At 36.7% G+C, this 72,089-nt stretch overlaps 1 protein-coding gene across 2 annotated transcripts; it reads right to left on the bottom strand.

The window, feature by feature from the left end:
- Positions 1-43,537: 43,537 nt before the first annotated feature.
- DSEL (dermatan sulfate epimerase like) lies at positions 43,538-54,041 on the bottom strand. Of its 2 annotated transcripts, none has more exons than XM_030490774.1 (2): positions 53,565-54,041; positions 43,538-52,963 (listed from the first exon to the last, which is right to left on the bottom strand). In XM_030490774.1, the coding sequence occupies exon 2, from the start codon at positions 51,979-51,981 to the stop codon at positions 48,331-48,333; it is 3,651 nt and encodes a 1,216-aa protein (XP_030346634.1). In that variant the 5' UTR covers positions 51,982-52,963; positions 53,565-54,041; the 3' UTR covers positions 43,538-48,330. The 2 variants fall into 2 exon arrangements, with proteins under 2 accessions (XP_030346634.1, XP_030346641.1); XM_030490781.1 differs by lacking the exon at positions 53,565-54,041 and adding an exon at positions 53,293-53,353.
- Positions 54,042-72,089: the final 18,048 nt, after the last annotated feature.

Raw genomic sequence — 72,089 nt, forward strand, 5'->3', positions numbered from 1 at the left:
TTAATGGTAGTGAAAAAAAAGATTCAGGCTAATCCCAAAAGTTTTCTGGGAAGTTTAGAAACAAAGACCATTTAGACCTAAATTGAATCAGCAGTGCAACAAAGCTATATAAACTAACTCAGAATAACCTAGCTTGAGTAACCCACATGTTGATAAGATGAAATGCAGCAAAATCAAGTCCTTCTCAGCTTCAACAATAATAAGGTTCCTCACATAGGGAGTAAAAGAAGATTGAAACACCAGGCCTGGATCTAGTCTCTTTCTATGCTGTCACTCAAAACAGTACGCTGATTTTTTTTACTTTCTTCAGAAACTAAACAAATAAAAAATACTAAATATAAAATACAAAATACAAAATAAAAAAATTTCACCTTAATATAAGTGTTAACTAGCTAAGCAAGTAGCACAATGCAATGTAAATTGATCTAGATTGGGGGAGGGTTGAGAAGATTGTTTTATAATTATACAAACATTTCCTTCACTCTCCTTTGAGATAGTCACCAGCGTCCCCATCAATCTCCAGTGTTGTCTCCATTTAATGTTTGTCCTTACATTAAAAGCCCTCTCTGATTTGGAAAAAGAGCATAAACAACCAAATAGATAAATCTGAAAAAAAAAAATTAAAAAGTAACCTTGGATGGGAAAGTAAGTCATAAGCATCCAAAACAGTGAGGAGAAGTAGAGAACCACTAAACAGAAATAATTCTTAGAAAGTGACCTAAGAGCAAAGGAATATTGCCTGTGCCTGCAGGACCGAGGTCACTGCACCTGCATATGCCTGGAGGGCCTCCCCTGACTTCTTTCTTCCTGATCCAAAGGATGGTTAGTGGGGGTATGCCAGTAAGATGTTGACAAGGAGCTGTCCCAACTTTTTGTGGGTTCAGAGGGCTATGCAAAGGAAAGATGTGATGTAATCTGACCTCTGAATTAGATTCTTGAGGAGACACGATAGGAGTTGCAACCTATGCAAGTGTGCATATATAGGAATCAAACTCTTCTTATAGCAACGTATAATGCCAACCCAGAATATAAGGCCAGCTACATAGCTGGACAATTCCACCATCTCTGGTTGTAGGTAAGAGGCAGGGTACTAACAGGTAGGTAACAGTTGTCCAGCTAACAGGCAGGGTACACAATAAAACAACCACACACTGGCTGTATGACATTTATAGTTTATTAAATAAGCACACTAAAGCAAACAAGCGCACTAATGTGAGTCAGGTCTATATCTCTCTATATATGGCAAATAAGTACAAAAAATCAATCATATATATATAAGTAAGGTACAGAGGAAAATTAGTAATGCATCAAATCATTACTTTAGAGAGACAATAGTGATTAAGAAGAAATACATCACCAGTTACCACCAAATCATCATCCAGGCCCACACTTCCAACTGGGAAGCCTTGTTCCAGCAGATGCCAGGACTCTCAGGTAATTGGGAAAATTCTTATGCATCCACCCATAGCTGAGGCTTCGGATTCAGCCACAAGAGGGTCCCACTTTTATACCCTGAAAAAAACCACTGGCTTTATGCCAGCTCTGTAATTGTTTTCTCGTGGGGCTGTGCAGTTTCTCATGATCTCATTGTTGTCCACGCCGAGAGCATTGGCCAGGTGCCCTGGCACGGCCAAGTATGAAGGTCATAGTACAGCTGCACACCTATGTTTTCCTTCCTCTTTCCGATAAACAGTCACAATGAAAATAAACATATATACTCAGCTGATACACTTTGACAAAAAACATACATTCTTATGTCTCTTAATCATGAGAAGGAATCAACTATCAGCTAGGTTCCCATTCATTACAGTAACATAAATACCTGAAATAGAAATAAGGAGTTACTCCTGCCTTGTAAACCAGGCAGTGATATAACAGAGGAGATGCAAAATCTTAATGTCTGATGGAAGAAAGAACATTTTAAATATATCAAAACCCCAGTGTTCCATAATCCGATGCTAGAAATTTCTCTTTTCACCATTTTTTCTCTTTCCTATGATGGAAGACTTTAATATTTTTAACTTTCAAGTAATCCTTTGAACAACTAAACAAATATTTTGTTAAACTTTGTGGATTTTCTCTCTGAGAAGCTAATACAGCAAGCAAAACATTTTTTGTGTTCCAAAAGTTTATAAGATTAGAAGAATAAAAATTACAAAAAATTACAAGATTAGAAGAATAAAAATGTTATATTCCACTTTAAGCTTAAAATAATTTCAGGTGTCTATTGGACTGTAAAAGCTCTTTTTTGCTCTTCTCTTACAGAGTCTTTTCATCTCTAGTAGGAAGCTAAAAATGAACTCACCACAACACTCAGATGCTGTTTCATGTATTAGAGATTACTGATTGAATTTTTTTAAAACTTCTTGATTTAAAGATCTAAAATAAACTTTAAAAAGAATGTTGTATCCCTCCAGCTCAGTTCAGTTTGAATCTCAAGTCACCATTTTCCTTTGACAGTCTTTGCAAGTTGCAGGCGCAGCCTCAAGCAAAGACAATTCCAAAAAACTGCTGTAAGGGTGCATTTTTCATACCAACAAGCAAGAGAGAAATTTAAACTCATGTTTCTGCCATGCAAGAAATATAATTACACTTACAAAAATAAAAATATATTTTAATAAATTAGATGTTGTTAGACATTATTTCAAGAAAATAGTAGTTGAATAATATTGCTACTATATTCTACACTGCATAGAGAAATAAATGCTATTTAATATTCTTAAACATGTAATTTAAATTTCTATCCCTGTTGTAGCACTTTGTAAAGAACCTTAGGGGTTTTTTTCCCATCATAGAAAACTGCAGTGTTATTCTATTCAAAATCTGATCCAGTCCAGCCTTGTTTATTTCGTAAGTTCTCTACAGTAAAAGTTGGTTGCTTATCTCAGAGAAGGATGAGCAAATATTTGAAAACAAACAACAATCCTACATTAATACATGGTTATGATTGAACACCTTGAAATGATAATAATATGGAATGCTAAAGATTTTAAGTCCCAAGAGAAACTTTAACATGAATGTATTATATCTACATAGCATTGTATTTTCCTGAATATATTTTCTACTAAAAAATGAAAGAGAAGGAAAAGCTTTGTGTCCTTCTGTTGTGGGAAAATAAGGCCTCCTAAATAGATAAAGATTAATATTGCAGATTGTGCACACAAATCAAAGAACATAACATTTTTAAACGCCTGATTCACATTTCACTGATGCTTTGTAAGACTTATCCATCCAAATAAAAAGAATACCAATGATACTGACAGTTCTTCAAAAATTCTCAAAGAAATCTGTTCACCAGTGGAGTCTGTAGGTCTTACTAAAACCAAAATCTAAAGGGATACCAACAGAAAAATAATCTCTTGAGCCTTAGAAATGCTTAGGCTCCTTCTTGCCTGCTTTCCTGCCTGCCTTCCTTCCTTCCTGCCTGCCTGCCTTCCTGCCCTCCTGCCTGCCCACCATTATATATATGTGTGTATATACATAAAATATATGTGTATGTGTGTATAAAGGCTTTTCATATATATGTGTGTGTGCTCTTACTACTGATATGTAACTTAAAATTTCAGTGACCAGACAGCAGTGCCCTTCCTGGTACCCACACAGGTACATTACACTTGCACAAGCATGAGCAGTACTGAGAGCCCCAGCGTCGAAGTCTGCCAGTGGAACATGTGCACTCACTACTTATGGGTCTCTCGTGTACCTGATCTTAGACACTTAACTCATGAAGTAGCTAACCCCTGGTCTCCCTCTGTTGCTGAATTTGGACCTTCAGGCCCCTGAGGTTTGTAGTGCTTCTCCAGCTGCTGGCACTCAGGCCTCTTTTTGCGCTCAAAGGCGAGTCCAGCTTGAAGATCACTGCACCCACACATGCACAGTCAGAACTGAGAGTGCACCCACACAGACTCTATTTGGAAGTAGCATTTAATAAGACCATAGGATAGACTGCAGTGATAAGGCACAGTCAGACAAGCATATTGACCAATTCCTGTTTACACCTGACCATTCTTTTTTATCCCCTTTTCACTCCATTTTCCTATGCTTGTCCCTCCTTATTTCCCCTTTATACCTCCCTATGGCCCTTTCTCTAAACAAGTCTCACGCATTGTCACAATCCCTTTATAAAGCACCCCATAACACACTTTACGAAGTCCCAAAATGCTCTTCTCCCTGCATTCCTGTAGCCCTTTAGGCCATTACCCTACACTTACTTTTGCTCTTTAGATGCCCTTAAGGTCTCAGTGCTTAGGTGGTCAGTCCTAAACTCACAACCACAACTAATATAGCACATGTGGACCAGCCCCTCGTTTAGGTTCATAAGGCTATATCAAACCCCAGAAGTCATGCAAGCTCTCCTGGTTTTTTCAGACTTAGGTATGCAGAACTGTTCACTGACATCTTGTGCTATAGTGCCTCATATGTCTGCTATCACTAAACTTGATTTGCTGGTATTTGGCCTAGTACCACACCCTGGGAGCTTTGTCATGATTTGATACAATACTGTTGTCCAAAAGGCAAGACACAAAATGGGAAAACAGGTTAGAGAAGGGAAAGTATTCACAAATGACATTTTCATCATAATATTCTTATTGCTATTTTCAGCCTCCAGGAGCCTCTGATAGTAAAGTTAGTATTTTATAATGAACTGATCTGCACTTCTTACTGACTTCTGAAACAGAACATGCAAGGATCAATAGAAAGCTAAACCTGATAGTTGCCTCCTGACACATTAGCATTACAGGGCTAAGAAGATGGCATATATCATTAGCGACAGATTCAGCTACAGATTTTTATCATTGGCAGAATGGTGTAACCCTCATTACAAAAGAACATTGTTTAATTGATCTATTTGCTCCCAGCAGTCCTGGTTTGGTTTTTTTCCCCTTACAACAACATAAAGGCCAAATTGCAGTTCAGCTTCAATCAAGTGAAAAGATTATATTGCAGCAGGAATAAGAAATACTTTCTAAACATTTAAATTACCTTGATTTAAATATGAGAAAATTATTATATTATTAATGTTACAAATGCTGCCAGAGAACATTTTAAATAGTAGTTCAGTTAGTGCAGAGAAACCATGAAAGGATTTCTTTTTTTTTTTTTTTTTTTAATGTACTGGCCCCCAACCTTTTCCTAGTTCCCAAATCTTTCTTTAGTTTTGCCAGAGTTCACTTAGCTTGGCATACGAGCCTTATCAGCCTCAAACACATATCAACAAGAGAGATTTTTCATTCTCAATTATAGTGAAAGTCTTAAAGCAACAAGTATTACAATTAAGTCCAGCAAACCAATGCATAGTACATAGGTAAAAATGATAACCCTGAGTTTCTTGCTAAAGGCTGACTATACTGCATAGAATTTAAACAAAATGCCTATAGGCATGCTAAATGGTTTTAAATAGGCAATTGTTTTAGAAAGAAGGGCTAATAATTTTTTCCCTCACCACATGGAATTCTGGTGGAGAAAAACAAAAAAAATATATTTTTATCTACAAAAGACAATTGTAAAGAAACAGAAAGTACCCAAGGTGCATGCTCTGTAACTGACCAGAAGCCAAACTGAGAACGAGTTATTCCAAAAGTCTAGGTTCTAGGCCTAGGTATTGGCAAGAATTACATGGTTTCTGCTGTGGCTTATTTCTCACCTCTTATGTTTCAAGTGACAGTATCTGTTGGCTTAAAGTCTGAATATCTTTAAGCAGCTTTTTTCTTTTTTTTTTTTTTTTGCACCAAGCTCTACCCTTCTACTTCTCACTAGAACAATAAAAAACCTGGAGCCTTCCGTTGCTAGAAAGTAATTTCCTCCCTTCTGCAGATTATGCCAAATCAAGCATAGAGAAGAATATACAAGAATATATTGAAGAGCTTGGTTACAGTTCTGTACCTCCCTATCCACTATTACAGAAACCAAACTTCTTGAAATCCGCAGTGTCTATATCTTTAGTAAGTGCTCTTTAATCCTATTTGGAATAGGATTTGACATATTGTTCCTAATTAATATTCACTTTGCTTCATAGCTGCAGGGCCACTTGCTTTGATTTTGTATATGTTAAGCTCATATAAGGCAGGACTACAAGCTCAGAAGTAAAACAAACGGCTTTGAGCAATGGATCTCGATATTTTAGCCTTAGTTCTGTCCAAAACTGTTTTATAAACTTTTAGGTTATTCAATTAAAATCTTGTCTCCAGGCACATGTGAAACAACTCAGGGACATGATGGCAGGTGGGGGAACCTCAATAACCTGCTCAGAGAAACAAACCCCTGGTCCCAGCCCCTCCCAGAGACTGATCAGTCCATGGACTGGGTTGAGACCCAGTACCATCGGTCAAGTAGAGAAGCTCTCCGGGCCACCTTGCAGAGGGAGGTGTTGCTTGCTAAGGGGTATAGGACTCATTATGAGGAGCAAGGGAAGTACATTTTGAGATTGCACAATACTTACTATGGGATGCTTAGGCAAGGAACCAGATACAAAGAAAGGGTGGTTTGGAGAGGAATACACAAGGGAAAACAGAGGAGTAAGGCAATAAAAGGTGATGGTTGCATAGGAACAGGTTGCTGGTTTGTATGCTTGTTCGGCTGTGCTATGCCATATGACTATGTCATCAGAGTCTGTCTTGTCTTCTCAGTATACTCCTTATCTAACTATTTTCATGGCTGGAGTATCTCTATTTGGCATGTATTGGTGTGTATAGAGTCAGACTGCAGGTTCTAGGTGCCCATGTTTTTGTGCTGCAGCAACTGCAGTGAGCGAGGAGCGGGATATCAGTTAGCAATTGCTACCAAATGCCAAGCCAGACTATCTAGGTAGCAGGATAAGTGTCCTGGGGTATGTGTATGTGTATCCCAGAGCAAGTTACTTGGATGAGTTTGTTACTGGACCGTGGGAGTTCTGGACAACTGCCAGAGAGACTGTGGGGTCTGAGGATCGACAGACATGAGAGACATGTCTATGTGTGTTTGTCTGTGTGGGAGGCAACCAGGCAGAGCAAGGATCTAGGACCAGCTGGTGAGAGGATTCTGTTTCTAAGCCAAGCTACCAGAGGAATCCACAGAGGAATACATACACTTATGTTTATATTGTATATGGACCTCCATTCTGATCAGCCAGAAAGGGAAATTTCACTCTCTACCACCAAAACAAAACCAACACAACAAAAAAAAAACATACTGAAAAGTAGCAGTGTTGGTCTTTTACTTTGAAGTTCCGTTAGTTGTTTGTCTTTCTTGTTTGTATTCTCTAACCTTCTTTGGTCAATGTCAGAATCTCTTGCACATTCAACTCATCTCTGGCATTCTTCCTTCATGTCTCTTTCATCTTCACATTAGGGGTAACTTTTAAGTATTTGAGAATGGAATTTAATTTGAAAACAACTGATTTAGTATTATCTAATATAGAACTGTTTTAGAAATTTCTTTGCACTTTAGAAACTTCAGATTATCCATCTACATCATATTTAGGATCTCTTATCTAGGAGAAGGGAGCTATGGATTAACATAGACCTTCATATCAAATGTGTAATTTCCAATAGGCTCAAAACTGTATCTTCCTTATGCAGAACAATAGTCTGCAAACCCCAAAATAGAAAGGAAGTCTCTTCTAATTTTATCTGTACTGTTTTCAGGTCTGAGTCTTTCTTGATTGCTGTCTTTTCATTTGCTTTTTTTTTTCTCTTTCTTTTTAGACTTTTCCCCACTGAAATTCTTGTTTCTAAATAGAAATGCCTATGGAATGAAAACAGGTCTATCTGTCATGTTATAAAAACTTCACATAAAATGTGTTCAGCTACTTTAATCATAAAAGTATCTCATTCCAGACATTGATGCTTTGTAGTTTTCTCCCTGTTGACCAGTGTGCGCTATGACAGCTATATTAATATGTTTGTGTAACAGGAGTTCAAAGCTCTGCAGAGCAGTACAAATACCTCAGGACAAAAAGAAAGTAACTCTGAAGAATAAGTTAAAAACAAAAATTTACATAAAGGCTGGATGTAGCAAGGATTCACACAGTCCTGAAAGTTGCTAGGGGAATAGAACAATATGGAATCAGGTCTTTACTCTCCCAGCATGGCGTTGGTCAGATCACCCACTGTGGTGTTATAATAAAGGTGATTTACTCCTTCCTGTATTATCTTCCTTGAAGGATTGAACTGAACAATTTTTTTGATATGTTTTTTTTTCTGTAGCTAGTTTTTCCCTGTTGACTCCTCAGTCTTTCAGGTTTTGTTTTCCTTTCTTGTTCTTTTGAACCTTTTTACTTTTAAAGTTGTTTCAAACACCTTATGGAAAAATATTCTAATTACATTATTCCACTGGGTGTTTAGGAGAAAAATGTGCCTGTGTATTAACTGATAGTATGCTCTTAATTGATTTTTACAGTTCAATAATATTAGATATTAATTTCATTTACAGGTATACTTAGTTATGTACACAACGAAGTCTATGACTCTCTCCCTTTAAGTAGCTTTGTGGATGCTTGTTAGGCTCCTTCTAGAATCACTGATGTCGTGTTCATAGATATACAAACAGATTTGCAATGGTTTTATGTATCGGTTTCAAAATCTGTAGCGAATAATTATTGTGTATGATTCATCATTAACAAAGGTCTATAGGGTAAAATGCTGACTGAAATTTGTAATGCATTGAGTGAAAAAAAAAAAAAGAAAAAAACCCCCAAACCTATTCACTGATGTCTTACAGTTTCCTCCATTAAAATTACCAAAACCAAACAGAACCTCCAAACTCCCAAAACCAAACCAACCAGCCAAAAAAATGCAAACAACTCGTTCCCCCTGCCCTCAACTCCGAGAAATTTGTAATTTTTGGATCACGCAAAAAACTACATCCCAAACAGCTCAAAAACCCAAGGTGAACAGTAAAAACTTTATTCTGTTCTGCAGAACTTAGCCACTGAAAGGGAGAGAGCAAATCAAAACCAGATCTTTAGACAGAATCTATTCCTTCAAATGCAAACCCAAAGAAAACTGTTCTGGTATTCTGATACCCTAACCGAATTTAATATACCAACAGGAGCACAGCTGCAGGTCTTTGAGTAGTCCTGCTGAGACGCTTTCCTGACTAAATGTTTTACTAAACACTGAAAAGCATGAATGGAAAATACTGTTTTGGGGTTTTTTTTCTCCTTTTTTCATTAGTTATATTAAATGAGCCAAATAACCCGAGGATTATGTCAGCTTTACCACTACATTTGTTATCAACTGTTGGCTTAGGAGAAACCTTTAACACAACTGTGTTTAAATAGAGTTATCTTATTACCATAAAGACTAGTAAGGATTAAGTAGTAAAAAAAATCTAATAATTTTTTTCTTTATTTATATTATTCTCATATTTTTATTAAAGCCCTGAATGAATCAGGATATGAAAGCACAGAATTATGGTTAACCAGTGTGCTACTGAACTGAACTACAAAGTACAGAGATGACGGTTCCCTGTTTCAGCAACCTGTCAAGCACATATAATCATGCACTGGTTTTGAGACTGCATCCATTATAACATTACTGGCTACCTGCCTTTGTAAATCCCCTGCATAAGTGTACAGATAGAACAAAGCACATCAGAGAACCATGGTAATGTTTTCTTGCCTAAGAAAATTAAAACAGTGGAAATAAAATCTGCATGAAATGCAATCTTCATGGAGACTGAAAAGCATGTTTTAAAAAAGCAAACTTAGTTTACCAGGGGGTCTAGCAGCTTAAAAAAGCTATAGCTCTTCTGAAGCTGAAGATCTAGTCTATTGATTTAAAACAGCACGTTTTAAATGAATGCTTCTTGCATTGCTACAGTTTTGTGTATTTATATAATTACGGTATATTTACATAATATCTACCGAAAAACACCCCACAGTTTAGAATCATGTCACTAAATTTGCTAAGTAAGCTTCCATAGCCATTAAGCAATTTAATACATGAAACAAATTCAAAAATCATATAACAAGTTGTCAGACTTGATCCCTCGTTAATAAATAAAATAATAATCACAAAAAACCCTGATGAAATATGAATATTGTTACCTCTTAGATTTTCCTGTTGATTGAAGACTAGAGATCAAGAAATTAACAAGAGATTACAGTTCTGTTTGTTTTTTCATTGCCTTCACTGAGGATTTGCCATTTCAGGAGCCAATCCGTCCAGATTCACCAGATTTAATTTCTGAAAGGAAACATCCAGAAACAAATTATCAACATAGTGTTTAAGTCTTATTTATGAACCCCCCCAAAAAAAATACCAAACCAAGAACCAAACCATAATTCCCACATACTGCTTTCGTAGTTTTCTGTCCAAGTCTTTTGTGAAAGGTGTGCACATATGTGCATTTCCAAATCTGATGTGGATACAATTTTAAAGTATTGACTAGTGTTAGTTTAATATGAGTTAGTATAACTGATTAATTTTTTTTTTTTCTAGTAGGTTGCATCATGTGTCATGGAAAAAGATAAGAAGTCATAAGAATATTCAGCGTTCTAATTGCATGTAACTTGCAATTAATAGAAACTGAGCCTGCATGCAAGTTTTTTCTGATTCAAAACAGTAGCACTGAAATTAGTCAAGAAACAAACCTTCTTCTTGAATAAAAGACACAGAACTGGCAAGTATTTGCAGATTGAAATTATACTTGGACTTAATCATATGCTTTTTTTTTTAGGTGGGTTTTTTTTCTTCAAAATATGTTGATGCTATTTACTGTCTTTTCTACTTAGAGTTTTAGGGTGGTGAGGGATAAATCTTCTTTTGCCTTGTTCTGTAAAGGCTTTGCTGAGAAAAACATATCTAGGACTTAGACAGAAAACTAATCAACATTTCAACATTGGATTCTTCAAAGGAAAGAACTGCATAAAAAGTACATTATTCATTGCTGATTTTTGCCAGGCATGATGTCACTTGAGTTTCCCAAAGTAAGAAACAGAGAGATAAAAAGAAGACAGTTAAAGATGTAATGCTACTGCACTAATAGCTACGTTTGCATATTTTTCCTCCTTTGAAGAATACTGATTTATTTTTCTTTTCCTACTTTATGGAAAATCTGTTACCACTCTTCGCACGTTCATATCAAACCACTCTCCAAACATATGCCTGCCTGTCGGTATGATTGATACGCTTTCCCATCAATTATGTTATTCTCTCTGTGTGCATGTGTGATTTTTTTTTCTTTATTTATTGTTGGTTTCGGTGTTTGCCTTCCATAAACCACATCTCACACATTTATGCCAAAGAAGGCATTTATGCTAAAAGGCTACTTCTTTTGGAAGTAGCACAAATGCAACTTTTTTCAGTAACCATCTAGTTTCATAAATGTAATAGGACATTTTATAGGAGTTTTGATTACTCTGTATCTCTATAAAATGTCCTTACACATAATTACTACATATCCTTATTTAATCCTCACATTCATAGAAGATACTGAAGATATTTTGAATTCCTTCCTTGTTTGTTCTTTTGGTTTGGACATCTGAACTAGTCTAAGTGGAACAGATAGGGCAAGTAAATTCTGGTATCAGTGAAGAACAGCGGGTAAAATCCCCTTTTATTCTTCAAGCTGCAGTTAACAAGTTTTCATGTTATTGTTTCCATTCTAAAAAACTAATACTTACTCATAGACAAGACTTAAGATAGTCATCTTTTGGTAGTAAGCTCAGTTTTTATTGCTGATGAAAGTTGGAATCTTCTGTAAAGAAATGTCATCCTCTCAGGAGTTCCACACTTGTTTCTTTACACTGCAACTTACAGAAATCACTGATGATAACAAAGAAAAAGAAAATCATACTATGTGACCATTTAATGTGAAATATGTAAAGTTTTTGTCATAGAATTTCCTTGGAGAAGAATTCAGTCTATATCTAGATGATAAAATTCTGGGATTAAACATAAAGTTAATGACAGATATTTAATAGCATATATGAAAAAAAAATAAGGGGAAATCTCTCATTGTGCTAAATATTCATGTCACTAAAGTGATAAGAAATATTAAATTTATGTTCTTTCAAAGAAAAATATTATTTTTTTATAAAGAGGAATGTGTTACTGAAACTTAAGATATACATAGAGGTGCAAAAGAGGAACATAAAATCATAAAATCCAGTATGGAAGGTGGAATCACAATGATGGAAGAGAGATACCCTTAAATACAAGCTGATTATTATCTCAGTGACTTTGGGCAAAACAGAAAGAGATGTGAGTGCCTGAATTTGGGTCACAAATGTAAATGCCTTGACCGAAGTAGCTGAAAGAGAAGCCCCTCCTAGTAACACAAATATTCCATATGGAAGTAATTGATTATCTATAGAAAAGCCTAGGGGAAAAAAATCTTATTTGGTGTATCTACAACAGGCTAAGGTAACACTCAAATAAATAAATAAACTTAAGCTATTCTCCATTCACTATAATGAAAGCATTCAAAAGAGCATACTGGAAATATTCATATGTACAGTCCTTTGAAATGTGCAGTATAAAATGTAAAGATGTCATTGTATATAAGTAGCAAAGACCTTCAGGATGTTCTTATTCTTGTGAAGATCACAAAATGTATTGATAATTTTCCTAGTGTATTTTGGAGACTGTACAAGGCTCTAGTCCTAAAAACTCACAGTTGTCAGTACCATAATATTTGATAGTTACATATTTTGTAATACTATTTAGCAGCCTTGTTAGGCAGGAGACCTATATCCTCTTTCATGTTACCAAAATAACATTGATAGAGAAACCTTACTCAATGTAATACTGGAAGCCCATTGCAGATCAAGTAACTACTTTTCAAATACCAAGATAAATCCCTGTTTTAAGCATTCATCTATTTGGGGTGAGTATTTAGTTAGCCTGGAAACTATTTCATCCTATTTAACTTTACTTGGGTTTTACAGGTACTCCTTGAGAGACAGGAGAGATCACTTCAAACTATATTCTCAGACACACAGAAGACATAAGTCTTTTTATGGACTTTTTGTTTCAGAACCTATCCTAATTTATACAGCTTTAGCCATATACAGCTTTGGTCAGAGCTTTCTGATTCCAGCTGTTTTTTTTGTTTTGTATAAACAAAGTACAGTGCACCGTTATGTAGAAAGCAACAGAAATCAGCAATACAAGTATATAACACTAAAACACTAAAACTGACTTCAGACAAAGAGATGCAATTGGGGTTTAAAACAATATAATTTTGCACAAACACAGCCTTCAAACCTTATTCAATACTGCTTGGGAGGGTTTAACCCAAATATAATTATTGATGTAGACTCTCTAAATCATTATTAGTTATATGAACAATAATCCTGGTACTTGTCATTCTCAGATTATTAACCATAAAAATCTTTAAGTGAATCAATATAAAAAACACAGTCAACTTGCTGATACTGCTCATTGTTAGCAATTAATTTATTTCAGGGCATAAGTTCTTTCCATTTGCAGCCTTTATTCATTTTATTGGTAATCAGAGGTAGTTCTAAACGGTCATCTCCATACCAACAGGCAATCACTGAAAGAGGAAAATACATGTGTTCATTTCCTCTGGAGCCTTGTTATCTACTATCAATAGCCTCTATCAGCAAAAAGATTGCTATATCTTTGACTGGAGGTTGCATAAGTCAATGGGATAAAAACCAAACTAGTTTTAGAATAATGCTGTTGATTTCGGTCATCTACATGAATCATGTGCCTGTCTTGGGGTTTCCACAAAAATGGAAATTTTGGTATAATGACATTGTAAGACAGACTGCATGCAGATGAGTACTTCAGTATGCTGCGAATTTACTATTGACATGGTGCCCTAGTCTTAATTTCCAAAGCTGCACATTCTGAGTCAGTTGAAATGCACAATCCCTCCACTAACTTTTCCTTTTTTATAGAAAATCTTTTCAATTTTCTTGCTTGTCTCATCTGAAAAATGACTAGGGGAAAAAAAAAAAAAAAAAAAATCTGGGCCAGACAAAGAAACATGTAAAACGTCACAGGAATTATAGTTATTCGAAGGGAGTCAACTATGAATGCAAAGTTTTAATTCCAAGTCCTGCTGGTAGTAGCTCTTAGTTACTATCATTAACTGAGGAAACCAAGCAGGTTTTTCTCAGTTTGTAGGTCCACGAACATGTTTTTATTGCAGAATTCCTGTTCCTCTAGCTTTTCTTTTTGCAGCTGCTCTTTAAACTTATTTCTTAAAAGCTGATGTCTAATATAAACCTAATCTCATATAATAGAAATACAAAAATTATAAAATATAAAATATAGGATAAAAAATTTATGTATTCTATCTCTAAATATCTATATATCTAAGCAATACAACCTAAAGATATCCCTGCAGATTAATAAAATTAAAGAAATACTCATTGAAAACTAATAAAGTCCAACTAAATGTGTTAGAGTATTTTCAGATTCTTTTTTTCAATACAATATTTTTTGATATTGAGATACAAGTCACTGAAGAAAATTATGTTTTTGAAAATATGGAATGTCAAAGAAGTGATAACTTAGCTTTCCATATTTATGTCCTTCCAGTGAATGACATACAAATTATGGTTCATTTTCTAGTGAAAGAAAAGCTTTTTCTGACCAGCTGTGCTTCTGGGTTTCTGAAATGTAGACTCCTTTTTCAAAAACCACAGATGCCAGAATCAGAAATTTCCTGGCAACTTGTGAATGAATAACTATAAATTTGCCAAATTCTCCCAGCCATTTTTACAGCTTTTTTTTTTTAAGATCATATGTAATACATATAATAGAGATATGCAAAATATATATGAATATATATAATATTAAAAAAAAAATCCAAAAGGACTTTCTTTTTTTTTTTTCTGTGTTATTGTTTTGTTCTGTTTTGTATTTTTTTCAAGCAGTCTTCACCTTTTGCCTCCATAGGAGTGAGAACAGGAGTTTCTTTCTTATTCATACCTCAAAATATCTTTTAGGTCTTACATACTGGTATTCTAAATCAATTCAGAAGTCTATATAGGTATGGAAATTATAATTTTGTCTTAAGTCAGTTAACATGAACATATCTGTTAAGATTCCGTGTGTGGTTTTCTATAGAAGCTGCTTTTCTAGAAAAAGCATTCAGACCCAGAAATGTACAGTGAATCATAGAATATTAGAAACATAGAACCATAGCGCGGTACGAATAAGGTCAAGTACTTAAAGGGCAATGGCAGAGCCAGGAGAAGGGCAATCAAATCCCTTACATAATTTCTAAACACATCTTTGTTACACACTGTTCAATGAATCAGACGATTGTGTGTCTGTTTGCGACTTGCAACATTTCCAAGCTCCAATACATTATACCAGTGTAAATGATTGTGCAGACCCAGAATTTGACCAGCAGTGCTCTCGCCATTGGCTCACCTGCAATTTAATTTTTTATCTTTACTAACAAGAACTAAAGTAAATATCAGATCTACCTTGTGTTTCTCTCTATGCTTTCTCCTCCATCAGGATGGAGACTATTCCTGGAATCTAGAGCTTGAATCTGCAGGAGTGCTGAGGCTCACATAACCACCACCAGCAGCATCTCTGCACTGTATTGGGCATTTTTTTGTACCCTGGAAGTTGTACCTGTGATAACAGAAGCAGCGACATGCAGCATTTTCTCTGCTTTTCTCAGCAATGGCATGACTGACATATTTTATAATCCTGTTCCACAGAGTAGCAGATGGTGCCTACCCTTTCTCGTCCTGTACAAGACTTGATATTTCTTTTCTGTCAATCATAAGACAAGTTTTTGATTTTTGCTGGCTGCACAAACCATGGAAATTCATATGGAAATAGTTACTTCTCCTGACAATTTCATATCTCCTGAGGCCCAGACTTAGCAAAAGTCCTTAACTCTTAGTACAACTTCGATGCCAAATGTAGCAAGCTCTGAACGATCACTTACTAACACTATCCTTTAGAAGGTCTGACTGTCCAAGTGTGTGTGAATTAAAGTCAGAGGCATGCCATAGCAATTCAAAACAAAGATTAATCACTCTCCTTAACACTAGAGCAAATGTATCTATTAGTACATTTAACACTGCTTGTACATGTTAACACTGCAGAGAAACCTCAGAAGATGCATGCATGGCCATCCACCTCTTCTGCTCCACCTTTACGTGAGATGACAGTCACATAGCACATTAAAGCACTACAACACTCAAACTAGTACACCATACTAGTCAATGGAGCCTGTTCATTTAGGTTCAAAATGATGCTCAAACAGTTATGCTCGGTGTAACTTTTTTCCCAGCTCTGCCTGCATGATAAATGTGGCTGAACAACTGTATCTCACTGTGTGATCCTGTCCTCTATTTGACAGGGTGGTACAGTCTCACTGACTCATCCACTCACAAGAAATGTCATGAAATTCACCAGGGACCTTTATCAAGAAACTACGCTTACCACGAGAGCTGACCTTTGGTGAGTGCATAGCAACCTGTGGAGAAAAGCAGAAATTGATATCTCAAAAAGAGTAAAATTACTCGGGAATAGAAAAGTCTAATCATTCATGCCTTAACATACCTGTCCAAGCTGAATGAGCCAAAGCTGAGGAGGGTACACAGTACCTGAAATTTCCTGTGACATTGGTGGAAGATTCCAGTACTGATAAACATGCCACATATCTGACTTACTGCATTTGGCTTTAGCAGCAGCAGTTTCCACTCTCCCCTTTTGCTGTATTTCTTATAGGTATTTTAGAACATAGGGTTTTTCTTTTTTACTTCTAAGCATCAGACTGAAATGTTAAAAGTGAAAAAACAAAAGCAGATTTTGCTTTTTCAGTTTATACAATAATCTCCTATGCTTTTCTCTTATTTCTGAAAAGACATTTAGTTCACAAATTCTTCTACCCTTCAGCTACAGGTTTGAAAAGGGTATTAAGGATAGTGCAAAGAGAGCTTTTCAATTTATGCTGAAGTGGTTTTCTAAACTGACACTGAACTAATACTCCTGATTTAGAAGAGAATTCCCAATGCATGCTGGGAAGAACAACCAAAAATCCAGATATTCAATAGAACACAAATACTTGGGAAATAACTGGCTGAATGATGATTTTTGGCAATGTTGTTTGTCATGGTTACAGATTACTTATTCACCTGTTCTGTTTCAGTTGTCTATCTCATGCTTTCAACTTCTACTAGATTTTGGGGGTTAAAAGTGCATATTCAGTAAGTTCCATATGGGTTTGGCTCATGTTAAGTGGAACCATAAGACTAGTTCTTTGAAAACCAGCAACAAATCCACATATGAATCTCTTACAAAAAGCCTTACTAACCATTCCTAGACTGTCTTCAGATAACTCCCAGGATGTTTCATTTCAGCATGTTTCCTCTGAAACATTCTTACCCCTTTACAATGCCTGCCATAGATATTTTTGCACTTAAGTTTTGAATCTTGGATATAACAGGGGTTTTTATGAATCACGCAGGAAATAGGTAAAATCTCTATACGTAGAGGTGCAAGCATTATCCTTAAAAACACACATAAATTTCTTGATAAGACTAAGTCCTGCTTGTCATTTTACTCCCTGTTAATCTCATTGTTATATTCCAGTAACAACCTTATAAGAAGTACACATTACTTAGAAATTATTCCATGTCAATAATGAACACTATATTAGCCATCAGTAAAAAGGTCATTAAAAGTCATGAAAACCTTATAATGTTGTACTATCTCACTACTGAAGAGTGCACAATGAAGAATGTGCATAAAATTGCACAATGGACTGTTGCAACAAAGAATTAGAGTTATTGCTTAGCTTCTGTTAACTATAATATCAATAAATAATGTAAAATATTACATTAAATTTACATTAAATTCGTGTATTAGACTATAAAGAAAACTTTGAAAGTAATATCATTATTGTGAATAGACAAAAAACAAGTGCCATTAAGTTTGTTCCTCCATCACTTCACCTTTTTTCCCTTTTTTTTCCTTCTTTTTGGTAACCTAATAGTATACCAAAGAACCTAAAAAATGCACAAGTAAAGGATGCTATATCATTGCTGCTTCAAAACAATATCTTCGGTTGTCCCAAATTTTAAGTTGGCTATCAGAAATTCATGCTATGAAATATTGTATTTGTGCTTGAGGGCTCAGTGTTGATCAGGCAATTGCAAACGAGGGAACTGCTAGGGAAGGATACACCTCTAATCTCTGAGCCCCAGGAATCTTACTGGAAGGCATTCAAAGATTGTATTTAAAATAGCTATTAGCGCAGAAACAAATGTGACCGCACGAAGAGTTTCCATCCAAACTTTTTCTGATGAATAACTGTGAGTTTGGTAAGGAGATTCTCTGAAACACTTTGCCTTTCTTGAAATAGATTTCTCAGTAGAAACCTAGTATCTAACTTGAAGAAAAATGTTGATTGTGTAAAGTTCTCCTCTTCTGGCAAAATTTAAGAGTTCTCACAACAGGAGAAAAGCCATTAAAAGGAGCATTTATTGAACCAGTCGTTTCACAAACACACACTAACATCGAAATACATAATGGTGTTGAAAATGTGTTGTCTATTCAAAACATGATAAGTGCAAAAAGGACAAAGCAAACAAGCTAGAGGAATTCAAAAGCCCACCAGTATTTTTTTTTGGAAAGAAGAAAGTATAAAAAAGGATTTTTTTTTTTCACATTGAGCAAACGGAAAGGTAGGACTAAGAACAAACCTGCTGAGTGAAGTGCTCTATCCTGTCTTCAAAACATACTAATATCCAGCAGATCATAAGAACTGTATAACCTGCATCCATTTTGTGACAGCACTTAGCTGATGTCAGTATAGGTTCATATTTCAAAGGCAGTTTAGTTGTCATTAAGCTGTTTGCCTTAAACAATTAAAGAAAGGGTATGCGTGTGAAAGGTTATAATCCAGTTGTGTTTGATTTAACCTAATTTCTTTCTTCTTCTGGCCATGTACAGTGTGTATTTTATAACTAAGTAATGAACCACAGGCTGTATGGCAGCTATTCTTGTGGGAGTCAGTCTGAAAAAGGTTGCCCAAATAGCACACTCCAGTGCATCTGCACCGTATGCTGCGTTGGAATGGGGAATCAGTAAAAGAGTATTATGCATGTGACTGGCAGAAAAAAAGCTGGGATCTGAGCAGTAAGTGTCACCAAAATTCATTTGGTGTGTTCAGACTTACCAGCATGAAAGCAACATCACTGTTCCGATGTCAGCAAAAATGATGTTCTGCAAGCTTTTGGAGGTCACGTGGCAAAGTTTTCTCTTGTTACATTCTTGCACAGGAGATCTGCTCTTTGTCACCTTCAATTTGACATTTTACAGGGATTAGGAACATAAATCAGAAAGAAAAACGTATAATGCATTGTTTTCTCCCTGTGGGTGACTACTGCTAATTTTAAGACAACAAATGTCAGATTTCAATTTTACTGAATTACTGCATCACACACTCAAATCAATCTTAGGAGGTTTTATTGTTCTAATTTTTTCATTTACAATCATTTTCCTATACCTTCCTGACACCTGTTTACAATAATAATTTTGAACATCTGATTGAAGCAAACAGAATTGCCAAGGTACACTAGCTACACAAAGTACTTTTTTTTTTTATTTGATTTATTTTTTTGTGAAGGAAGATCCCCTATCATGACTTTAGGCATTTTCTCTCTATAGAAAAGACAAAACACTGCTCTAGGAATTGACCATATATCACTGAAGGAAATGAAACTCCTATGAAATATTTCATTATGCTGGAGCTTTTTCATGGACACTAATGTGAACATAAATAAAAGCCGATGACTTCAAGGATATCTGAATTTCAAAGTTATTTAGGAAATACTCTAACAAAAAAAAGTATAAAATAGCTCCAGTCTTTTGTAAATTAATGTTTTTTCCTTTTTTCCTGGAATTCCAATGTTAAGTACTTTTTACCTTCCACACTTTATAGATGTTTACCTTCCACACTTTATATCCTGTATAATAAGGAAATGGCTAACGAATCAAAATAAACATTATTCAGTGTAAGTACATCATTATTCAACACAATCTGAGCAAAGTGTTAAGAAGTTTTAACAATGCCACTACTTAATTATGTGTATAATGCTACTGCCCTCATTATTGTGGATTAAATTCATGCTGATTCTTCTTAATGTACTCGTTTTGAGAACACTTCCTGCCGATATTCAACATGATCTTCACAGCTTTTCTTGATCTAAAGCCCTCTTTAAGATCTCTGAACCAGACTGATTTTTTTTTATTATTATTATTCTTTTTCCTACACCCAGCAGTGTAACTACAAAGTTAGCATAGGAGAAGAATGCATTTTTAAAACCTTTAAAAAGCCATGTGTCTTTGCAACTGATTTTGCAAGGATATAAATGAGTGTTGAATATGTCTTTTAAAGTAAAACAAAACAAAAAAGGAAATAGTACTGGAAGAACAGAGTGAACGTTAGGCACAGGCAAAGTCGGTGCCTGCTCAGACAGCAGATGAGGAATCAGCAATAGCCGTGGTGCAAACATCATTTGTATTTGCAGCAAATCTTGGAAAAACAGGTCTGCAGCTGCTGCTGCCCCTGCAGAGGCTGGGGTGAGGGCTGGGCTGTGTCCTAGGGCACCTACACCCAGCAGCTTTCAAGCCAGCACACCTAGCTGCTGAGCCAGCATCCTTACCCCCTTTTGTCTTTCCCAGGGCAGCAGAAGCAGCAAAGCCAGAGTTCTCCAATTTTCCCCTTGTTCTCTAGGCAGCTCTGCCATTTCTTCCTCCTTCCTATGCCAAAAGAACACCAGGACCAGCCTAGCTTCCACTTCTCGCTTTCAGGCCAGCAAAATCATGTTCTCATGTACACTGTGGAGAAACCTTGCATCAAGGGGCAAGGTGTTTATACTGGAGTCACTTCAGACTCTGAAATTCAGATTCTGAAATTATGTTTTCTCTGGGTTAACACACATGAACCTTTCACATTAACACCTAGTAGAATCTGTTGCTGAACAAACACACACCACCACAGTATTTATTGAGTAGCTACACGTGAAATCAGGTTAAGGAGGTTAGTCAGAATTTGTAGGCTATAAAATTTCAGGGGATTCTTAGGTTCACACTTGGTCAGCCAACGTGACTTGCATATTAAGCTAGAACCTTGTACAACAATTCCAGGGCTTAGTCCAAGTGTTTAGAAGACCATGTAATAGAGTTTCACAGAGCAGATCAATATCTGCTTCACCTTTTGAAACAAACTCCACTAGTTCTCACTGGATAATGAGACTGGGAGCTCCTTTTCACCTCCTAATCCAAAACCCGTGGAAGCCCACATAAATATTACTGTTGAATTCTAGGAGCTTTGGATTGGGCCTCGAATGATGAAACATGATAAAATTGCTCTTAAAAACAATAGTTAGGGTTTCTCTGAAAAAGAATTCATAAGATCAATGTTTATTTTTCCGGGCCAGGACGATAGTACATAAGGATGGCACATCTGTGTTTGAATGAAAGTACTTGCCTGCAGCTGCTATATTTCCTACTTAATTGTAGAAAACCAAACAAAATGGTAACATTTCATAAATATGATAAAAATCTTGTAATAAAATGTGAGTGGCAAATTCACCACTGCCTCTCTAGGTAATTATAATAAAGAATCTCATCAACAATGATATATCATATGACATTCTGCATACACAGTAATAAATAACTAATATAAGAAATTTCTTCTACATTCTCAATAGCTTCCCAAAAAGGCACATTTTAAAAGTTTGGGCTTTTTTACACATGCTAAAATGTACCTTTAATTATACCAATATTAGGCACTTTAAACCCATGAAATTATATCTACATGAGGGACATTGTAATTCTGTAACTATAACAGCATTTAATAACTAGCTTGAAATCAAGTTTTTCATTATGATGGGAAATCCATGAAATAGAACGAAGAAAAAGTTTTCCCTTAAAAAAAAAAATCATGGATGGTACACTCAAAAGTTGACAGAAGCATGACATTATAAAACTTTTTTATCTTATACTACATCACACTTAAATAATTTTAAGAATTTCTCTACTGAAAAAATAAAAAAAATAATCCATTCTGAAATCATATCCTTTCCTTGTCTGAAATGTTATTACACTGACATATTTCTAAAAATGTTTTTCTTTTCTCAAAATGGGATTTCCTCACATACAAATGGCATACAAAAATATCCTTAACCTGTTCAATGGCATAGGTCAAGAAATATATAGCCTTTCTAAACAGACAAGGAATAGTGGCCTCTTATACCTCACACAAGGTATGACAAGACAGTTCTGCTAATAGTACTACTTTTTTATTACTTTTACCTAAATCATTACTGTGGAAATGAAAGAATTACCAGCTTAAGTGATACACCTTTTGCTGTCATAAATTCCCTTCTTGCTTCTTATTTCAAAATGTGTTTATTTTACAAGTTCTTCCCTATGCTAGATATGAACTAGCTTTCAATGGCAAATGTTCTGAAGCAGGCGACAGAGAACACAATCTCTCTTGTTAGTACTGTTTGTTTACATACACCAAAACACAAACTCTGAGCCTTTGAATTTCCTTGATGAACAAAAACTGTATTATTGTTAAGGCATTTTCAACACTATTTGTCTAAAAAGTACCTTGCTGATACCAAAATACAACTAATCTTTACAACATCTACTCCTCATTAATGAATGGAAGTAAACTAAATGCCAGAGCAACAATGTAAGGATTCCAGACTTGAATCCACAGGTAATGATTACTGGTCTTTTGACCTGCATATATTTTCTGTAAAAAAAACAGGTAATATGTTTAGATTTGTCCTGCAAGGGCGTGTGTGTGTATGTAGGGATTCATACAGGTTTATTTTTTTTTAAATGAGTGAGAAAAAAATTGTGAAAGTCTATTTGATAAGGGACAATCTGTAGAGCATATTATTGAGGTGATAAAGATATATATAGTTTAATCTTCAAGATTATTGTAGCAATATGGTTGCTATCATGTTATTTCAATTACATAGAAAAATGTATTTACCTGCCATAAGGGATTATTCTTCTGTATGAGATGCTGACCTAGAAATCAGTGTAAAACTAACAAAAACATTCAACTTACCCTTAAATTCTTTTTGGGGAAAAAAAAAAAGTTTTACTTGCAGACTTTATTTGCTTAATAGCTTAAGCTATTAAAAGTTAAACTCTGTAAGAACCTTTTTTTTTTAGGTTCTGTGTCTGCATACATAAGTGTGTCTTCCTTAGTCTTGCATTATTTAATGAACATGTAAAGTCTCTGCAGTCATAAACCTGAATTATAGCAGTATAGGATCTCGGGAAGGGAAGAGACCGGGATCACTGCCAGCCAGCCATCTAAAGTGCAGCCCACAGTATACATTGATAGCAAAGGCAGTCAAGTGCCTATCTGTTTGCTTCAGAAGTATTTTTCTTTCAGACAGAGTGGAAGAGAAGTACTTTAGTTAAGCTTAGTGATGAACTGATTAGGTGGGTTGTGAAGCCAATAGAAATGAACAGCCTGTCTATTACCAGCCAACTCACATGGTAAAGCAAACCCATCCGGTCACAATGAGGACTTCAGTATAAGGAGCGATTGGAAGTGAAGGTAGCATTATTTCTTGAGGGCTCCTAAACTACTGTAGCAAGTGCACAGCAAAATAAAATCACTAAAGACAAAATAAAGCAAGACAAGAAGCAACGCATCTCCTTTCCTCTCAAATAATAAACTAAATCCACCATTGTTTCTAAGGGAAGGCTGGCAGAGAGCATTAGTGCAAGGCGAACATAACTTCCAGTGAAATAAAAAATTGGTACCGAAGATTTCACCTCATAGTTTGATACAACAAAAAAAGATTTAAAAAATTTATCTTTCAAGCTTTCCTCCCAAAGCCACAGGAGATGGAAAATCAGAACTACGATGATGGGCATTATTCTGTATGAGAGGTGAAGGGAGAGCTGGGCCATGAAATGCAATGGATTTCTATCACTTAGCTTTTATTTAGGAAACAAAACCTAAAAAGACCATACATCTCAAAATTAGGTATTTTGGTTCTACCTAAGTGGCCTAGCATACACGTGGCTGCATGAGCCAGCATTTCACACTCCATGAGGGAGGGTGGCCCCAGCCTTCCTTTCAAAGAGCTCAGTCAGGTGTGCTCAGCTTTCCACCTGCATGGCTTCCCCCAGCATCCCTGGATGACACTTTCCTGGATGTTGAAGTTGCTAAAAATTATGTAAGTCACATTTCATTAAGTTGTGCACTGTGAAACATCTTTGATTTGTGTTAGTACCAAGACTCTATTACACAGATCAGACAGAAACTGTTTGCTCTATTACACAGATCAGACAGAAACTGTTTGCTGAAGCATATTGACAAAAATGCATTATAAAAATGCAAGCCTTTTTGAGGATGGTGAATTAAAAAAAAAATAATTAATAGTTACAGCTCCCCATTAAACACATAATGCTGAATATACTGATGTTCTGAGGTTTCTTACTATTTTCCACCTACTGGTCAGGTATTTCACTGCCTCTGTTTATATCTTTTTCATTTTTTTGTGAACTATATGCAAAATAAGAATTGATTTGGATGGATAATTGCCCACAAGACTAACATGAGTCTAGCTGTTGGAAAACCCAGAACAATTACCTTCTGAATTACTGGGCTCACTGGACCACTGCTCAACTGGCAACTTTCAGCAGCAGCTCCCAGTTTACTGTAAAGTTAACACCGTGTTACTTTATTCTTTCAAATAAATAGAATTGCCAGCTCACAAAATTAAAGATAAATCACTTATACAGACTCCTTAAGCTGCCCATAGCCTCCCTATTGGCAGAAAATGCTTTAGCAACCAGTGCTTTTTTTTCCCTCAGGACTGCACAAGAAATAGAAAACAACCTAAGACAAGGATATGGAACTTTGACTTACTCTTATGGCTTTCCTTTAAGATGAGAAAAGGTGCACTTCAAGCATTAAGAGTGAACTTCCACCCAAAATTTTCCTGCACCCCATCCCTGCTTATGTGTCTGAAGGGATTCAAGCAGAATTTAGTCACCTGTATGCTGAGAACAGAATGACTCACTGTCTGAAAGTGCTAATTCAGAACTGCAGCCGCACACTGAAAAAAACAACCCCAAAGCAACCACTCAATTATTTTGAAAAAAGAAACCATTGCTTTTCAGACAGCCTAAATACATACCTATTAGCAAGACAGTATCTCAGGCTGCTGATTTCAAGGGGGTGTCTGTGAAGTTCTGAGATTCAAGTTTTAAAACCAGCTCCTCATCTCAGCACTTCCCCTCACCTAACCCATCTCTAACTGGACAAATGTTGGCTTCTGGCAGCTACCTGCTCATTCTGCTGCCTGATGTGGATTTCATTTGGAAAAGCGTATCTTTCCCTATGCACTGTCCAGAAAGCTTAAAAACTTTTTGCCTTTTTTTATAGCCCTAAAGTTTTGTAGGGACTTATCTTGCCTTTCCTGAAAATGTTTTCTTGCTATTCATATGCTGTTGTGATGCTGAAGTATAAGGAGCTATCAATATGTCATCTGTCTTCAGTGTTTCATTCTGACACAAACTTTATGCCAGATCTTGGGAAATCACAATGTCTTTTAATCCCGTCATTCCTACCTCTAAATATTTTAAGTAGGATGAGAGATCCTTTATTTATTTATTTGTTTTAATGTGCTTGCGCAAAATAGCTTCACCCTAAGTCGGGACAAGGTCTCTCTGACACAAAGATGAATAATGTTCCGTCCATTCTGAGACAGAGTCGAGTCTTTCCAGCACTAAAGTCAGATGTGCACAAGTGAATGGCATCTGCTATGCGCTCCTGCAAACCAGAGGTTTGCTTCTCAGCAACTCTAAGCTTAAAAATGGGGCTTATATCCTGCACATGGCATATGCATCCACTGCACATGGAAATATGCACGCAGATACTAAAGCATGAAAAGTTTAATCAGATTAAATAAACTCAAAAAAGGATGAACTTCATTCCTATGGATAGTGACTTGGCTGGGAATTTTTAACACAATTTTGGATTTTACAGAAGCCTTTATTAATAAAGATAAGTAGCATATTACATCCCTTTCTACACTATTGCTAACTGCTGCCAACCATCATAGACTATCTGTAACTCAAATGAACAGCAGCATAAAAAATAACAAAATAAGCAAGATGACACTGGCCAGTGTGGACCGCCAGAGATTTTTATATATAAATTTTCAAGCATTATCACAGAATAGATTTGCAGATGTCATTTAAGGTATTTCTTTTAGGGACCCACTCTCATCTCACTGCTGATTTTTGTTTTCTTGCTTCGACAGCTTCTGCAGACAGATGACAGAAGTATCACATCTAATGTAACATTATAAATTACTCTGACACTTACAGTATCCAGCTAATATTTCTTCATATCCATAAACTCTATCATTACCTATTCACCATTAAACTAGCAATTCGAGTGACCTTTGATTCATGAATTGCTCTGTGTTTAATTATTACCTTAAGCAATAAGGAAAATAGAACCTGAGTAAAAAAAGAAGTAAAACCTACGTAATAAACATTTACAAAAAAAAAAAAAAAGATTTTTAGCCAGTATTTGATGTTAGAAAAATGGGATACTATAATCTTATTTATAACTCTTAGCTCCTATGTAACTGATCATTCATAAACAGATACACTGATATATTACAATCATTTTTACACACTCAGATTCTAAGCTTTTCATAATTTTCCTACTAAGCTTTTGCATTAATTTCCCATTTCAACATTTTATTTCTGTCTTGGGCCATAAAACATAATTGTTACCACTGAAGTTGCAGCTCTTCTATTCCCAAAAGGCCAGTTCATTTTACAAAGCACATACACTGTATAGCTTATTGGCCTTCATTTTCCATCATCAAATGTTAACACTACTTGGAGGAAACTTTAAGTTAGGAAAATGCCAATGAATAATGAAGATGGCTCCTCTAATAAGGACTTGCGCCCAGCATAACAAAATAGAGCTTTTATTGGAACCCATTTCCCAGAGTTGAGCTATTTGATCTACAAGCTATTAAAAAAGTAGATTATGTTTTCTACAGCACCATGGGTACAGGAGAGTTAATTTCCACACCAAACAATAAAAGGAGATGAAGTAGACAGTAACTAATGTGAATTGCTCCCAAGTCAGCAAGTAGCCCAAGTTCCTATATGTCCTCAATGTTTCTACACCGGGATCTATTACAAAAAATAGAAAGGTAAGAAAATAGTTTATAAATCATAATTTTTTGAAAGTGTACATATGTTCAAAATAAGTTGGAATAAACATATATTGTAAGATTTACTCAATGTAATTTTGGGGGAAAAAGTGGGCAAGATCCATTTTTTTGATCTTGTTATCAATTGATTGAAAATAGCATAGTTTTACCCTTACAGTTGGTGTAACTGTGTAACACTGTTGGCTCCAGAGGTCCTAGAGGCTCTAGGATCTCAGGAGATACATATGTTTGTGGAAGAAATATATGAGATCTGCTTGTTCAGGGAAAGAATAGGACATGATAGCACTTTCTTATAACATTTCATAACCTCATACATAACATAAATAAAGGATCTCATCTTCATGATGCACAAAGTTCACTATAAACTTTAAAAATAGTCTTCATGAATCACATCAAAAAGAACAAGGATGTATATATAAAAATATTAACTTACAAATAGGTTTTGAAGATTTAAAAGCTTTTAATTCCAATGCTCACTAAAAGCCACAATGCACTTGTAATTTCCAACCATGCTTGCTTAATGAATTTGAACAACAAATATTTTAAACCACAATAATATATTGGCTTTACATAAAATTTAATTTACAGTATGGTTATTTACTTTGTGCCACTATATTGTTAATACTTAGCTGGACAGAATTTGCTTGAGGTGATAAGAATTTCCTTCACTGTGATGTAACTCCAATGAATCTTGCAGTTAATTTGTCCCTAGACACTTAGTGAGATGCAGTTTTGTTTATTTACTTTACTAAAGAAGACAACCTAATTTCTTTTAATGCTTTTAATATAATGAAATTGAACTGTTTTTAAAATACTTTGCGTAAAGTAAAAATTATTTTCTCGTTACTGTTTTTGAGATGAGAGGAGAAATAAAGGGAAAAAGTTGACTGAAACAATTTGACAAATTCAAGATGAATTTGTGAAATGTGATCAATTCAAATCTGTATTTTGATCATTTCTTTTAAATTGATTATTTGGCCATCAAAATCCAGTTCTACTTCCCAGATGCTCTACTTATTTCCTACCTTCTGATCCATTAAAAGAACATTTAACATGTTCTCATTACCCACATTTTGTGAAATCCCTAAGATTACATTAGTGTTACATTAGTTCTTTTTTCCTTCTAGGTGAATTTACTAAGCTCCAGCTCAAAATGTATCATCTTTCCCTCCTTTCTGTTCCTAAGAAGCATAATAAGATATGCTTGAAGTAAATAGCTGGCCTAGTATATATATATTCCACCCCCACCCCCCCGAATCCGTGAAAATCCATCAATGTGGGAAATACTTTACACATGAAAGAGAAATAGCAAATGTCTTTCAAAATATAGAATAAAAAACCTCTGCAACAAACACTATGGAATCCATAAGTGTTCTGCCCACTTAGTGCAGCATCTGTAACTAGTCACAGCCAGTAACTGTTTCAGTAGAAGATAGAACACTATGTACTAGTTATTTATAGAATATTTTTTCCTCAAGTAACATTCCCTCCTATTTTCCTAATACTATAGGTTAGTTTGTGACTAGAGGGGATTTTCTTTTAACTCTGGATTCTCCTTTTATTTTTAATACTGTATGTACGCATGTTTGTATAGATAGGCAAGAAAGGAAATTGACAGATAAAGATAGAAGTACAGATGAAAAATTTTAAAGGTCAGATCTAATTTTGTTCCACATGTAGATCCATTTCACTCCCCTCAGTTCATGATTTCTCAGTATATTTCCAGAACAGCATTTACTATGATTTTCAGAATGAATCATTGATTTTTACTCAGCCACAGCAACTACCACTACTTATACATTAGCCACTACCTGTATTCATCCTAAAATTCACTTCTATTTCTAAATATCAGATTCACTTACTTCTCCCACATATGCTTATTATCCAAACTAGAAAGCCTGTGCAACAAACTTGGCTTGTGTTGGAAGGCCACAAGCCAGATGAAATCCTTTAGGTCTATTAAACAGTGGTTTAAATTGAACTGTTCATATTTTCCCTGCTGTACATTTTGCTACCTTTAAAGCTCTTTTCATACTTTTGCTGTCTTTCATTTTATTTTTTCGTCTTTGTGCTTTCCACTGGGGAATAAAGGCATCCTACAAACTTTTATGTCAGTTCTTTTCTGCATGCCATCCACAATGAAACCACAGTAGTTGCCCTTTAAGAGCGTAAATACTTTTCTGACTTCCCTTGTTACACTAAATTTACAAATCCTTAATGTAACAAATATCCTTTCCTTTTTAACTGTTCATCCTCTTCCCTGATGGGCTTATTTTGGGACCTTTATGTTTCTTATGAGAATAATGTGATGAATGAACATATAATGTAAATCCTTCATAAAGCTAGACAAATGCACCCAGCAAAGCCCAGGAATCCTAAACACACTGCAAACACTGTTCCCATTACAAAAGCAGTCAGGAATGAAAACTTGAACAATTATAATCCTAACTCAATTAAATATAGCAGATAAGCAAACACTTATTTTCCCCATTAAGAATACACACAAAAGCTTTCCAGCAGTATTTTTCAGTTCCTACCCAGATCACCCTGATGTTGCATATAAAATCAGACACATCTGAACTCCTTCAGTAGCTAAATTCACGCTCCTAGGATGAACAGATTAAAATCTTTTAACGCTAGGACTTTGGGCCCAGTCAAGTGGGCATGATCCTCCAACATTGGAAATTAATGTCTTTCACTCAAATATGTCACAGGCTAGTGACCATTTGGTCTCTTTCGTGCTTGTAAATTGGAGAAGAGGTCCATTTAAATCAAAAAGCATTGCCAGTTGAGAAACATTGATTTAGTTATTCAGTTATTCAAATCAAACTAGTGTGGTGATTCTCTGTATGTAGTGTGTGCTGCAACACAGACTTTCCTTAAAGAGTTTCAGTTCAGAAATGAAGAAAGCTAACTTTCTTTAAATATTTAGGACCATATTTTCCAGAAGGATTTTTAACAGCATCTCCAAAATTTAACACTATCTTTGCAACATTAGTAAGTTAGGAAGCTATCATGCACTTGCATATACAAGTATACTTGAATACGTTTTGCAAGAGCACATATTTCTGCTGTTAAATTTCGTGAATGCTTGTTTCCACCCACCAGCTAGTCCATAAAGGAGGGATGCACTATTTCTTGTTCAAATCAGCACTCTGAAATCACCAGAAAAAGGGTCATGCTTGAGTACTATGGTAAATAACCTATACTAAAAATCAGTAGCTACTTTTCAGCAAGAAAACGCTATCTTCTATTTTGTTTTGAATCTGTATAAGTAAAAAAAAAAAAAAAAAAGAAAAAGAAAAAAGAATGCAGTAAATTGACTTTGAACCAGACACTACATTTCATATTTTTCTACCTAATGTAGTATGGCGACCATTTCAGACCTAAAAAAAAATATATGGAACTCCTTTGGAGTTTCAATTTTCTGAAATAAACAAAATAGGGACAATCACAAAATGAAGCATAAGGCAATACAGAAGACAGAAGAAGCAGTTCTCTATTGTAAGATCACTGTTAATATTTTGCAAGCATTACCATAAAATAAAAATTACCATACTTTTTTCCTAATGCTGCATTTCATCTCACTAAACATATTACTATAATTGGACATTAGTAGGTCACCTCAAATTGTTATAGTACCATCCAGAATTGCCAATGAAAATTAGGCATCTACTGTAGCCTCCATCTTTAAATGCTTGCAATTATAGTATAACAAGCCTAAACTGGGGGAATAAACCCAGCACCTTTATAAATAGGATGCTGGAAATACAGAGATCACAATGTGTATGACACATCCAGAAGCACCCATCACACTCGTTACATTTATTCAGTGTGGATGACACTGGTTCCCACAGTGCACTAAACACAACAAATTGCACAGAGCACAGCAGGGAAGCCTGGAGCAGGGCAAGAGGGTGGAGGGAGCTCTACAAAACAGAGGAGAATGCATTACTCTGAGGATGTCACAGGGCTTATGAAGGAAAGGTCAGATGGGATGCTGCCTTTGCCTTTGCTGGCAGCCTCACTTTGCCTTCACCTCTGAGCATCCTCCTCTCCTCCTTTAAGACCTTCAACTATGAGATATCTCTCTCCACTCATGTCTTATGAGTTCATTTCTCAAAAATAAAATCTACTGCTTCAATCACCTCTGGAGACACCAGCCTTCCCTTCATCAGCCAGAACAGATAAACCCACATATTCCCACTCTCTCTAAAACACAGGGAAAACTCACCACATCCTGGGAGATGGCTGTCTTATTGCCACTTTGTACTCTGAATATATACTTTCTAATACATTGTGGAAGATACACTTGTAGTGAATCTTACCATGGACTGTCATGCTGGAAAGTCCATATTTAGAGTGATATACCCCTTTCTGATATATGCATGCATCCTCCATTTGTTGCAATTTCACAGTAGAAATCTTAGCTCTTGACCTAAGTGGCGGGAAAAGCTGCTCAGTGCCAGACATAAAGTAGAATCACACTTACAGAGTTTGCCAAGAGAATGCTACCCACATAAAACCTTTCCTGTCTCTTCTGTTTCTTTCAATCCCATGCTTTCTTCTGGTTTTTTTCTTCACTATTTTCCCTCTGCCTGGCTGAAGACCCCAGATCCTCTTGGTAGGGATCTCTGTCTTTTAGAAACAACAAGTTCTTTGAATCTTTGTTCCTTACATTTAAGAAGTTAGGATCCCCTTTATCACTGTCTGCAATCTGAAAAATGCTGTGTGGAGGCTTGAAACAAAGTCTATCATTCCCTGTTGAGCAGGAACTTAGCTATATTTTTACACATGTGGTTAAGTGGAAGATGTCATTTGTCACTGTGGTCAAAACCATAGGTGCAGCAACAATAAATATCATGTAAGAGTTTGCTATAGTAACAATTTGGATGGGGTGAGAAAGCTTATATGACCATCAGTTAAAGCATAACTTTATCCACTACACCTTTTTGATAGCCATCTCACAGATGGATCCTATGGCTTTTTTAAGTTCAGTACCTTCATTGAAGCATGAAGGTTGCCAAATACACATAGACTGCTGTAATCATCCAGATGATTTGTAAATTGGGCAACTGCACATCCTGCTTGTGCTCTAGTATGTTTGTTTTGTTTGGTATACAGGTGTTTGATGGGAAGGAAAACCAGAAAGGTTTATTTTGTGCTGCCTTGTCAAATATGTATTAGAGAGTCAAAGAACTTCAAGCCGATGTGAACAACTTGGATTACTCAAGGATCCGTCTTTTATGGCATCATACAGGCCAGACATTTCTGAATCCCTCTCCTAACCAGAAGTCTCTCATGACACACCAAGAGAACATGTGACTAGACTGTATACAACTAAGCAAGGTGGGCTAGACATCTAATCTAATTATTTAACAAGTGCATCCATTGAACCACTTTGGGACTTAAACAACTTAGTAACATTGAGAAAGCTGTGCTTAGGTAACTTTAAAAAGTGAGTCTTGTCAAGTCTGCATCAAAATCTACCTAGTCACAAAGCAACTTTAGAGAGCATAATCTTTGTATAATCTTTGTATAATCTTCTCCTTTGTATAATCTTCTCCTTCCTATGGACAAACATACAGCTATGTGTTCAGAAACTAGACCGATTTCTTTACTTCTTAATATGGGAAGATTACACCAGATGGTCATGCAGAAAACAGCACTGAGAGCTCCAGCACTGTGTTCTAATCAGAAAATATTCCTTCACAAAAATATTCAGAGAAAGACATGTTTGCATAGACAATGTATATTAACATTGGGTATATTTTACCTATGTACTTGTGATAAACTTTTCTATAAAGAGAGAAAGAGAGACAGGGAGCACAAACCTCTGTAGTACACTGCATTTATTGTATTCCTGAAGCAAGATAGCAGCTCTTGAACATTTAAAGAGTTAATCAAATGTTCTTGTACCTTTTCTTTTTTTGTGCAATATCATGCAAAATCCAGGGGTGATTCTACTTTCAGATATAACAAGCAACATATTGAGCAGATTACAAACTGGATAAAAAATTTCGTAAGTATACAACTGACTTTGGAGCCCAAGTTGCAATAACTTCAGAACAAAGACAGATTGCTCCATTAGCATTTTTATCCTCTTGTTAGCTATTCATTCAGTACTTTGTCCTGAAAATTCATACCATCTTCTCTGTGACAAAGTTGAAAACTAGTAGCAAGTTTCAATTCTAAGAAAAAAATTAACTTGATGTTGCTCAAATTTCACTTTTATTTGTCCACATTTCTTTGTAAACAGAGGCCTTGCTATTGTAGAGCAGTGTGATGTTTTTTGCTATGACTTGTAAACACCAATTTAATATGGTCGTAATTTATTTATAACACTTCTGTGCTTAACATGCAAACTTCAAAATCACTCTCTGAGACTCAGAGTACAAAACAGAACTGGTTACAGTTGCAGGAAAAGGCAAGTGTCTTTAAAATGTGACTAGGCAACTTCCACCTCCACCACCAAAGGCAAACTAAATTGGTGTCATATGTTACCATCTAAATTTGTGCTTGCCCACATCTTCAACATTACATGCAGCTCTCATTCCCCTAGGAAAGATAATAACAAAAAATCAGATAGGGGAAGCAAAGATGATTACAGGAGTGGAATGTTTTCAAGCAAAGAATGACTAAGTAAACAAGGACTTTTCAGCTTGGAAAGGAGATGACAGGAGCCAGAGTGAAAACAAATGCTAAAAGATGGCACTTAAAATAAGGAGCAATAGACTTGTTGAACTCCTTTCTAGAGGACATAATAGATTCTAAATTTTACATGGGCTCAAGGGAAGGTGGGAGGGGGGGTTTGAAAAAAAAAGGTAATGGAAAAGAAATCTATTTAGATTTGCTAAATATGTCTAACTCACTCCTGAGACTGGGAAAGTGACCAGAGAAAGAATCCTATTTTTACCCTGTTCTTACTGTTTGCTAAGTGTTTATGTATGGCAACTACTGGAAACTGCATACTGAGTTGACTCGTTCTTTGCTCTGACCATGTACAGCCCTTTTTTTCTTCTTATAATCTTAAAATGACTCTTCCTTTGTATTCACTGGAAAACTTATTTTGTCTTCACTGAATTATGTTAGGTCCTTAAACAAACTCATATCTTCCTAATACTTGAAGTCTTATTTCTTCCTAACTCATGTCCTGATGAGGTAATTTCATTCTGAAGAAGTCACTGGTAGAAAAATAGGCATTTCTCTTTTTCTTCTTTTTTTCACTTTTTCAAGGTATTAATTTGGAGGAGAAATACCAGTGGAAATGTGGTAGCTGTGAGGCTCCAAAATGTCCAGCCCTAATTCATCTGTTTTAGGGTATGTGCTTGAGGGAAAATGGGCTAAGACCCATGTCCCTCAGACCTGTAATCTCCGCTCTCTTTATCAAATGGAGTAGAATTTATAACTGTAGGGATCTCAAGAGTGCTTTTCTCATACCCACCCGTCTTGCTGGTGGCCCAAATTTAGCTTCAGAAAGCTGGAGGCAAGACAGCTGTAAGCTGGCTCATACACATTAAAACAGGCATACATCAGCTTTAAGAGCTGGAGTGAAACTCTACTGACTTTAAAAATTGCTTATTCATTGAGTGTCTGTGGACCGAGTTATAAAAAGCCAATATCAAATTTGGGCATACCAGCAGAAGACCTGTAATTCTGTTACACTGTAATTTCTGTAACACCTGCTACAGAAAACTTGCTAAGAATAAGGAAATGTCACTTAGGACCTTTATCTTGGATGATCAACTCAGTATCCTCTTTATCAGGTGATCCTATCATAAAGAAAGCTTGTGAGAGGAAACCAATGAAGCATTACAGATGACATGGCTTCAGATACAAGAGAATGTAGAAAGGGTGCCTCCTGGAAAACATCTCAGCCTTTAGTAAAGAGTACATTTTTTTCCATGTAGGCAGGAGACCTGCTGTTTTCCGCAAGTATATGCTTTGCAGTTCCACACAAAGGTTACTCACTCACTTCCTTTATCTGGCTTGAAAGATCACTGCAAATTCAGTTCAGGATTTTTTTTACTCACATTTTTTTGCCTGTTTGACTTACTTAGCTGGTCTTTATATGATGTTTTCTTAAATAACTTCTAATCTCATTGCTGATCTTATATAACTAGGTCTTACATTCAGCTGGCCTGTACCGAAACACAAGCTGCATTGTGCGTTCATGCAGCAGAGAAGACAGCCAAGGACTGCCATGCACTTTAAAAGGAAATGAACCAACTACTGAAAGCAACAGACTGCTACTACCTGTCAAATTACGTTGTCTTTACTTTCTAACATATGGAGTGACAATCGTCAACTTCAGTGATGTCCAATTCAAAACTTTACTTCAATGTCACCTGGATAGGTTTCGAATTCAAGCATATTACCTTTAATTCTGAATTTAAATTCAGAATCTTTGAAGAAGACTGAGCTGAAACTGCTAGGGTTTTACAGTTTCAGCATTTGAAAGCAGTGCAGGTATCATCCTTTTTTATTGTGCTCTGTAGAACAAAATGCTCTACCATTGGCAAGTCTCTTCGGGATATGATTACCTTATGAGATCTGGGACTCATCCCAGGTTCTAGGATGTGGGTACAGGATGCAGCCATGAGATAAACCTGGATATGTATATTCAGAGCTCATGTAAAAGTGCCCTGAATAGAAACCAGCCCCAAGATACTACCAGATGGCCCAGCACATAGGTATGGACATAGCCTAAGATACCTAATTTCTCTCAAAACCATAGCAGGCATGCTAAACAAAAATCCTTTATCATTATGCTTTTAGTCAGGTCTTCAAAGAAAGCTGGAAATCGAAGCTTAACAACCACTAGGCCTATCTTTCAATCTTTTAAATCTCTGTGATCTATTTTGTTATCAATAGGTTTTTTCACTATTCAGATACCCAAAGCATAGAAAAAGGTACCCAGCTAATTCTTACACAGCTTTTAGATAAATATACAATATCCTTCTTCATTTATTATCAGAACAGGGGCTGCCATAGTGCCTTGTAAGAGAACAAAGCAGTATGTAGTTCAAGTGCCAGTCAGTATTTTCCTTTTGTGTTTCTGATTGTAAGCTGATTACACAACACTAATGAGAGCTTTTATTTATTTATCTGAATGAACAGAAGACAAAGCACAGAAAGCAAAAGAGGTTAAATCTTTAAAGAGATCACTTTTCCTGCTCCTAATGGGGCTGTGGACAGTGCTCCTTTTTCAAATACAGAAGGAAAGCAGGAAAGGACGGTGGAGGCATGAGGAAGGGACATAATGCATTTCACAGGCTGAGTTTTATGGCAGCTATCTTCTGGCTCACCTCCCAGATGCTCTGCCATCCTGTCATCAAGATGAAATCTCTGCCACACAGACATTTCTTCTGCAGAGAGAAGGCTATCTACCCTCAGCTATTGTATCCCTGCTCAGCTTTGCTATCTTCAGTGATCCTATCCTAAGGTACAGTGTCTGGTTTTTGAAGATACAGTGTTTATTCACAGAAAATAAATAGAAACCCCAACACATAGAAGTTAGATGACAAAACTGAAAACAAAGAATAGAAATTATGAGACATAGAAGGATTTTGCTGCATAATATTATTTTGCTATAATCTAATTTCATAATACTGGGGCAGGAGATCTAGAGATTTTGCAAATGACATACCAGTTTTAAAGTATTTAATTTGAACTGCTTGGAATTAGCAAAGCTCTCATCTCCCTCACTCTTCCATACTATTTTTAGTAGTTCATGGATGTCCGTATTTTATTCACCTACTTCTGTGGTGAATATAGAAATGGAAACCTGTGATTTAACAAAAAAAATTAATCAAAACCAAACCCAACTTTAAGGACATTACATTCTGAGACCTAATTTGTCAATAAATAAACATAAATGCCTAATTATAAAATTAAATGAGGCTTCTTTACAGAACCAGTCATACTATTGTCCCTTGCAGAAACCTTAAATGACAGCTACATTGCCCAGTAGCTAACTTAGAGAAGTGGTATCATTACAAGCATTACAGCAGATGCTTGTTAACATGCCACACATTTGCTTCCTTGCAGATGGTTGGAATCTCCAGTCCTCTACAAATTATTCATAGCATCCATTTTCCTTCCTGTTCATCACAAGCTGGCCCCTGCCTTTTCCTTCATGCTCCATTCTTCCCACCTCTCATCCCCACTGTCAGCATAAATCCCGAACTTGGCCTTGTACATGCCATAACTTGGATGTACACTGGCATATTTCGCTATTTCAGAACCAAAGCATTAAGGACCTACAATGGCATCTTTCACCAACATGGGAGATTAAGGGAGTGGAGCCTCTACTCTCCTTAACAGACCTGAACAAGGACACATAACAGCGCTTGTTTTGGTCAGTATCTTAATCAATGCCTAGCCTTTGTGCTGACTCTAGCCACAGCTATCAATTTGAACCAGCACTAAAAGCTGTGCAGAAGTCTGTTCTGTCAAATTATTTGTCTATTTTTGAGTTGTGCTGTGTCATACACCTATGGCCTGATGAGCTGAAACATTTTGTTTCTTACATTGCAGAAAATTATCTTTTCTGCTTCATGACTATATCGCACTCCTGGGCATTTTCAGTCTTTCAAGAGCATCAGTTAAGGTCATGGAAGCTGTGTGATTACCTCATATATTATGAAATAAAAAGTAACATCAAGGGTTATTTTTTAAATGCTTTCTTATTTCTGAGTCTGTAGAATGCTTACAAGTAAGAGATTTCCAAGATTTTAACCATATCCTAGGAAGTGCAATAGACTGCTCTAGTTTAAATCTGTGGCTGCACAGCAAAGGTGACACTCCTGAGGGTCATCACATTGCATGGACATTCTGGCATACACATCTTCTCCAGCTACGGCCCTTTTGCTCCGCTGTGCTGGCAACTGGGAAAGACATAGCATGAAAAAACTCTGCTAAGTCTTCCAGTGAAGAAAGAGATCACTCTTTCCACAGCTTGCAGTATGCCCTGTGAGCACAATAAAAATCTATTTACAGTGTATTTTTTAGCATTACTAAAATGCAACCAATGAAAGACTCTAGGGTATATCCTACTCTGTGTTGACTACCTCTTCTGTCAATGCATAATATGAGCTAGGAGATCACCATGTTTTCCTAGTGCCAGCAGATACTGACCTCAAATAGAAATATATACCCCAGTAAAATGTGATTCCATATACATTCAGGCAAGAAAAGTAGCCATTAGGAAAGCCTGCTATACACTACAATGTATTGATTGAAACTGCTATTTTTTCTTCTTGAGACAAGTTTTGTGTTGGTGTCAGGACACCAAAGAATCATAGAACTGTAGAATGGTTAGGGTTGAAAAGGACCTTAAGATTATCTAGTTCCAACTCCTATGCCACGGGCAGGGACATCTCACACCAGACCATGTCGCCCAAGGCTCTGTCCAACCTGGCCTTGGACACTGCCAGGGATGGAGCATTTACCAAGGAACATCTTATCACTTCATCCTAACAAGATGACCACATGAAGATGAGAAATCCCTTGACTAGTGCCTTGATATTCATGGTCTGAGAGTCAGAGTTCTCATTTTGATATAAAAAGCACCTATTTTTCATATACTAATGTCCTGAATAAAGATCTTAGGCCACTTTTATAATCATTCTGCAATTAGAATTGAACATTCCAATGTTATTAAACTAGCATATATTCTCTGTTGGTACTGAATGCAAAACATAAGAAATACTCTTGAGTCCAGAAGTAATGTATAATGCGATGGTCTGATGTAAAATAAATTAGGAGTTTCTGCAGGATCGCTATAATGTTCATCACCCAGAAAATGCTTTTATTTAACAGGATTACAATGAGAGAGACTTGAAGCATTACTGAGGATTTCTTTTTGGAGAAGTACACTTGTAACTTGAAGTCAAAAAGAGGTGTATCCATTAGAGGCCATATGCTAAACACCTTCAAAATAGTTTAACTTATTATTTAAATTCAATAGTCTCTGGCCAATTAAACAAATTTAAACTTTACTGAAAGAAAAGCAGCCCTATTAGAAGTCAGTATGTCTGCAATTTTTGGAGGGATATAGGTAAGCTAAGTTACAGGTGAACTTACTTAGATGAGTGCATCTCTCTATCAAAATGAAAGAATATTCAAAATCTGCCAAAATAAAATATGATAAAATACTATTAAATTAATTTTTCATGATGTGTTTGGCAATGTTTTAAGTGCTATGAACAGATTTTGCCTTAGAGCAAGAAACCTATTAAGTTTTTGGCCACTCCTGTCACAGCTGAAATCACAAAGGGTGCAAGAGATGCTGCAGAATATTTAGTCTGCCACATAATTCCAGTTAGATTATAATAATAATATTAATAACAACAATAATAATAGCAAACTGTATGTATTTCTTTTAATGATGGTAATGTTTGTTTTTATTTTAAATTAAAAGTGGGTATAATTTCAACATAAATTATACAATTATATAAAAAAAGTTGCTGTAAAGAAAATAAGGTTAAATTCTTATGCTTCTTTTTGCTGGTATAAGGTGACATTGTGAAGCATTTGTTGTAGTTTGCAACCAAGCTATATTCTGACTATTTTCTCTAATTTGTGAGAAATTCTGATACATTCCTTCACAAAAGGCATGCAAGTACAGTTTCTCTTTTTAAAGCAACAGAAGGACAAAGTAATGAAAGAGTTTATCAAATTCACTCTTGATAAACAAATCTATCCTTCCAAAACAGATAAGTAACAGTCTTATAGATAAACTACACAGCATGGAAAAAAAAAAAAAAAAAAAAAAAAAAGGAGGAGGAACAAAGAGTGGTCAGTCTCAGAACACTTTTAGCTAAAAAGCCACACTGGAAAAAAAGAAATGTTTGATTTGTGAGGAAAACAAGACACAGCCTAAACATTTCCCAGTAAGCTTCATATATCAGTCTGGTTTAAGTTCTAATTTCAGAGCAAATTCAGCGTATTTGCTGAGAGCCTTCATCACCTTAAGACCTCTCTGCACTTCACTGCATACATTTTCTGTTTAAGACTTAGTTCCACACCATAGACATTGTCTGCTTTCCAGCATTTTGACTCTCCCAAAATTAGTAGGACTTTGTAAAGTTTATTATATGCATGCACAACATATATATACTACTCTACGTTTGATCTTAGCCAAAAGGTTGAGAAGCCCCTCACTACAAGAAAGACATTGAGGTACAAGAGTAACTAACTGCAAGGTATCTAAATATGAGTAAGACCTGCTTTTCATAAGGTTATTACATCTGCTTTCAGTTAAAAGTTCAGAAGTTTCAGAAAGTCCAGTTTCAGAAAGTTCAGTTTCAGAAGTCCAACAAAAAGAAATTGGTCATATTTGTATCTGTTTTGCAGGATACATTTTGAACATGAATAGTAATAACAACACACTTAATGGCAGTTCTGCTAAATTGACCCTACACTATGGATTTTCAAATTTTTTTCTGAAAGTTTAACAGCATCTGAATATCCTTATTTCATAAATTATTTATTTATATATATATTTAACTTTAAAGGGACTTGAATGATTTTTTTCCTTACACCTTACACCTTTAAATCAAAAAGAAAATTGCACCTAGATTAATCTAAGATGCAGTAAAGCAGCGATACGTGTATTAGCTGTTTAAACCTTTAAGTTATAAACTTCTCAAGGGAGATCTGCAATGGATGCTATGAGTCTGTTGCTATGCACAGCCAAACAAACTAAATACAGATGAAGCAAATACTGCTGGCAAATACTTTCAACAATCCATGAACAAGGAATAGAAGAGCTCTTTATTTATTGTCTAGTCTGGCTCTTCAATAATCATTGTATTCCCTTCATGTGTTAAAGTTCGTAAGGACTGGCTATTATCAGAGAAAGATGGAATAGAAATAGGTAAATTCCTATACACTGAAGTCAACAGGATAATTCATTATGTAAGATTTGCAAATGCACCTGAAGGATTTGAAGATGCACCCTGGAGCAACTTAGAGGTGCAGACACACATTCAAATGGCAGCAACTTGAAAAAATCCTAGTTAATCAACAAAGCCAGAGTATCTCCACATAGGCTTGTTCTTCTCTTTCAGCAAATGGAAGGAAAATAATCTTAGCCTAGCCTGCAATTAAAGAGAGTCCTGAAGGTTAGTAATTAGGCTGAGGAATGCATGCCCATACTTGTAAAGACCTGATTATGATACTGGCTTAATCTTGACTAATTGATGGTATTCTGACTGTATAATATGCATGCTTTCACACCATGTCTATTTTGTTCAGCAACAGTGCATTCCATCTTTAGCATGAAATAATTCTTTATTGTAGGAGTCAACTCTCCTTTCAAATATGTCACCAAAGGATGCTGGCAGTTGAGAAATTATCAATATTGAATCTGCCCAGCAGGTAAAGCTGCACCCTCTCATTGAAAAACATCCTTTAGTGCCAATGATGTTGTTACAGAGCTACGCCGGGTAACAGTTACAAACTAACACAGCTTGGGAATACAAAAGAACCGCACTGCTTTGAAGAAAAAAAAAAAAAAAATCAAAATACATACAAACAAAAGTTCCTTTTAATTTATCTTTCCATCAGTACTCTTATGGTAATTTGAAACAGACAATGTTCAGCTGATCAGTTAAATTGAATAATAAAGGCTATTATTCAGAGATTCATAGTGAACGATATGGCAGCTCATTAAGACCTAAATATTCCAAAGTCTATTGGAATATGCTTTCAAGTCTATTCTCTTCAGCTTCATAGCATTTTGTTTCTCCTGTTTCTCAGTTAATTTCTGTGTACCTATCATAGTCCTTGCCAGCTCTGAGACTATGTTTCTTGAAATCAAGTGGCATCTGTAGGATGTAATTTATGAAAAGAACAGACTGAAGCATCCTGAAACACAACAGAAGGTTCAAGAAAATGTAACAAAATTAACATTTCAAACTCAGATTCAGAAAACATAGGATAAAATCTATTTCTAGGCAAGCTGTAGGATGGAAACATAAAAAGGTCTAAAAAAACCCCAAACAAAACATAAGAAACTACTCTCTTCGAAAAGCAATTGAGAGTGAAAATATTAATGGCTTTCACAAAAACAAGTGTGCATTTATCATCTCTGACAGCCTGCCTTTTGTTATGTTCTTGGTATTAGTTTCCTCTGAGCTTTCTACATTGGACTTAGTCACGTCAAAAAAGCTTTTGGAACGTATCTGGAGACAAATACTGTTAAAGAGTTTGCAATAGAAAGCAATATTTGTTCACATCCCACCTTGTTGCTCCTATCATAATAGGCATCTCCTATGTAACTCTCCCAAAAGTCAAAGTTGGGTTCAAGTTTCAGAAGGCTAAAAAAAAAAATAAAAGAAATAAATTACTTGTGAGAGTACAGCGACACGATCTAGGACGAGCTACAAAGGAGAAGCACATACTGTCCAACAACTGCAAAATAGGTCAGCAGCCACTAACAGAGAAGATACAGAGCTAACACCCTTCAGAAAAAAACCCACAAAACCCCTCCATATTAAACCTTCTTCCCAGCAAAACATAATGTCAAGACTTCAAAACATGCAAACCTTTGCTTTACGACATGCTGAAGTTCACAGGTATTATTTTTCTCCTATGTTTAAGGTATATCCCAAGCACTTTCTGCTAATTTAAATAGAAAAAAACCCCTGTTAGTTAAACTTGCAAAACTGCTTCAGGAAACTACTTGCAGTTCTGATGCACCTGCAGTGGGTGATAGACCTTTGCAGCAATAAGGATGCTAAACTACCTGTGCCTCTGGATCTGATAGATACTGCCTGTACCAGCGCATGCTCAATAAGAGAGACCCAGAGGGCTGCACTTATTCCAGTTAACTTCATTATGTGTCATTTGTAAAAAAAAAATTAAACACACAAGAGAACATTCATGGCATCTGGAACTTGCTTACCTACCCCGTTAAATTGTTAGAATGGGCCAAATGTTAGTCTCTCTATCCTGGGTATAGCTCAGGAATTCCGAAAGGCACTCTTCTAAATACACAGTTTGCATATAGCTACAGTGTTCATACACTTCAAAATTGTGGATTGCACCAGTTTTCTAGTTCCTGACAACTGAATGGGAAATCACCCTTTTTATTCTAGGAATATAGCTATTTTGTGGTCTTTAATTTAACACCAATCATACTTATTGTGACTCTGAGGGCAGACTGAATCAGGTCTTGCCATTCAATACTTTCTGAAAGATAACAGTGGTTTTCATATTCAAAACAAACAAAAATAGCAATATTTTAAAAATTTAAATACATATATCCTAGGTGGTGAAATCATTTAAGAAAAAAAATAAGAAAAAGAAAGGAAAAAAAAAGGATAACACAAAAGTATTATCTTACTAACAATAGTTTTATTTTATGCAGGATGTTTCACAAAATTTTGTTTGGACAGTGTATGTACTAGAACTGCTTAGGCACAGAAATCTAGTTAGATCTAAGACCATACACACTGAAAGCCAAATTCACCCTTCATTTAAGACTTTTTTAGTGGGCATCTAAAATAAGGGTTGAGTCACCCTTGGCTGTTGAGAATTTAAAAAGGGGTAAGCAATGTCTGATTTGCCTTTGAAGGCAACACTCACTTTCCACTGATTCTAGAGTGACAATGTTTCTTATTTAGCTGTGAAAGTAATATTACTTAATGTGAGCTAGACAAATCCAGGTCATGTTCTTAAACACCACAATATCTTTCTCAGTAAAGACAGTAAACTAAACGTTGAATTTATACCAGCATACATGAAGAACCTTTCAGAAATTATTCTGTGTTAGACAGGTGTAAATGAAATCAGACCGTCTTCATTCTCCTAAATCACATAAATCTCTCAGCATACTGTCATCTTAAAAGATGCATAGTTTTATTTAATAGAGTATCATTTCAGTAATGTGAAACAGCAGTTTCCCATTATTAGGTTTTTTCTGAGAGAGTGCAAGATTACCCATTCACATCCTTTATGGGAACAGTGTAGATCACGATTCAGCAAATTTCTCTTCACTAAAGAAAATCAAAGTTCTGATATCTGAAATTGTGCTTTGTACATTATTTTTAATAAGTTTGTTTCTATACCTCCTTTTATGAGTTTATAAATTTAACAGACAGCCTAAAGGTAGCTTTGATTATGGTTACAGAGTAATTTATATTTTTTTTACACCATTAAAATGCCTTTCATTTTTTCATCAAATAACAAGAACAGTAATCTTTCATGATGATCTGAGCTATTTACTTTCTATAATTTCTGCTGTTTTGGAATACGCAAGCAAAGTAGATGGTAATAGTTTGATGATACTACATGATAGATAGTATTTTGGCCTTGTTGAAATCAATGGCACAATATTCATAGAGTTCAGCAAGGAATCATTCCACTTACAGCCCAATTCTGAACAGTTCACAATTTAGGGATCTGATCCATAATCATGGATCAAATTTGATCCATGGATCAATAATTTGACCCAATATCATGGACTCCTAGTCTGTGATATTCCACAATGAAATGCAATGAAATGGAATTTGAGACTACAAGAGTTTCCAGACAGACTCCTCACTTAGAAACAGCCCATTCATGGCGAGATTTAAACAACAGTTTTAGTCAGAACCAAATCTAAAAGGGAGTCTGGAGAAAGGAAGAAAAGATTATAATGCCCTGATCATAGAAGTATTAAAATCCAGTACTTATCATCTTGAAGAAAATAATTTTATGTGCAATTAAAAAGAAATAATCTTAATAAATTACTTCTAAGCCACCTAAATAAATATCCTAGTTTCTAATTATGAAATATTCCAACATACAGGCCACTAACAAAAGGGCTAATTTTTGTAACTTCTGGAAATATTGAGGTAACATATTTTTATCCTTAATCTTGAACAGTGCACTTCAAATGTTTTCAGCAAATGCAGTATTATATTCTAGATTATGTGTTCATCAAATAAATAGCGTCTCTAAGACTAATAACGGAAATAACTGACTGTCCGCAGAGCCAGGACTCCCCTAGCAGTCATATCATTAAGTTTCAACAGCCAGTGAAATGATTTTTATGGTTAAAAAAAATAAATCTGATCCATGACTGCAGCTTTACAAATCAGTTACCAATAACTTTATAAAACCGGAAGTCAGTTTTTTGTTTGATTTGCATTCTAACACTTACCAGAATAGTATTACACTGTCAAATTGTGTTGTGCCATACATTTTACACAAAATTCAGGATCTTGTACAGAAATTCAACTCTGGATCTGGCAAATTAACTATTCAAACATAAATTTGACTCCTACTAATTTTGGCCAAGTGGTCATGTAACTTATCATCTAAAACACAACAAAACAATTATTTGATTGAAAATTGGAGATTTGCCATACCTTAGGCATTCTCACTCTGTTGTTTTCAAATACACTGCTTTTCCCTTTACATATTTTTAGCATAATGATTATAATACATTTGCCCTCACAACAAGATCTAAAAATAAAGAACATAGTTCTCTTCTACTTTTCTACATCTGTATAAGGAACACACAATGCACAGAAATCTGAATAATAGATTATACATTCTTTGAACTGGGAAAGTATAGTACAGTAAAGAAATGGCTCCTAAATCTTGAATATAATTAATGACAGCAATGATGCTATTATGAACATCAGTGCATGGGATAACCTCTACTCCAAAACCAGCACAGATACTCCCAACAGATGATTCCATCCATCCTAACTCCTCAAAAATAAAAAGTTGGTTTATAGGCTCTTGTGGCATTCCATATGGCACTTTTAGGAAGGGATTTAAAGGTCCTTCTACTTCCACAAACACACAGTCAGTCTTGAATCTTACCTCCAGCTTCCCTAAAATATCTGACAGAGAATACTTTTTTTATTTGTTCTGGTTCTAGTGTAAATCCTGGAAATAGAAGGCAAATGCTGAAACTTATTCTGTCAAGTACAGATGTCCACTTTTTTTTTTTTTTTTTTTTAATTTATGATCAAAAATGGCTTCAGAGAGAAGCCAGTTTGAGAGAATGATACTTGGAAACCAAAGTCTCACTAACATGTTGGTGTATGTTAACTCGTTTAATATTTCCTTTAACATGGCATTCCACCTAGCCAGGGGAAAAACCTAGGACTGAAGGCAGAAAAATCAACTACTGCTAGTAAATGACAGCTAAGTTATGGTTAGTACAACCAAAAAATATCAATAGCTTTATTATGCTACAGGTGCTTTTTGACATTCTAGTGACTGACCAAGATAGAGCTACTTCTAGGTCATAATGAGATATCACAACATGCTCCAAAGGATGCGAAATGTATGTACGGGAGGGACAAGACAGTGGGGTAAGACAGGGACATAATAGTAAAGTTGGAAGGAAAGGCAAGAACTCCTTTATATAAAAAATCAGAGAGGGTACCTGTAATCTGTACAAAGAAATTCACTGCACTTATGCCATTGTCTAATGCTTACCACCCAAATAAAAAGCAATTACACACATATTTATTTCAATATAATAAGCCATCTCTGATCTCAGCTTCCACAAAACAACTGAAGCATATTTCAACACAATTCTATTTGAAATAAAAAGCAGATGGTAAAGGAAACAGATGTCTCTTTTTGACCTGATTTACACATCTGCAGACATGTACAATATGCATGCATTTCCAATGAATGATGAGCAATTTAAATTGGGAAATGGGAAAACTTTTCTTAAAAGGACATGCGCAAACAAAGATTGTGACTCCAGAAGAAAATAAGCTGTGACAAAGACACATCTATCATATCAAGCCTGTCTGTTTCCAAACCAATATCATACTACTGCACCATGTTAAAGAAACACCAATCATGATAAAAATCAGACAACTTTGGAAATAGTTTACTGTAAGAAAACATCACTCAAATGTGAGGTGGCTGAGGAATGCGTGATTTTCAGATTTCTCCCCTCTCTGAAGGGATTGCTAACCCATTGAGGTTAGCAATGGTTGTCCTTCAGAATTTCATTTTACAGAAAAGCAAAACATCCTTCAGCAATACAGACCTGGAATTTATTTAAGATCTTCTAAATCTCAGATTGCCATTTTATGCAGACATCAACAATAAGCCACTGACAATGACATCAAATATTTGCACTGGTCTCAGAGAAATTATGCACAAGAATCAGCAGAGAAATGTGTTACAACAAAGCAGGATGGAAGAGTCTCACTCAAAACCAGAAAATCCTTGCAGAACCTCTTAAACAAGTGGTGAAGGATAAAGCAGTGCAAAGAGCCAAGATGTTAGCAACCTTCAAAATTAATTTAGGTTGAGGTGGGTCAAAACTACACAAAATCTTCTCCAAATTGAATTGCTAATTTGGGACATCTTGTTGGTTTCTTAGCTTTTGTCCCATTTCTTTTTCTGCAGATAGTTTACTTCAAGCTCACAAAGGGTACTACCTTGTCAGGCATGGAGAATGAAGTCTTCTCATTCATCAAAGTACAAACCCTAATTTAAGTGCCACATCACTGAGCTGAAGGAACCATATCCTATAATGACATTTAATATCCATGTCCATTCCAGTTCTGGGCCTGTTTGCTGAGACTGTAAATAAGGAACTAGATTCACTCAAATGTTCTGATTGTTTCCTCCTGCTGAAGGGATGGAAATCTCAGCTTATGTTTTTTTTGCACCACTATAGCGACCAGTGAGACAGACAGAATTCATTAGTAAACCCGCCCAAGGGGGCTAATTATCACCATTGGGAACTGGGCCAGGTTAGCCAGTTTAATTTTATCTAAGCTGTCATACAATAATCAGATGTTAAGTACTTTCAGAAGCTAACCACTTGGTCTAACTGGTGAGCTGGAGGTGAAAAGTTCCATATTCTATTACTAATCCCCTGAGCTATAGAGTTCCCAGCTGGTAGTAATACAAATGTTCACACAGCTTTTTTTGAAAGGCAGCAAAAGTAGTTACAAGTTTTTGTTGTATTTCCCCCCTCCCCAACCAAAACAAACCAACCAAAAAACCCCACAGTTGCAAGAACAACTATTGTTTTCTTAAAATAATCTCTCTGAAAGTAGCAGACTGTACACATTTTACAAGAATAAACAAACTTTTCTAATATTTATCCACAAATTAGGAGTCAGAGATCATTAGTGCAAATTTCTGCTGACCGGCAGCATTTATTCTATAAACTTTGGGTATCCTAAGCGATCCATTAGAGAATAACAGATATCTTCAACCTGTCTAATCTCTTCATTGGGCATGTTTTGTTTCCAGGAATGAATGCTACTTGGTGAAATTTCCCCTTCATAAGGAAGATAGAAAAGATTGGTGGAGGTGGCAAATAATATTTGGTTTAACCTAGCAGGAGGAAGAGGAATACCAAGAAAGGCAAAAATTGTTTCAGCTGTCTTCTGAGGAAAGCTCACAATATCTTCAAACTTGACTAGCTGATAATTTCTTGGCAGCAAGACCCCATTTATTCTCAGTGCTGCTGCTGTGTTTGCCAGCCATAAATAAGACAACACAGAAACTGCATTTGAATTTGAATTTGAAAGTTCTTTTCGTAATGATTCATATTCGAAGGCATAGCCTTCATTTAAACTACATTTTCCTTTACCATTCTCCCATTTAAACATTGCAGCCAAGTGTTGTTGAACATTTTTCAAAGAGTAAAGGTTTGGCTTATTTTTGTACAATATTGAATAGATCCATGCCCGTGGGTCCCTCACTACATATAATGCTCTCATTGATGGTCCTAGGATTTCCTGAAAGAAGGGAAGCTTTAATGTCCAGCTCCCACTACTTAAACTAAGTACAGGTCGTGCATTAGGATAATAGGAGAGATGCCTTCTTAGTTCCCTAATATATTCAGCATCTTTATCTTGACTCCCTCTTGCCCTGCTTCTTTGATCTGACAGAGATTCTCTCTTTTTTGATCTTTTCTTTTTGTCTTTGTTTACGGCAAAATGCTGAGCAATTTTACTTCTGCTGGCTTCATATAAACGAATGTTTTGTAAATGTAACTTTGTGCCTCGAACTAAAGACTGGAGCCACCCTTGGATAAGACGAAAATGACCATTCTGGACATCAGAAACCTTCCATTCACATGGATCTACAAATGAATCAATTTCAAATTCAGTCTCAGGAATTTCGAGATAGGGTGTAGGTATCCTGATGTATAAGAATTCACTGCTATTGAAAAACAGCTGTTTTAAAATTTCTGCACCAGAAGCAGGAAGTGAAGTAATGATAACATCTGGCAAAACAACAGGGTTTCCTTCTAATTGTTTGGCTTTATTGCCTTCATCATGTTCTAGCTTTGTTATGCCACTGCTCCATTTTGCACAGATGGGCTGAGTACACGTGCTCCACACATCCACCAATTCAATAAGCCACAGTGTGATAACCAGTATCAGGATCCAACGCAACATTTTACCAAAGGATATGTAAAACCGCCACTGAAAAGCCAGTATGACCAAACTAACACCCAAAATTAACCCTGCAATTATGTTCACTTTGAATCCAAATGGGAAAACTGCCCTATTATTTTTTATCTGTTTTTTCACAGATTCGGTACCTAGACCAAACTTGGTCACTTTGTTTTCATGAACTACTTTGGCAAAACCACCAAATCCCAAGTAATCGAACCTTGTCTTTAAATTCTGATATTCAGTCACAACAGAGATAGTATTTTCAGTGTTGTTGACACTGAGCGAAATCTGAAATCCAGCTTTTGCATTATCTATGAGTCTACAGTTAGAAACATTGACATAAGGGCCATAGAAAAGGTAAACAATCCTTGTAAGTGTGTTTTTCATTGGAAAGGTAACATTTACAAACTGAGTCCATCGCTTTTTGAATTCAGCAGCTTGTTCTGCCTCCTGTATCCTAGCAACAGGACTACTCCCATGATGATCAAACCAAAACATCTTGTAGTGGGCATCCCACACATCCATCATAGCTCCATTGTATTTGTTCTTAAATTTATAGGGTATGTATTTAAAATCAATGTCCAGATTATGAAAAAAGGCACTGACAGAATTAACAGGAGAGTCTTCCTCTTTTTCAATATTGTCTACTACTAACAATGTCTGAGAATTTAAGAGCAGCAAAACACGATACACACTTTTCAATTTCATTGCTGATGTGTAAGCGGATACCGCCTCACCACTCACAAACATCATGTCTCCAGCCTGCGAGGCTGTTACAATTTCTCCAGTTGAGTCTCCAACCTCATCACCAATCCACTTCAGCCACTGGGTACACTCACCAAGCTGTCCTTCCCAAGGCTGGTTGCACTGGCTTGTAGGAGATGGTGCAAAGACCAAGACATTGTTCAAGTGGCTGAGTTTAGGTCCATAAAGAGCCTCAGATACAAACACCTGTCCATTGGGAGCAAAAGTGAAAGAGTTCTGATCAGGATGTTCATGTCCTGGATTGAAACTTCTCCATCCATCAATCCAGGTATATGGTTGAAAGTGAACAATGTCATAGACAGCACGTCCACCAAGTTTTCCAGACTTAAAGGACACAAAGGTGTTTGTCTGACTGTTTGGCAACCCAGCCCCATAAGTAACAACTCCCCAGTTAGGAAACACATGCATTTTAGCACTACCATAGTCAGGAGGTGGCCGAGGAGTGATTTCAGCAGCATACCATATAAATTCAGTGTGTAGTGTGCTCCATCTCTGTGCAGTGGATGGAACCATCGGCCCGTCCTTGGGTCTGTGTTTTCTAATCTGCTGTGCCAGCCAGTTGCCAGCTCCATTCTTCAAGACAAACTTATCCAGGAAAACCAGTTGGCTCTCAGGACCATAAAACCAATTGTAATTAGAATCTGCTACGCCCACAGTCCTCTGAAAGCCTGGTAATAGGGTGGCATAGTAAAACCAAAAGTGCATCTTGAGCCAGTTATTATCCAAGTTGTTAATATCAAAGTGGCGCTGGGCCAGGAAAACATACTGGGTTACTGACTTGGCTGTGTAACTCCCATAAGCTACTCCCTCATCCAGAGACCCATCTACAACATGATTGAGCAGAAACATTGTTTTCTCCATCACATCAACAACAGCGTGTTTCCAAATATTTGCCTGAGATCCTTTGTCCACCCCTGCAACTAAAGCCCCGATAAGCAAAGCAAGCATATTGGTTGCTTGGTGGTTATGGAGAAGCTGCTTTCCCCAGGCACGAACCTTTGAGTACTCGTACATTTCCTTGCTTATGGACCATATCTTCTCCAGGTATTTTTGCCTTCTCTCATTTTCCAGTGAATTATACAAGAAGTCAAAAGCAGTGGCAAATCCTGTTAGGGAGTGACCGAGTGGCACTTCATCTCCAGGTGCATTCTCAACCAACCAGTTTTTGTAGCCAGCCATTCTATCCATATATTCTAGGGCAAAATCAAATGCAGCTTTATCTTCAGGGCACAGCAAACAATAAAATGCTAGAGGTGGCAGATTGTTACCATAAATCTCATTCCACTTTGCAGCAAAATCAGCGTGCTTGGGTGGAGGTAGGTAGTATAATGGGTTGGATAGCATAGCTATCACTGCACTTCTGATGGCTCTAAACAGATGTGAATGGCTTGTATGAGCCTTCTGCCTCAGTGCCTGAACATCTTCAGCATCGAAATACAAGCTTGGATGAAGAACTGCTTTTTTCGGCTTCTGCTTAGCACTGAGACCTTCACGTTGCTGTTTTTCATATTGATCTATATTTTCTACAAAAGTCACCCAATCAGAGTAATTGCTTACAGATTCTTCAAAAGTGAAGACAGCAAATATCGTTAATGCCAGAAATAAAGTATGCCCCGTGAACATCAGAGCCATGATCCATTAGGCAGTACCTCGTCCCCAGGCATGCATTTCCTAACAAAATACAATGTACAGATATCACACTCTGATCCAGTTAAGTATAAAACCAAACATCTTAAGGCATATTTTTAGCAGAAAAGACTTAGCGTGTACTGTGCATGCTAACAGATACTCAGATTACTTGTCATCTGAGCTACAACATTGAAATAACAAGGCTCTAAAAAAATTAAATCTCATGTGCCTTGTCTGTTCACACTTGTCTCAAACACAATACTACAGCACAACTACTAAAATTAAGAAAGAAGTAAAATCTCTAAGATATGCATATAAAACACAGGTTGTGACAATGCACAGTAAGAGACCGAAACACCCTCTCGGTAACTTGAAAAACTTCACTTGAAAAAAGGAATCAGAGTCATACATTCACTTTTTTTAAAGAGCTTTCAATCAGGTCAAATTCCACTTCTAGAGCCGACAAAAACTCCACTGATCACAAAATGATATAATTTATTCAGAACAATGTGTTATATTGGACGAAATAGGGGATTTACAGCACTTGGAAAACAGACTCGAAAACTGAAGTTACTTTCTTCAGTCTTCACCTTATCTCAATTTCCACACACTCTGTTTTCATCTTTCTTTTTGAGACTCATGAGAGAGTGCGAACGAAAGAAAATAATAATAATAAAAAAAAAAATACATCAACATAGCTTCTCCGTGTGCTCCTCTCAAGGAAACTCCTGTGCTTTTAACAACTATTCCCCTCTGGCTGCAGAAAGTGCATCTGAATTAGTAGTCACAGAGCATCGACATATTTTCAAGTCTTCTTTCATGTTATCTTCAGCCAATGATGCCCAAATTTTGCTTTAATGATTCAGATAATCCTGCTCCTTCCATTATGAAGCAAAAGGAAAACATGTGGAAGAGGCAGACAGCCAAGACTTTTTTGTTAAAAGAGCAGTTTCAGGTTTTCTTCCACTTTGTGTGCTGGTTCTTTCTGTGGAAAGAGACACAAAAGCTCTCTGAAGCTGTACAGGTGTGAGAATATACTTAAAAAGTACTACTCAATTTCTAGGAAAGATGAGTTAATACACCTTTTCTTTTACAGATTTGGCTTTTTTTTTAATTAGCATTTTCAAAGTTGCCATTGGCAAAACAGAAATCCAGATTGGCTACTTGAGCTCTCTCCAGTTCACCCTGTCCTGCGCCAGGGACTATCTTCCCATTACGCTATGAGGAGCTACCCGAGAAAACCAACCCGAAACACGCAACCGAAACTAAATGCAGCTCAAATTAAAAAGAATACCAAAATAAAACGACACGTACACGGACCCCCCGCGCCTGGTTGCGCCGCCGAAGTGAAGAAGCGCGGCTGGCCCGCTCGGGACGGAGCCAGGGCGCCCTCCGCCGTGCCGCCCCCCGCCCCGACACGAAGCCGGACGGGGCCCGGCGCGGCCAGCAGAGGGCGCCCCCCCGCCGCCGCCGCGCGCCCCTCCCTGCCGCCCCGGCGCCGCACAAAGTTTCAGGGATGAGCCCCCCCCCTCCCCGCCGCGGCCGGGACCCTCCGCGTCCTCGCCCAGGGCAAACCCATCTCTTACCGCAGCGGCTCCGGCGAGGGCCGGGGAGGGGGCTTGGGGCAGCTGGCAGCTGCCGCCTCGCTCTGCCCCGCCAGCGCGGCCCGGCGCGCGGGGCTAGCTCCCTGCCGGGGGACTGCGGCGTGCTGCCTCTGCTGGGCCGGCCTGTGCTCGGCTCCGGCCCCTTCCGCGTTGCCGCTAGTTTGCCCCGATCTGTCCGCAACTTCGGGTCCCTGCCCTCCGCCGGAGGCTCCCCAGAGTTGATGGCGGGGAAGATGCGGCAGCGGGCATAGGCAGAGAAGCAAACTCGCAGGGATGGGGCTCTGGAGGGGCGGGGAGAGAAAGCAGAAGGCAGGGCGGGAGGGAGGAGGAAAAGAGGGAAGGAGGGGAGGTGTCGGGGGGGAGCGGTTAGCAGAGCCGCCCCCGGTGGAACAGGGATGTGCGGGTCCTCCGCGCCGTGCTCCGGCGGCGGGCGGGCTCCTCTTGCCTGCGACTGCGTGCGCTGGCCGCCAAGCCCAGCCCCGCTCCCGGCGGCGGATGCCACCGCCGCCCCTGCGCTTCGGCAGCGGGCTATCGGCGGAACGGAGCGGCTCGGAGCGCGGCGAGCGCGCCCGGGGGCAGGGCCGGGTCCGGGGGAGGCGGGGCCGCGCCACTCGGGCAGCTACCGCGGCGGCTGCCCCGAGACCGCGATGAGGGACAGCGAGGGAAGGTCCCGGTGCGGACAGCGGGGAGCAGCAGGCACGTATGAGAGGGCTGTGTGGAAGGAAAGCTGCGGATGAGGGTTGGGGGGGTCGCCTTGTTGGCCGGCCCGCCGATCGGTAGCTACCGCTGTGCCACCAACCGTCTTCCGCGGCTCCCAGCCGGGGCAATGTCAGGCTACGGCGGGTGGGATGGGTCTGGGCAGGGCGGCAGGAGCCGTCTCTTCCGTGGGTAGCAACTTTGTGAGCGCGGAATAAATGCGTAACTGTGTCCGTATCTCAGAAGCAGCATCATCTTGTTGGAGCGGTCCCACTTTTTATAACTACCTCCGCGCGTAGGCACTTTATTTTATATGATACATTAAAAGGTTCTCATTCAGCTTTAGCTGAAGGCTTCCGAAGTATAAAACCGTAATGAGATGTAAAACCTTCTGCCCTGTAACTTGTTCACAGTCAGTGATGTGGTGAAGGGTCAGTAGAAGTGCTGCCTAGCCCTCCGGGTCCACCCATGAAATTCAAGAGGTACAATTCCATTCTTGGTTTGGAATTGTTTGGATTTTCAGAGCCTGATTTTGTAACCTGCCTGATGTGATACCAAGCTATTCTTTGGTAGTGAATGCACTCTAGGAAAGAAAAGGTGTTAGCTTTTGGATATGTGTTTCCATTTACTATGTTTATCAACTACCTCAAAGGATGTGGGTTTTAATCATCCCAACAGCATAAATGACCACTTTTTCCCAGGTGTAGCCTATATTCTTCTTAACTTCCCTCCGCCCCCCTATGTCTTGGAAAATACAGTTGCATATTCAAGTTTTTCTTCAGCTACTCAATGCATAACTATCTTGAAATGAATATATGAATATATAAAGGTCATACATTATGGATACTGATTCTGCTTCTTTGTGCTGTGGAGAGCACCTTAGAAGGATTAAATTATTAAATTATAGATATTTCCATCAATGATGAACTATGTCTGGAGCCATCCTAATCTTTCAGATGTGCACTATAGACTTGGCTTAAGAGGGAAAAATACCAATTATTGCCTGGGTCATATCTTCCCGTCAGAAGAAATTTGCATAACGGCCAAAGATCAGCACATAATTCCCTGACCTTGAATCTGTTAAAATTCTGCCTTTCATGCTACAGGGGAAGTTATTCCAGGCGAAGAGCAAAGGGAAATGTAAAGCAACAATAGAGGCCACATTCCTCTTTAAGTCAGTAGAAAAGGAACAGAATGCACTACAAATGAAAAACTCCCACATCTTTTTCCCTCTATTCCCATTGTACCCTGTATTGTACCCATTACGTTTTTCCCCAAGGCTGGCCCATTCTGGAACATACTGAAGTCTCAGAGAATGACTTCTCCCATAAATTGTCAGGCAATTCTGAATAAGCAGACCAAGTGAATAAGGAGAACTTGCGTTAGGTAAAAGAAAGAGTAAAGCTCTCCCAAGAGCCCTTCTTACTCCCTGGGACCTGTGGTGAGATCATTACATATACAGTGTTCAATTGCAATGTGATATTTGTGGAAAAGCATCAAAATGAGTTATTGACTGGTCCCATATATTCACAAATGATACTATTTTGACAAATTCTTATTTATAAGGCAGTGAAGACATTTGTACGTCACTTTGCTTTTTCAGTGGAATCTCTTTCACATTGTCAAAGATGCATTAGCAGAATACTTAAGGCTGGTTTTTCTGCTAAGCCAATTGCAAAATAACAGCATCTTTAACCACGTATGATTTCAACTAGTATAGGCTACTTACTTTCTGCCATTTTCAAGTCATTTTGCTTACAAAAAACCCAGCACAACAACAGATAACAATAGTGGTTGTACTAGTGTTCAATTATTTTTCTATTAGTAATTTTCAATTGTCAGCAGAGACCCACAGATGTTATACTACAACTGAAAAACAAAAGCAAAACCTCATGGATTCAACTGGTATCCAGGAGAAACAATTAAGTGATGCAAAGTTCAAAAGGAGTTGGATTAAGGTATTTACAAGTAGTGACCCTGGGTTGTAACCAACCTCGTTTGCATAAAATGAGTCTGAATTGCATGGCATTCTGCCTTACTCGATTGCATAATGCTGTTTAAAGAGTGGTCAGTAAAATCAAGGTCACTTTTCAGAAACAACTGTTAATTGTGAAAGTAACGTTAAAAGTTACTGTGTACATTTTACTGAGAGAATCATTGACCATCTGGCAACAACTTGCATTATCTTATTAGATTTTCAAATATCTTTGTAACTATGGAATAGCTGAAAAGCAAGGCTGATGGACTATTAGCAGGAAAAAGATGCTGTGAAATACCTGCTAGGAAAATGAGTTTTGACTTGTGGGAAAGTGACCTAACTGTCACTTCAAGTTGTTAGTATAAGAAATCATGGATTGCTGTTGGTGATATGCTCTGGTATACTGCCTCAGGGATAACATTCTCTATTGATACCAAAATCAGCCATCTGAATGATCTTGAAAATGCTAGCAATGTTATCCTGCTTGAGTACAGGCCAAGTGCTAACAGATGGAAGTGAAGAGTAGGATAACCAGCTGGACTGCAACAAAATATTTGCCAGTGTCAATGAGGATAATAATACAAAAGTTCCTAAATACTGCTGTCAAATATGAAACATTCATCCACATTCATACACAGAAAAAGCCAGGTATTTAAATAGGATGTGGACTGAGGTAACTAGGTATCCACTAATGGTGGACTCTTGAAAATTCTGCATAACTCCTCAAATAGCAAAAGTACATAAACCCTTAATCCAAAGTACAGGTTTTATTTTAGAGGCATCACACATCTGGGGGGAAGAGTTCTTGACCACTCAGAAATCTCTCCATATTGGCAGGGCTTAGTGCTTATTTCTTGACTAAATCTAACTGGCCTGAAAGATACACTTTTCTAATCTAATCCACTCATAGATCTAATTGATTGGGAATTCTTGAAATATACCTCATGCACAGCTCCTTCTTAGCAACAGATAAAAAAACCATAGGGAACCAATGCAGCAGTCATGAGCATCCTCTTTAATACAATGCAGTCATCCGTTGGTCAAAAGCACCCACCTTTTACAAAGAAGACATGGGTACAATGGTCTTTTCTCCTTTAAAATGTCCTAACCAAAATCTCTTAACCCTCATATAACCTAATCTCTCGTCTGTTTCAGCATACAACATCTTTTTCTGCCGAAGTAGGGAAATCGCATTATTTTTCATTTATATAATTACACACAGAAACTTACACACATAAATGAATTTTATTAGAGGGTAGAAATTAGAATGTCTGCCATCCGACAGCTTACCCATTTTACGACAAACAGATATTGGAATGAAGCATACACCACATTCTCAGAGAAGGGATCATTCCTTCAAATCAGGTCTCTCGCTCTGATTGTGACACTGACTTTTGCAATATCCAGCTCTGCTTCCTCTCTGTGTTACCCCACCTGACAGGATCACAAACAAAACCCACACCATTAGCTAGTCTACTAGTTTTGGAGGGAGAAATCTGATGTTGCTGATGAGCATTTGACAAATAAAGGGGGTGATACATAGAGTATATAAACAATTGATATTTAAATTCCTATCTTTTAAGGATTGAGTGAATACAGGGGAACTGTATTGTAGAGCACACAGAAAATAGCAAAACAACATGTGCAAAACAACAAGCTGCTTTTACCAGGGTTTTTATTTTTATTTTTATTGCCAATTAATTTTATTTATTTCAAGATTTTCTTAAATTTAGAAATGGTAACTAATTAAAAGCAGCAGCAACAAAACACAAACAAGCAAGCAAGAATATCCTGGGTTTATTAAAACTAAAAATTAACATGATTATCACACTGCGCAAGCACAGTAAAAAAGGAAGTGACATTTTTTTCCATATTACAAAGACTTTTGTTACCAGTGGAGTTCTCCAACACTTCAAGGCTAGAGTAGCCATGGGCTGAAAAGTGCCTGGTGTCACTATCAGTGGAGATGTAGGATGGAGGCAACTGCCCAAAAGCCACAGTGCTGCACTCTTTTTCTGTCTCAGCTGTGTGCTCCTGCCAGTCCCTTTGTATTGGAGCAGTGGGCAGCTTCATTGCCAAATAATTGCTCGTGCAGACACAACAGGGCAGCACAGTTTTAGGCCATCTTAAGTAGATTGCAAACCTGTACCTAAAAAATGACAGCTGCATACAGGGGTAATTTTAAGTCCATTCATGACTATCTCAGGCCCTGCATATGAAGCAAATGGGACTATTTGTACTTGGGTAGCATTTTTATCAAGCAAAATTCAGTGAAAGTGGTTTAAAAATATCGGGAATGACATTGTATACAGTAGTTGACCTCAGGAAGTTCTCAGCAGTTGGTTGGACAGCGCAGTGCCAAATTCTTGGTTATTCAAAATCATTGGAGTAAACGTTTATGCAGTTCTGACATTGGTGCACATTTTTTCACCATGGAAACTCATCACCCAATTGGAGAAAGAAGATTAAACCTGCAAATGTTGTATTTATGGAAGCATTTAAGTATTCAAAGTTTGATGATTGTATTTTGGCTGTTTTATAACCTGTCCCTAGATGTTTGTCATATTGAGTGCAAACATTAGCAAATTAATCATAACATAAAACCAAAACAGTGGAAAAGGAAGGAATCTTCTTTTCCCTGCCCTAGTGTCTTGGCAGTCCTGAGAAATTATTGACGTTAAAGTCGCCCTCTCCTCCAAAAAAAACCCCAAACAAACAAACAAAACCCAACACATGCACAAAAAACCAAAACAAAAAACCAAAAAACACCACCACCACCAAGTTCACTCAGGCCATTCAGTTTTGAACTAGGATATGATTCAGTTTTGAACCAGGATCTAATACGTTCACCAGACATATGAGTGATCAAATATATGCTACAGATTCAGCCAGAGAAGAACTTAACATCAGAATCTCATGAGGTAGATAAGCTTTTATATAATGTTGCTGTAAACAGGGTTTTGTGTATGGAGGCATATGTATCCTTTGATTTTGGTATGACAAATCCTGTGGTTCTTCATTTTAGTGGAGGTGTTTCACCTGTAGCTTTGCAATACTAATTAAGCTCACTGTTGTTATTTCAATGAAATGCATACCTTTCTGTTGACTTCATAAGCTTTGGATCTGAGTCTAAATCCTAGTACTCTATCACTGGTGACTTTCGACCAGCAGTTATCAATACAGTATTCTTATTTGCTAGCAACCATAAAGTAGAACTAGCTTCAAGAGATTCTCAGATATATTGCCCAGCCCATGAAGAATTATGTGAAAAATATTTTTACTGGACAAGCAGAACCTACAGAAGTAGCAATTGAATCATAAGACTGAAAATAAAAACTGTTATGATCTACACCATTGTCTCCAAGTTATATAATTAAGGAGATACTAAATTAGACATTATAGTGAAAGAGTACAACTATAAATCTCAACTAAGCATATTTTTTGCAGTTCTATCCTATATTCCATACTAATGTATAGAATACAGGCTTATATTTAGCAGTTTTGGAAGCATTAGAAAACAGGAAAGCTACAGATTACAACCCATATGGGTATGCTCAGGTTGGCAGCAGTGATTAATAGTGTATCCTCTTTTTGCTTTTTATAAACCAAGCAATATTTAAGACATATATTAGGATTATTTAATCACAAATTCAAACACTGTACTTAACTGGAACAAAGCATACTGCATTAAAAGGAGTGTGGGCCAGGGTAACAGGTATTAGTTCACACATTATCATAGGGAAACAGGCAAGTTCTCAGATTAAAATGGAAAATCTCAGTTTGCAGCACAGTAGTCTGAATTTACATAATACTTAAACCATTCTACCAAAATATCCTAAGTGTTTTCCTGTCAATAAAGGTCACATTCATCCAATTCAGTGGGATATCTTACTTTGCACAGTCCTATTAGATTTAATGAAATGACTATGAAGTACTATGTAATGGAAAGATGTGGTTCTACAAGTACTTTAACAATAATTAGGACTCCTTGGAAAGGAGTAATCTGCCACTCTTGTCATATCTGGTTGCCTATTCCCATCTCCTCCTTTCTCAAGGACAATATAGCTGTGATGAACCAGGTAAGGGGACTGATTTTGCAGAATTAAAATTGACACCTGAAAAAATAAAGTTTAGTTTCCAGCTAGATAATTTCCCTCAGTTTAGTTAACCTGGAATAAGGCAACAATATTTATATGGAGGTGGGGAGTAGTAAAAAACACATATTTGGAGACTACTTTAAGGTAAACAGCCTTTGTAAAGCTGGTTGAATCCTTCCACACCTAATTCTGATGTTTTGCTCTGCAGGAGGCATCTAGAATGCCAACTATTTTAATAATCTAAGTAAGCCTTAACAATTTGGGAGTTAGTCATGTAAAAATGTTGAAAGTATAGACTATCAAGCCTTTTCAGTAAGAGCTCATTGTTGCAAATATTTTTCAATGTTATTGTAAAGAATATATTCCCAAACACTTACAATTACTGGTCAATTTTAACATTTACTTTGCTAAATGTTAAGTAGTTTGCCGCTGACATCCTTTAATTTATGTGAGGAAAGTGGTACAGGACTATTAAGGTCATAGTAATATATCAGTAAATTGTGATTGATTTAGGCTGGATTATAGACAGCAGAGCAACCTGTGCTTTCTCTCTCAATGTAGAATACAGAGTTTGTGTTAAATTCTTTTGGACTTAACCCAGATCTTGCAAAGGCTAAATTTTGGGGAAGTTTCCACTCTTATTACAGTTTTCCTGCTAATGTATTTTGGCCTGCAGGTTTCTTTTGAAGTATCGTCCTCTCCATTTTGATTCTGTTATTCTGACTGCCTTTGTTGTCATTATTTTTAACGTTTAAATGCTGCCAGACAGACCAGTTATGTCTACCTAACACAGTGTAGCTGTGCACACAGGTACCCAAGCTACTTGTAAGAAACTTTGCTAACTGGAATAGACAACATACTCTATTAATGAAGCTGTTTCTTGTAGGATCTAAGCTGATACATTAAAAATTAGCCTGAATATTACTTCAGGGCAATGGATGGTTCTTAGCTGACCTGTGTTAAAGAGAAGCCTCTATTTAAATATTTCAGGATAAAGTTAGGATGCAAGTTGGTCAGTCTGTAGATCACTACACAGAGAGGTCACATTGGAGGGTTCATAAATTAACAGCAAGAGGTATGAAATGATCAAATAGCTGGAACCCAAAGCTCAAATTTTAATGATGTATCAGTTGTAAATTATTAACAGTCGTTGTAATTAAGACTGGAAGAGCTTTTCAAAGAATATGACGGATTCTCTGTAATTTGAAGCCTTTAATTAAGACCGGATGTACCTCTCAAAAGATATTGTCAAATTTGATAATAAAAGAACTATCAGGAGAAATTCAAAGGTCTTAAACTCTATAAATTTTTTATCACGTCAGACTTTCTTTTATGGCATTCATTCATCTAGAAAAGTGGAAAAATACAATGGACATTTATAAATAGGTTTCTTATAATGGCAATTGAATTGCTTTCTGTTCTGCTAACATAACTGATTTTGGAACCAGCTTGAGACCTCTCAGCAGCAGAGACAAAAATGAATTTTGCCGCTTTAAACTTGGGGAGCTAGGTATGGTCCTTCAACAGTCAAAGAACACATAAGGAGAAGAAGTAGAGTTGAAATGAGATGGCAGAATTTCACATCACACTTACTGTCGCTTTTCTCCTGCTCTGGTTCCACATAACAGTAGCTCCTAGCCCATACACCCTGACCTTTCTGGCAATATTAACCAACCAGAGTGACTTACCAGACATAGAGCATAGCTAGGGTCAGATAATTAAGCTATGAATGTTTCCCAGTCCATTCCAGTTTGCTGCCTAGTCAACTGCCTCTTCTGCCAATGTCTGGAGTTGGTCCTGACTGCACTAGTGATTCATCAAAGTATCGTGGACTTATTCAGAATCCCACTCAGTAACCATTACAAGACCATCTCTGATAGTTTGCAGTAAAACTTTTATATCAACAATTCATATATGGTATAAAAGACTTTGTTTATGGTCTTTAAGAAGTTACAAACATCTATACTGAGGTGTTGTATATCAACTAATTTTCTTTTTTCATATGCACATACATAGAATAGATATCTTTGGCACATGTGAGCAGTATTATTTTGACTCATAAGAATGATGTATTCACAGAAAGATGAATTCACTCAAGTGTGCTTTCTCAATAGTACTACTGAAAGGCAGTAGACGTAAGAACAAAAATACTGAGTTTCAAATATTTTTACCCTTTGCTTTTCTACCACAGAAAGAAAAACCTGAAACTATCTCCATCTCCAGATCCTTTGTAATATGTTTACAATTGCAACAGCAGCAAAGAAACAAATACACAAACAAAGCCTGTCAAAAACCAAAATGAGTTCAATTGCCTGTGCTGAACCACGCCTGTCCCACAAACATAGGCAGCCAGGAAGGCAGCAAAGTATCCCTAGTAAGCTCTGTACCCTTCCTTCTTCTTCCCAAATCCACATGGGTTTGCAATATGTCCAGAAAACTATCCAAGTTCCAGCTATTTCAGTCCAGAGCTCATTAGACTTGTGACAGACATGCACTGCTGCTGCCTAGAATGGCAAAGAAATTACTGAGAATTTTTCAGAATTTTCTTGACAGTTCTTTGTAAAAGTAAATGATTTATTGATATTGCTGATTGATGGGATCAAAACATTCTAGACAAGCACATGAAATCTCTTGAAATTGTGACAATAACTGAGCAAATTTCTAGTCATCTTACCGACTTACTTCTCAATTTTCCTCATCCCCTTGGCAGCTCACTTGTCAAGGGCAAGGTGCTCAACCTTGACCTCCAAGACCTTAACAACCAAATGAATAGCAAAATAAGAACTTTCCATCTGCTGCTAGATTAGCATGAGTGTTTTGAATATAGCAGAAAATAGTACAACTGTACAAGCATTTGCTCTATCTTTTTTCTACCACAGAGTAAACATTTTCTTCAGGCAAATCTTCAACAAATGAGGTTGCCTGAGAACATCAAACAGGACAAATTAAATAAAAAGATGATTTATCTTCATAATTAGAACACATTATAAAGAATATTAAAAATCAAAATACTTGCCTTCCAAATGTAAAGCATAGAACCATAGTCAGAAAAGGAAAGTTAAAGTATCAGCAGATAGAAATTTAAACATTTCAAAGGAATTTAACTTTTGTTTTAAACTGGACAAGTTTCCCCAAACCCCAGTATTTTAAAATGTCCTTCTGGGTTCAATGGCGAGATTGGGACTGTCCTAAAAAAAAAATAAAGAAAAAAAAGAAGAAATATTAAGCCAAGCATCTGTCCTTCTCATCTAAAGTTAAGTATGTGTCCTGAGTCACCTACCTTAGAATACGTTAAACAGTGTATCAGAAGCACCTCTTTCACTCCAAGATATGAAAGAAGCCTAGATAAGAAGTTGAGACATAGGTGACTAGTTTACATATGTCAGTGTAGATGGAGATGAATCCACGCTCTGGTATCCAGCCCAGCACTATCTGAAGTCAAGAAGAATCTATTGTCTACTTATCAAATATTAAATTAATCCCTTGGTCATTAACAGTAAAGCAAATCAATGTCTGTTTCAGTCTCGTGATATTACAGTTTCAGATGTACAACATATCCTTTAAGAAAATCTGTGTAAAAGATACAAACTAGCCTATAGCAGTGGGGCTTATATAGCATCAGAGATTTGGTGAAATAATGCAGTACATCAGTCACACACTGTAATATTTTAAGTTTTCTTGAACTGCTGCATCAAATTTATTTAAAAAAAAGGGAACATTAAAAGAAATATCCTGCTATAAAAGTAGTTTATTTTCCTCTCAGCAATAACATGAGACTGCAGTTTAATGAGTAATTATTGTGATGAGGTAATGTAGGACTATCCTAATTATTTTCAAATGCAGCTTTATTTGGGACTCTGAAATTCACTCTGTACCTATCATTGACAACTCTATAAAAACATATAAGGAAGAGGCAGGAAGAGGGGGAGGGAGAGAGGAAGTGTTGAAAAGATTTTTTAATTAATAAATGCGAACTGTAGGAGGAATCATTAAAAATCAGTTATAACTTATAACAACAAAGCCGTATGCAGTTTAGTTTATCAGCTGATCTTTATATATATGACATGTTTTGTTCGTTATTTGTAGGTGGTAAATCTGCTTAGCTGTAGATTTTGTTGACTCAAACTGAAGGAGCAAGAGTAATCCTAGTTCCATCAGCATAAGGAAGAAACCCACCAACTTTCTTCAAAGGCAGTTTTTGTGATTGCTTTTCAAATTGTGCTGCTGAGTGAAGAAAAATGAGGTAGCATTTCTTCTGGAATGGAAGCATCGCACCTCAAAATGCAGCAAAATACTGTTATTAATGATATTTACTTTTCCAATCAGCTTTTGAAGTGCCCTTTTCCATTTCTTATTCTGAAATTCTAATCAAAAAAGAAAGCAGCACTCTTCACTATAATGTTATAAAGGTATTCCATTTTCCTGAAGAAGACTTGTTTCCACTTATATCTCACTTACATAGAGGCCCCATTATCACAGGAACTTTGTTTCAGTAAGGATTTACTAACTATATTGAGTTGTTTAGGGGCTTTGAAGCTTAGTAATTTAATACAGAAATTAATAAATTAAGTCTATCATGTAACCATGAGTGCATTTCATAGCTTGTACTGTGTGTGAATAAGGCATATAGCCAAGTTCATTTCTGGCCAAAGATGTCGAGAGACTGGGGAGAGTACCATTCCTCTATCCTTCACAGCAAACACACCAGCATATTGAAGTAGTTGCAAAAATTTTACAATTATTTTAGTGCAGGATTATGTCTTCTTTTATTTTTTTCTTAATCGAAGTTAATTTTATGCCTTACATTTTACTTTTAGCCAAATGTTCCTTGCTGTTCCAAACTGATGTTTGAAGTATCCCACACAAGGTATGCCATACAGCAACATGAAGAGACTATAATAATCACTTCCAGGAAAACAACATCAAATAAAAGAGATGTTGGAATTTTTTTTTTTTTTAATTATTATCTCACCAAAATAATAAACTACACACACAGATTTTCATACATTTTTCCTGTTGTGTGATCAGTCTGTCAGACTTACTCTATGCGGCTCCCTTAGAAATTTCCTAATCTAGTTTATATACTTTGTAATAATGTCTGAATTGTTCTCCATAACACTGTACTCTTGAGAGAGGGTATTTCAGAGCTGCCAGTCTAAAATTAGGATCTGCATTCAAACAAAAATAAGCACAAGAGCAAAAAATGGCATTAACAAGCAAAGGAAAATGATGTGAGATGCTGACAACTAAAAATATTTTAGAAAGAATGTATTTGAAGATTTCCTCTAGCGTGGAAAGGATTTTTCTTCCCCTCCCCCCCCCCCGACACGAGAGAAAAATGCTATGAATAGTAGGAGATAAAGTAATTTTATTCCAATTTCATAGCTCTTACCTAACCTTCTTGTCTCCTATTCTCAAGGGTCTTATCTTCCAACATCATAAGATCTGCTTTTGTTTCTTGACCTTGCCCTTTCCCTCATTCCTCAGGCTGTTCATTTATTTCCATTCCACTTCGTCCTCTTCACCAGGACATCGGCAGGGGAAAATACAGGTTAAGAGAACAGAAACCCTGTTCATAGCTTTGATTTTTTACTCGGCATTACAGACAAACTCCTACCTTCCCTCTCTTATACAGAAGCCAAGTGCTGTGCATTTTTTGGCAGTGGTTCTTTTGCTCTTGTCGTTCCTCTGCTCCCTGTAGGCTTGGTCCAGCCTTATAATTCCCATGTGAATGGCACACATTGACACTAGAGATAGCACTGACTCAGCCTTGATGAATTCCTTTCCTCAAAGAAAGTAATGCTAGAGTTTCACAATAGACTTTTTTAGCATTAACTTTTTTTTTTTTTTAAGAAATTACTGTTGTAGCTTAGAATTCACTGAAAAATCATGTCTGCTTAAGCAGACACCTGATATAGATGCCTTTCAGTGTCATGGTTTAAATTCAGCAGTTATAAACAGTGCAGATAGAGTTTTACAGAGACAACAGTTAAATACAGTAGAGATGCAACTCCATTAGTTTAATCAATTAATTTCCACTTTTCCCCACTGTTTATTTCCACAGATCAAATTTCATGTTAGTTCAGGGTCCTCCAACATGAATAGCTGTAAGAAAAACTGTGACTGTTTATTTTTGTTTTTTTGTTTGCTTTTAAAATATGGATCAATAAAAGCTGAGTGGTCATCTACAGGGAATACAATTTATAGGAAAGTCATTGCAAGAGACTCCCATTTTCTTTCATGAGATAAAATCAGAAACAAAGTGTTTCCCACCCATTATAGATCAATTTCCTTTTAAGGTGACTAATGAAGAATAAGTGTAATTTATTCAACCTGGTGTGCAGGGTATAGATGTTAGTGAGTAACGTGTTCTAGTGTACTTGTTTTGCAATACCAAGTTCTTATCATTTTGCTTCTATAAGTGCTATTTGAAGGTGGATGTCTACAACCCTAATCAGCTTTAGAAATTGCAGGATGAGGTTTATTTTCCAAACAAGTTTAAATTATGACCAATGGACTGCATCATGTTGATGACAGTTTTTGTTTACTGGTGTCTCAGTTACCATAGGAGCTCTGGGAAGCCAGCCTTCTCCTGCTGTTGCCATTGAGGAAACCAGATTCTAGCATGTAAGGAGCACTTGCTGTAGTTAGGCATCCAACTGTAACAGCGTTCACTCGTATGACAATCATTGGCAATATCCATGACAGCATCCCTAAAAATCTGTTCTCAATGGATACAGGAAAGCAGACTGGGTCCAAAGATCTTTTCCCAGATCTATCATCTCAGCTCTGCCCTTATCCCTGTCCTTTAAGCTTCCCTGTGGAGAAGCAGCAATTCAATTTTGCCTGCCCTGCTGACAATTCATAGACTGCTCTGTCTGAGTGCAAAACACATTCATGAAGAATAGCACCATGGTATTGAACCAGTAATAATGGTCTTTCTATCATCCTTGCCTTCATTCCAACAGTCAACAGCTCTCAGTGTGTGAAATGTGCAACACATGAAGCTTTCCATAATTTATTTGTGTTTACTGTGATAAAAAAATAATGTGCATCTCCCTTGAAACATGTATTACCTTTCCCTATTAATAAATATTCCCAAAGTTTAATTATACAAAAAGAAAATGCAGTCAGCATTTAGACACTGTATTATTACATTAATTAAGCCTTAATGACAGGGCTGTAGCAGTTCTGGGGGATTAATAGCAGGAGAGTTGGTGGCCCAAGTCTTTTCACAGGTCATTTATTCATCTATTTATTAATTTTCTGAGAAATGTTCGTAAGTTAAGGTCATTACTGATAGGTCATTGTATAAAAATAAATTATAATAACAACAAAACGCAGCTTTTTATGCTTTTATTGTTCTGGAATATTTGTCCAAATCATAACATATACTCTCTCTTTAAGCACACTAATCCTTGTGACAGCCAATATTTAAAATGGTAGCAATTACATAGATATATTTTTACACTAATTTCTATTGTCACAAACAGAAGTTTGCACAACTTTCTTCTTCCTGCTATCTTTGAGAAAAAACTGGAAAAATTAAAAATCTACTTCTACATTTTTTGCGATAACTCTTGACTTTTTAGAGGTAGTAAGTATTGAAAATTCTTAGACTACTGATCATAGCACAGAGACTATATTTGCAGATATATAACTCAATATGACACTGACTTTTAGGAACACCATTTCGTAATGTTTTGCTACCTTTAATTTTTTATTATTGTTTTTATTTTAACTTTGTGTAGTCCTAATTATTACAAGGAGCTTTATATCTCACTTTCCAGAGACTGTATTAACTTTCCATTCATTTCTGAATGTAAATCTATGCAATTGCTTTCCTCTGTAGTTATATGTGATTTGGGACCTGTCTTTTCTCCTGTCATGCTTTTGAGGCTATGTCTACACCACGACAGTAGGGATTTCTGAGCCGTTCTGTGCTAACTGCAAAACTGGAAGCTTATATTAGCAAGATGGTGGGATTTGTAAGACAGCATTTATTTGATCAAGGGTAAGGCCATAGAAATAAAGCTTTCTCAACTTTCACAACTGATCTATCTGTCTTCACAGATCCTGTGGTGGTCATAGTCTGGGAACCTCTGCACCATGTGCTGTTCCCTAATGAAGACTTGGCAATAGCCATTCCTGCTAGGTAAGAAGATTCTTAGTAATATTTAGATTTATGTGTAGATTCTGCTGATAATGATGAGCTCAAAAAAATCCAGATACTTAATATATGATTAACTAATGTTTTTACTATGTTTGTGAATATCCAGTAATTGATCAGCTAGCAGATGATCTCAGCAAAAAGAATAATATGTGAACAACAGTTGGAAATTGCGCAATGTCTTTGACTGTAGTCAGTGTTAGGGCCTTTGACAGTGCATGTTTATTCTCTTGTTTTCCTTTGTGTTTGTTAAAAGGCTTTACAAGAATACAAAATCAGCTTCCTTGATATCTTTCTGAAATGTTTAAAAAAATGAGTTGGCAGAGCTGAGATCTCCTTAGAGACTGAACTTTTCTGGCTTTAGAGAGATACTAGTAATGGAGCTTGAAATTTGAACACTACATTAAAACATTGTGGAGAGTCCTCCCACCTTTACTAGGTATTCTTCATCTGTGTTTTCCGCACAGGTTCCTCTGCTGTGATTCGTTTCTTTGCAGGCACGGCTTGTTTCTTTAAGCTGCTATTATGCTTCTGACAAGCTAAGGGAAGCTGTCACATATTCTATTTTGATGTCATTCAGATCCAAACAGAGAAGCTTTTTGTGGCAAACAAATCATTATCATTTCCTTTACGCCCTTTGCCAGCCATTGGTACATGTACTAGTGGAATTAAAAATCAGAATCTCATCTTTTTTTCCTCTGTTTTATTTTGGTTTGTTTTTTCCTTATCCATAATAGGTAAGAACGTAATATCTATTTACCAATTTGGTCATAAAATTGTTACATTACTTTACATATTGGGCCTAGTGATGACTCTTCTGAAAGTCAAATATTACTGTTTAATACTTTTCTGGGACTTGCCCAAGCTCTTACAATGTATTTGCCAGAGATTGTATATTCACCAAGTACTTAGTTTTGGGATTAAAATCAGACACATTTCCTTTTAATTGCTTCGTGTTAAGTTTCTATTTTGTACCTATGTATTTATGATGTCCAGCTGTATGCTGACTCCAGATTTAACAAGGAATACATTTATCTTGTTATGATATTTTAATATATGTGTATATATTAATTTAATATTCAATATATCTTAGCTACTTAACAGTTCTCATTCATTTATTATAATCCTTTCTCCAAAACAATTTTAAAAGTAAAATGAACAGAAACAACAATCAGCGCTGGTAACTTTTCAAATAAGTGTCTAAATAGAAAAGGGAATTTTAGCCATTCTTCATTCCACTGCTTTGTCTCTTAGGCGTTATGGCTGCTTTCTTGAAACCTATATATACAGTAAAAAACTCCAAAACAACAAACCTACAAATAGCAGGTTGGAGGAACATTACTTTAGATTTACACTTAAACACAGAGTCAGGACGATGTCAATAGAAAGTGCATAATGTACTTGCACCCAGAGATGTGTATTCAGTATGTGTAAAGAATATGAAATCCAGTATTTCTGAATTTTGGGTGCTTCCCTTGCCTGAGTTACAGTGATCCAAGCGGTGCATTATGAGCTGACATAAACCCATAGGACTCTTCCTCACCTGCCTTTTCCCCATAGAAGAGAAAATGTCTGTTAAGGAAGTACTGTGCAAGGAGTCAAATGGCGTGTCCTACATCTGCTTATAACCCTCCTCAGAGTCAGAGGTTACTACTGCTTTCATCATGGAAGGAATAGGGAAGGAATCTCCTCTCTAACAAAACCCTTTTGAATTACTCAGAGCAGCTCACTGCTGCTTCTGCCTCCTTGAAAGCAGAATGGGCAGGGATTGTGTCACTTCCAAAACACTGAGTTGTTCCTGAAGCTGGGAGCCAATTCTAATGTAAATAATAATCTCTGGTATAAATAGCGTTCAATTTACTAGCTTCTAAAAAAAGAAAAATGCAAGCAGAAAAATCTCCATTGTATCCTATGAGGATAAACTCTTAGGTTTATAGCACAGGCTTTTATCATATTTGGTACATGACTAACTACATTAGTTGATGTGCAATACTGTCACAGAGGAAAGGATTCTGCTTAAGCCACAGGCATTGAGCTGATTCTTCATATCATTGTTCCATACTCCTGGCTCTTCCTAGGATGACGTGTGCTGCTGCAGCTATATTGCTTGCAAGATAGTTCTGGCTATATTATGTATGCTTAGTTATTATTTTCTTATCTATCTGCAAAATGTTTGGGATGAATGCAGTGTTGAAAAGGCTATAACATGTTTCAGCCATTACATCACAACTAAAAGCTAAGCAGAACCTCTTTAGGTGAATAAAGATCCATTTGTCCCAGGGAAACTCCCTATTGTATCAGATGTATAGGTAGACTGAATTTTTCGCAAGAGGTCTTTAGATAATATTTTTATAACCAAAAGTGTTTCTTCCTAACCGAAGGAGTCATCTCCAGCTTCCTTTAATGATTATGATGTAAGCACTATCACGACAGCATATCTTCTTATTTGCCCGTAAAGAACTGTGTTGTCAAAGCTTTTCGTTAGGTCATTATTTTAGAGATAGCAATGGAGAGTTATTTGTTTCCTGGTAGAAAAATTTCATCCAAATGCCTCTAGATCCCATTTGTACTAGATTTTAATGCATCAGGGTAGATAACAGTAAGATTAAAAATATTACAATACAACAGTTCCAAATGATGGACAGCAAGAGAATGCAAAAGGTTTATACTTTACTTTAGCCTACAGTATACTATGAGTGAATATCTCTAAACTATGAGATGAACCAAAGTCCCTCATTAGGAAGCTAAAGATATCTATTTTGCCTTTGTGAAAAGCATCAGCTGCTTGTCTGGGAAAGAAGAGCTCAGGCTCTGAAGCTGCAGTGTATAAAGGAAAAAAAATCATGAAATACATCCACATGAAGAAAAAGAAAATTTGCCTTCTATATGTTTATCTAATGTTTATGTCTTTTCTAAAAATATTTACAATAGGAAATGCTGTGAATGCCAAGTCCGGAAAGATACGATTAAACAAAATAAATAGAAAAGATAATACCTGCAAAATGGAAAAATATACCTAACTGCAGGCAGCAGTAGCAGTAGAAAGAACATTTCAGATGACAGTGGACACTGAAAAATCCAAACTTGCAAATTAAATAAAATTTAAACAGTTTATATCGTTCTCTGGCAGTTTATTAGAAAAAAAAAATAAATAAAAAATACAGTTTTAGCAGATGTGCACATAACTTGCTTTTTCCTTATTGTTGGGAGGATGGATATTGAGACTTGTAGTAGCTCCTTTGCTCAAATCACATCTTCCTCACAGTGTGAAGAAGATATATTAAATATACAGAGCCCAAACAATGCTGTCAGTTGATTCTGGGAAGCAGCCAAATCTCTGACATTGGTGCTGCATTAATAGAACTCTGCACTGTGTTGAACGTACGCTTCTCAACAGGCACTATAGTACTGCTTACAACAAAGAGATGGTGCAATTATTTGCAGAACTTTGTTTTTGCCAAGAAGAAAATGCAAGATAATTCCAATGACAGCCAAAAGAATTCTGAGGTTCCAGCACTTAAAAAATCTAGCTATTTAACTGCTCTAGTACAAGGCAGTATAGTATA

Source organism: Strigops habroptila, chromosome 1, assembly GCF_004027225.2.
Source record: "Strigops habroptila isolate Jane chromosome 1, bStrHab1.2.pri, whole genome shotgun sequence".
NCBI lineage: Eukaryota > Metazoa > Chordata > Aves > Psittaciformes > Psittacidae > Strigops > Strigops habroptila.

Bases quoted from the DNA above. Each gene is read 5' to 3' on its own strand.
- DSEL (XM_030490774.1), bottom strand. From the start codon at position 51,981: ATGGCTCTGATGTTCACGGGGCATACTTTATTTCTGGCATTAACGATA.